Source organism: Sphaeramia orbicularis, chromosome 15 (genome assembly GCF_902148855.1).
Source record: "Sphaeramia orbicularis chromosome 15, fSphaOr1.1, whole genome shotgun sequence".
In the NCBI taxonomy this organism is placed as follows: domain Eukaryota; kingdom Metazoa; phylum Chordata; class Actinopteri; order Kurtiformes; family Apogonidae; genus Sphaeramia; species Sphaeramia orbicularis.
In genome coordinates this window covers 52,254,007-52,313,490 of record NC_043971.1, presented here as the reverse complement: position 1 = coordinate 52,313,490, position 59,484 = coordinate 52,254,007, and the positions used below count along the sequence as shown (strand labels likewise).

At 37.9% G+C, this 59,484-nt stretch overlaps 1 protein-coding gene across 1 annotated transcript; it reads left to right on the top strand.

Annotated features, from left to right (window-relative positions):
• The first annotated feature begins 13,418 nt into the window (after positions 1-13,418).
• spast (spastin) lies at positions 13,419-33,184 on the top strand. The gene is made up of 16 exons (XM_030155396.1): positions 13,419-13,786; positions 13,864-13,947; positions 14,019-14,102; positions 15,536-15,699; positions 17,547-17,680; positions 18,786-18,879; positions 20,766-20,840; positions 20,931-21,002; positions 21,087-21,162; positions 23,278-23,369; positions 26,102-26,181; positions 26,266-26,308; positions 27,609-27,688; positions 27,799-27,869; positions 28,756-28,796; positions 30,456-33,184. Exons 1-16 carry the CDS (start codon positions 13,669-13,671, stop codon positions 30,579-30,581), a joined length of 1,434 nt encoding a protein of 477 aa, XP_030011256.1. The 5' UTR covers positions 13,419-13,668; the 3' UTR covers positions 30,582-33,184.
• Positions 33,185-59,484: the final 26,300 nt, after the last annotated feature.

Sequence of the window (59,484 nt, the reverse complement as noted above, 5' to 3'; positions counted from 1 at the left end):
GACGATTTTTAAAAAAGGGAAGTCGTCAAATTGATTCCATCTCTCTGGTGCCACCTACAGAAGCCTCCTGTAGGCTCCTCCTCCTGTCTATGACATCGGTCTTTCACAGAAGTCCGAGTAATGACCACGGACGTTAAATGTGTTCATGAGGCTGCAGTAGTGATGCCAGTGTAAGCTGATGTTTCACACACGGATCCCCCAGTTTAAATAGAACCGCATGTGGACGTGGTCCACGCACACACACACGCACACACACACACACACACGACTGATGCCTGTCACTGACTTACACTGGTACCACTGCTGTGGGCCAGATACCCCAAACAGAACAAAAACATTTTTTTTTTGTAATTAATTTATTTCTCTTACTGGCTAATTTTTTCATTCACAAATGTAAGTTCTGTAACACAAAACCAAATATTATTTATTTTTTCAAAGATGTTGAACTTTATTTAAAGCTGTTCGATAAGTCTGGAACCCAAAAGGCTGTAAAAACCATCAGTATTTGCTCTGATTTGGACATTGAATTGTAGTGTATTCCCCCTGGCAACTTATGTTATTTTCTTGTTGTAGACATTGTTTGTATACTCTACTTCATTCAATAAAGATTTAATGGGAAAATAATAAACTTCTGTGGGTTCATCAGGTGATCCCATCCCAGATCTGAGGTCGGAGCAGGGCCTTGCATTGTGGGCTGCTCATGAAAACAACATGCTGACTTCTGTTGTCTTTTGCAGTTTTACTCGAAAATCGAGTTTTTAGAGGAAAAAATCAGGATTTTATTTTTTGCCAAAATCGTGCAGCCCTAGGAGGAGGAGACTAAACCCGAGGAACGACGTCATGTTCTGTTTGACATCAAACTGATTGACACTAACGTTTCATTCCTGGACTTTGACTCTCGGTGCAGTTTCAGCAGAAAACTGGACACGACGTCCGTTTGAGTTCAACAGGTTCTGCTGATGTTCAGGGTTTAATCTACAGAAACAAGAAGTCCTCCAAGTACAAGTGCTGAACATCTACCACTGAAACTAAAGCCTCTCTAGACAAAGCTCCTTTATCCGGGGGGGGGGGGGGGGGGGGTGTTGGCTCTCCCCAACTTTTTTCACTATTATTGAACATCTAATGCTCACAAAGTATGTTGTTGGTTCGACTCTCCCTCTGTGTCCTGGTGTCTGTTAGAGGCTAGATCTTGTAGTCCACAGGTGTCAAACATGCGGCCCAGGGCCCAAATCTGGCCCATGGGATGAATTTGTGAAATGCAAAAATTACACTGAAGAAATGACTGATCACTGGTGTCAAAATCATTTTAATTCAGGTTCCACATGCAGATGCATGTGGACCAATTAGTTCCCAAGTGGGTCAGAGCAGTAAAATATTATCATAATATCCTATAAATAATGACAGTTGCAAATTTTCTCTTTGTTTTGGTGCAAAAAAAAGCTAAATTACATGAAAATGTTTACATTAATAAACAATACTTTTACAAAAAATTAGAATAACCTGAACAAATATGAACACCATGAAATGTCTTAAGAGAAGGAAATGCAATTTTACCAACATTCTGTTATTAAATGTGTATTTGTAGATTTACTGTGATCTGTAAGTTATAATGTACATGTGGAAATGATAAACAGGCAGAATATTTTTTAAATTGTACTTATTTTTCTTAAGACACTTCAAGTTTTTCCTATTATTCAGATTTTGAAGGACACTTTGTAGATGTAAACATTATCATCATTTAATGAAACTTTTTTCACTGGTATTATTTTACTGGTCTGGCCCATTTGAGATCATACTGGGCTGAATGTGAAACTGAACTAAAATGAGTTTGACCCCCCCCCCCCCCCCCCCCCCCCGCTGGAGTCCATCATCTTCTGTCTCTGCTCGTATTTATTCCTCTTTTCCCACCAACATTGCCTTTTGTTTCAGGAATTCAGTTTTGCTCAATTCCTTTAAAATATGCTATTAGTTTAAAAAAAAAAAAAAAAAAAAGTCAGGGTTTTTTGTTTTCTCTCTCTTTCTTTCTTTTCCTTTGTCTTTGTTACTTAATGTTCCACATTTAAAAATTGATAAAGATATCTGGGGGAAAAAAGACACTAAAGTCTCAATGTCAGGTTTCATCTGTTTCATTAAAGTTCAACAAATTTGTGTCTTTGTCAATAATAATACATTTATAAAGTCCTTTTCATTTTGAAAAGTGCAAAAAAAAAAAAAAGATTAAGGAGTTGATGATGGACATTAAAAAATATTAGAATAATCGAGATGAAATGTTTCCGGAACCTCAAAGTCTTACAAAGTCCCCAACCCCCCCCCCAAAAAAAGCCCTGCAGAATGTGAAGGTTTTTGTCAGCCATCTACATTCAACAGCAAAAGTAATTTCATTCGATCTACTCTGATTTGATGGGATCTTAAAAACCCACCAAAAATCCAACATTTTATCCATTAACTGTTAACTCTTTGAAAAGACTATGTATTATTATTTTTATTTTATTAATCTGTTGACATAAAAAGTAACCAACTGACTTGTTCTTTGTAACTTCAGGGTCAGTCCAGATGCTCTTATTTGTGCGTTTATTAAAACCCTGGCAGTCAAAATAAAACATTTGAGAAATAAAAATGGAAAAAGGGAAAAAAAAAAAAGAATAAAATAGAGTAAAATCAGCTGTTAAACACTCAGCCCTAAAGAAAAAGTTAGCTCCTAAAATATGCTAATAATAATAATGATGCTAATAATAATAATGATGATAATAATAATAATAATAATAATAATAATAATAATAATAATAATAATAATAATAAAATATAAAACCTAATAGAATCACCAGACAAAGCAGTGAAGAAAACGAACCACAGTGTTTGGACGTCGTCTTTATTTCAGTCTCGTGTAATGAGTCGCCGTGACCTTTGACCCTCGTGTGTTTGCTCAGACGTTGGTGTTTGATTATTTGACGGCCCAGTTTCCTGCGCTGTGATTGGCCGTTCAGACGTTGCACAGGTCGGTGTGGCAGCAGGACCACCCTTCTCTGGAGCAGAACTTCAGCGGTGTGCAGCCTTTTTCCCCGGTAGCTGCAAACAGGAAACAGGAAATGCATCAGCACGCCGTCCGCACATGCTCAGTACAGATCAGACTTTTAGAATTGATTTGTAAGACTTTACTGATGACTTTTAAAGTGCATCTGTCAGTTCTTTAACAGATTTTTTAAAATCTTTTTTTCCCTGTTTTCACATAAAATCTTAGTAGTGGAAAGCAGATTGATACTTTAATAAATCAGTAAATGTGAATTATCTTGTTATTGTCGTCGTGCACACAACAAAAATAAAAGTAAAAGCAAATAGATTAAATACATAATGAATTAAAGAAATACATATAAATAAAGGGCATCATACATTTGTTTGAAAGTCTAGAACAAAAATCTAAATAAATCCTGTCAAATATATCGTTGTGGTTTTTTTTTTTTTTTTTTTTTTTTAATTTAATTTTTTCCAACTTTATTGAGAATACAGGTGTTTATGAAACATTGACAAATTTTGAACAAAAACATCAAGATGTTAGAAGGACAAATTAGCCAAACAAATAAATGAACACAATGCAAAGGCTTACAGACACAAAGAGGAAAAGACAAATAATAATAAATTAAAATATAAATATGTAAAAAAAATCCCTCTGGTGACCTCACATCCTCGGTGCTTCCTATTGGTCGATCCACCATCAGACGTTTATAGACTCCCTTTTATGTGATTTCATTGTCATTCAGTTTTAGTTTTGTCCTTTCTTCATTTCTTGTCATTTCTTTCTTCATTAGAGTTCCTTCAGTCTGTTTACCTTCCATCGTCTTTATGGTTTTTGTCTCCTTCCTCCTGTTTTTTCTTTCTTCACTGTAGTCGTGAAACCACTTTTATTGTTTTTATGATGTATGTTTTTTTCTTGCATTTTTATTGGGATTTGGTATTGATGTTATTGATTTTTCTTTTCTTTTAACCATTTTAATTTGTGTATTTGTCTATTTTTTATTTGCTTTTGGCAGTTGATAACATTTACTGCACTGATTATGGTGTTTTTAAAAGAGCCTGACAAATAAACATTATTATTATTATTATTATTATTATTATTATTATTATTATTATTATTATTATTATTATTATTATTATTATCATATTGATATTAATACAAAATAATAATTGCTATATAGTGAGCATAAGGAATAGAAATTGGGGGTAGGAGTACATAAGTTTTTACTTCTTCCTACTCCTTTTCGACCATGTATCATTTCATTTCATTTATTTATTTAGTTAGTCAGTTAGTTAGTTAGTTGTTTGCTTATCTATCATTTATGTACCAGTGCTTATATTTTGTTGGTTGATTTTTGTTTTGATTTCACTGTCTACATGTTCCAAATAAAGATTTTATTCATTCATTCATTATTATTATTATTATTATTATTATTATTATTATTATTATTATTATTATTATTAATATTAATATTATTATCACTTCTGTTTTCTACAATTTGCTGTTTTTTTCCACATGTTCAGATGTAAAATAACTAAATAAATCAGATTACCAGGTACACATCCATGAAACAGATCAGATTACACTGTTTACAGGATCTATCTGAGAACTCTATAACGTTCATGGTTTGTGTTTGTTCTTTATTCCGATGCATTCACTGTCCTCCAATCATAATCCGATCATCCAGTTCTCTCCAATATTCACCGTTAGCCTCCAAACCGTAACCATTCTTCAGACACCGTTGAAATGTGGGCTAAGTTTCAACGCATTTTGTGAAACGTATTCATCTGATTTGTCATCTCGCCATGACGATGGGTGGTAGAGCTGAGGACAGGTTTCCATGGTTACCTCTGGTGTAACAGGCCTGTTTCTCGGGGCTGGAACACTGAAGAACCTGGTTCCTCACCATCAGGAAGTCTTCTCCATAACACTGGATGTTATATTTCTGAGCTGCAACAAACAAACAAACCTGATCAGACAGGAAGTTCACAACGAAATCCAACGTCCTCAAACGTTTGGACCTTTTTCAGGACGTTTCTAGTGTCTGTTTTTGTGAAGGTCGTGTCCTGTTACTGTAACGTGAAGACTTTTCAACTGTTTTACCCTGAAATCTAAAGCACTTTACATCATTTCCATCTTCTGCAGGTCTGGATGAGCATGGACTCATCTGTCATTAGTCACTTTTCCATTGGACATCTGCGCAAAACTTTACCGATATTTACTAAATGTCAAAAAACAGAAGTGTGTCATGTCGGTTTTTCCGTGACATCACAAATGCAATGATTTGTTTATTTATTATCACGAGATGACACGAGAAGTCATTCTATAAACATGGCGACAAACATAAATATGGTGTTGGTTTACAGATATATTCATTATTATTATATATTACCCCTCTATCTCCTACTAAATTAAAAACTAATTTGATTTCCTGGTGTGTCCACACATACCGACACGTTTCTTTTAAAACTCTCCTTCTTCTTTCGTTGTAACGTCCGTCAACACCCTTTTTTATTTATTCACCTGACTCTAGTTGCAGAAAAAGGTCTTTCCATTGCAGTTTTGTGTGATATACCATTTGCGCTATGCCCGAAAAACCACCTTTTGGTCAGTGCAAAAACTTTTAATCAAGTTTTGGTGAAATTGTCGTTTTTCCATTAGGTACATTTTTATGCACCAAGGTTATTATCATTAACAAAAACTAACGAAATGGCGAAAACTAGAATTGAAAAAGCGTTCTTGTCAACTGAAATAAATAAAAACTATAATTAAAAGAATAAACAATAACTAACTGAAATTGTATTGTGTGTTTACAAAACCAACTAAAACGTATAACAATTATGGATAAAATTCCCATCATTTTTGTCTTTGTCAATGTCGGATTGATACGAAATCGATTTATTCAGCTCAAGCGATTTTACTGGAAACATGGAGACTGAAGTTGGGAGAAAGTTCTGAATGGGATTTGTTTGAATACGACGGTGAGGAAGATAAAAGATATGACAAAACTAACTAACTAAACTAAAACTAAGCATTTAGAAAAAAAAGGAAAACTATTAAAAATTAGCAAACCTGCTCTAAAAACAAATTAAAACTAATAAAATTTGAGAAAAAAAGTCAAAACTGAATAAAACTAAACTATAATGAAAAATCCAAAACTATTAGAACCTTGTTATGCGCAAGTTATATTCGTGCAATTGAAGGGTCAATAGGAAAGCGACTATTGATCTTTATTATATTTATTCTTCTGTTCGTCTCTATGCAGATGATACTGTAATTTACACATTTATTTATTTTTATTTATTTATTATTTCGAACATGCAAAGAAACAAAATAAAACAAAACAAAGCAAATTAAGACAAAAACAAAATAACTTTGAAATGAACAGAATCTATCTTCAAGCACATACGGTCTGAATTTTTCATGGTCGATGCTTCTATCTCTAATTCGTCGTACATTGATGGATTTTTATATGTGATTTGAGTTCAGTTCATAAACGGTTTTATTGTCAGAATCTTGAAACATTTGATGCAGAATATGATTATGTTTTTTCAGATTGTAGATCAATCACCTGATACAGTTCATGAACTATATTTGAACTGAAACTGAGCTCTTTTCAATCCACAGTTTGATTTTATGCTAAAAAAAAACACCACTAATACTCAGTGATTATATGTTGTTCTCAAGACGTATCTTAAATCGAAGGTTTGTGTTGGATGGGGTTGGTTCTTAAACTGCAGATCCTAGCCGTCAGGTGTTGGGTGTTTCCTACCTGAGCAGATGGGCAGCAGCAGCAGCAGGAGCACCACATGGACCTTCATGTTTGTGGATTTCTGTAAATGTGACACAGAACTGCGTCAAACTCCACAAATCTGGACTTTTATCGTCTGACGCAAACGGACGAACAAATAAACTGAACAAACACTGGTCTGAGGTCTGGACAGTCAACAGGGATGGACGTCCCCTCTGTTGGTCCAAAGGTCCCTCACTTTGGACTTTAATTTAACCTGATAATGAACTCAGCCCATGACACATTAATATTCGTTTCATTAACATAAACCATTAGGAATCAACCTGATGTCGAGTCAGTACTGATGTCAGCATTAGTCGCTTTTCCACTGACCCTCAAATTGCACAAATGTAACATTTTTTAACTTTAGTTTTAATTTGTTTTTAAAGCAGGTTTGCTAGTTTTTATTAGTTTTCTTTTTTTTTGTTCTAAATGCTTAGTTTTAGTATTTGTTTTAGTTTTGTCATATCTTTTATCTTCCTCGCTGTCGTATTCAAAGAAATCCCATTCAGAACTTTCTCCCAACTTTAGTCTGTATGTTTCCGGTAAAATTGCTTGAGCTAAATAAATCGATTTCATGTCAATCTGACTTTGACAAAAACAAAAACAATGGGAATTTTATCCATAATTTTTATACGTTTTAGTTAGTTTTGTAAACACTTAATACAGTTTCAGTTAGTTATCGTTTATTCTTTTAATTATAGTTTTTATTTATTTCAGTTAACGAAAATGTTTTTCAATTCTAGTTTTTTTTGTCATTTCATTAGTTTTCGTTAACGATAATAACCTTGACACAAAAATTTACCTAATGGAAAAATGACAATTTCGCCAAAAGCCTAATTTTTGGATTAAAAGTTTTTGCGCTGACAAGAGGGGGGTTTTCGGGCGTAGTGCAAATAGTATATCATGCAAAACAAGACCTTTTTCGCAACTACAACAGATGAATTAAAAAAACGGATGCTGACAAACGTTACAACAAGCAAAGAAGAAAAAGAAATGTGCTGGTTTTTGTGGACACACCAGGAAACCCAATCATTTTTAATTTAGTAGGAGATAGAGGGGTAATATAGAATAATAATGAATATATCTGTAAATCAACGCCATATTTACGTTTGTCGCCATGTTTATGGAATGACTTCTTGTGTCATCTCGCAATAAATAAACAAATCATCGCATTTGTGATTTAATGAAAAACCAACATTATGTACTTCTGTTTTTTTTGACATTTTGTGAATATTGGTAAAGTTTTGCGCAGATGTCCAATGGAAAAGTGACTGGTGACAAAGTGTTACTATTATGTATTTCTGTAAAATCCAGATAATAAATTTCATTAATTATTGACAGATTCAATGTTCTCCGGTCGATGAATCCTGATCCTGGACTTTGACTCCAGAGGTGGGAGTTAAAGCAGACGTAGTAGACATCAAGGTTATTATCGTTAACGAAAACTCATGAAATGACGAAAACTAGAATTGAAAAAACATTTTCGTTAACTGAAATAAATAAAAACTAGAATTAAAAAGAAAAAAATTATAACTAACTAAAACTGTATTGTGAGTTTACAAAATTGACTAAAACGGATCAAAATTATGGATAAAATTATCTTCGTTTTCATCTTTGTCAATGTCGGATTGATAGGAAAGTAATTTATTTTGCTCTAGCAATTTTAGCTGGCGGCACCATATGACACTTGATGGTCCGTCACTTGTGGTTTCCAGTCGTCTTCTGGTCCCCACTCTACCTGGAAACATGGAGACTAAAGCAGCAGAGTCCTGTCTGGGATTTATGTGAATACGACGACAGAGAAGAAGAGAAAAGAGACCACTGAAATACAACTGAGCTAAAACTAAGCATTTAGAAAAAAGAAAACTAACAAAAACTAACAAACCTGCTCTAAAAATGAATTAAAACGAACTGAATTAGAGAAAAAAAACTCAAAACTAAATAAAACTAAACTATAATGAAAAATCCAAAACTACCAGAACCTTGGTAGACATGACTGGACTGAATCAGACGCAGGTTTACTGGAGCTGTACGACAGTAAACCTGCATCTTCTGTCAATGAATTTCTGCCGAGTCATGGTTCGCTCAACGACAGGTCGATCAGGTTTCCATGGATGTTGGTCCACGTGGTTGGACTTTGGAAGACATGCAATGGTTCTCGGGGGTAAACGGGGGTTCGTCAACATCGATCTGCGGTTGTTTTCTATTTTTATGGGTGAGGGTTGGATCAATTTGAGGAAGACGTCCTCAACCTCGTCACATACAACGACAGCTTCGACCACAGGAAGTCGACAGGAAAGGAACATTTAACGGAGGTTTTTTTTTTTACCATGGTTGACTCCACAGAGGTTTATGAAAACACCACTAGACTAAAAACCCTGAAACATGTCAGGGACTAAATATTTCCACCTTATCATGTATCTAAACCACTTTGGATCATATCTGAAAACCTGCACAAAATGATCATGTTTGGAGTAAGGTTCTAATAGTTTTGGATTTTTCATTATAGTTTAGTTTATTTAGTTTTGACTTTTTTTTTCTCTAATTCAGTTAGTTTTAATTAGTTTGCTAGTTTTTATTAGTTTTCAATATTTTCTAAATGCTTGCTTTTAGTTTAGTTTTAGTTCAGTCGTCTCTTTTCTCTTCTTCTCTGTCGTCGTATTCAAATCAATCCCAGACAGGACTCTGCTGCTTTAGTCTCCATGTTTCCAGGTAGAGTGGGGACCAGAAGACGACTGGAAACCACAAGTGACGGACCTAAAAGTGTCGTACAGTGCTGCGAGCTAAAATTGCAAGAGTGAAATAAATTGATTTCGTATCAATCCAACATTGACAAAGACGAAAACGAAGGGAATTTTATCCATAATTAAAAAATTTTTTTTTAAACTTTTGTAAGCACACAATACAGTTTTAGTTAGTTATCATTTTTTTCTTTTAATTATAGTTTTTATTTATTTCAGTTAATGAAAATGTTTTTACAATTCTAGTTTTTGTCATTTCGTTAATTTTCGTTAACGATAATAACCTTGGTTTGGAGGTCACACTATAGTTTTACTACATGCAGGTGCACTGGTGGTTCTTAGAACCTCCAAAGGTAGGACAGGAGCAACAGCCTTCAGCTGTCCACCTCCTCCACTGTGGAACCTCCTCCACTGTGGAACCTCCTCTACTGTGGAACCTCCTCCACTGTGGAACCTCCTCCACTGTGGAACCTCCTCTACTGTGGAACCTCCTCTACTGTGGAACCTCCTCCACTGTGGAACCTCCTCTACTGTGGAACCTCCTCCACTGTGGAACCTCCTCCACTGTGGAACCTCCTCTACTGTGGAACCTCCTCCACTGTGGAACCTCCTCTACTGTGGAACCTCCTCCACTGTGGAACCTCCTCCACTGTGGAACCTCCTCTACTGTGGAACCTCCTCCACTGTGGAACCTCCTCCACTGTGGAACCTCCTCTACTATGGAACCTCCTCCACTGTGGAACCTCCTCCACTGTGGAACCTCCTCTACTATGGAACCTCCTCCTGCCTCGGCCCTGGAGGCAGAAACCGTCTGAACGTCTAAGAGGAGAAAGAAAACTGTCCTTTTATGGAAGTTTACAGTTAGAACGGATCAGGCTGATCTGAGTTCTGCTGCTATAGGCTTAGACTGGGACACACTGACCTCCCCTCTGCTCCTCCTCCTCTCTGACCTCCCCTCTCCTCCTCCTCCTCCTCTCTGACCTCCCCTCTGCTCCTCCTCCTCTCTGACCTCCCCTCTCCTCCTCCTCCTCTCTGACCTCCCCTCTGCTCCTCCTCCTCTCTGACCTCCCCTCTCCTCCTCCTCCTCTCTGACCTCCCCACTCCTCCCCCTCTTCCTCTCTGACCTCCCCTCTCCTCCTCCTCCTCTCTGACCTCCCCTCTGACCTCCCCTCTGCTCCTCCTCCTCTCTGACCTCCCCTCTCCTCCTCCTCCTCTCTGACCTCCCCTCTGCTCCTCCTCCTCTCTGACCTCCCCTCTCCTCCTCCTCCTCTCTGACCTCCCCACTCCTCCCCCTCTTCCTCTCTGACCTCCCCTCTCCTCCTCCTCCTCTCTGACCTCCCCTCTGACCTCCCCTCTGCTCCTCCTCCTCTCTGACCTCCCCTCTCCTCCTCCTCCTCTCTGACCTCCCCTCTGCTCCTCCTCCTCTCTGACCTCCCCTCTCCTCCTCCTCCTCTCTGACCTCCCCTCTGCTCCTCCTCCTCTCTGACCTCCCCTCTCCTCCTCCTCCTCTCTGACCTCCCCTCTGCTCCTCCTCCTCTCTGACCTCCCCTCTCCTCCTCCTCCTCTCTGACCTCCCCTCTCCTCCCCCTCCTCCTCTCTGACCTCCCCTCTCCTCCTCCTCCTCTCTGACCTCCCCTCTGACCTCCCCTCTCCTCCTCCTCCTCTCTGACCTCCCCTCTGACCTCCCCTCTGCTCCTCCTCCTCTCTGACCTCCCCTCTCCTCCTCCTCCTCTCTGACCTCCCCTCTGCTCCTCCTCCTCTCTGACCTCCCCTCTCCTCCTCCTCCTCTCTGACCTCCCCACTCCTCCCCCTCTTCCTCTCTGACCTCCCCTCTCCTCCTCCTCCTCTCTGACCTCCCCTCTGACCTCCCCTCTGCTCCTCCTCCTCTCTGACCTCCCCTCTCCTCCTCCTCCTCTCTGACCTCCCCTCTGCTCCTCCTCCTCTCTGACCTCCCCTCTCCTCCTCCTCCTCTCTGACCTCCCCTCTGCTCCTCCTCCTCTCTGACCTCCCCTCTCCTCCTCCTCCTCTCTGACCTCCCCTCTGCTCCTCCTCCTCTCTGACCTCCCCTCTCCTCCTCCTCCTCTCTGACCTCCCCACTCCTCCCCCTCTTCCTCTCTGACCTCCCCTCTCCTCCTCCTCCTCTCTGACCTCCCCTCTGACCTCCCCTCTCCTCCTCCTCCTCTCTGACCTCCCCTCTCCTCCTCCTCCTCGACCTCCCCTCTTCTCCTCTATTCAAACCCATGTTACTGCCTCTCCTTTTTCCCTGGAGTCTCTGTCACTTATGTCCTCTTAGGTTTTTTCCCTGGATCATCTCTGCTCCTCCTGCTGTGCTCCTGCTTCTCTCCTCCTCCTCCATCATCATTAAATATTTATCCATATAGTTGTGACAGTATTTATTACATAGTTCCATAGACAGTAGAGGTTTTTATTATTGGTACTGACAGTTGCAGTAATAGTATATCCACTGTTAGTACTTGTATTTGGAGTAGTAGTATTAACAGGAATGGGTATTTGTACTAGTTACTATTTGATATGGGTCTGGTACGGTAATGTCTCTGTTAAAATCTAGACTTGCTCGTCTAGTGCAGACCAGTATGAAGGTTGAAGGGAGGACTGAAAACACTTCCACGTATGAACAGATAAGTGCAGTGAGTGTTATCTGATCCTGCTCACATCCTTTACCCTGAGTGAACTCTTACCGTCTGACAGGCCATGCAGAGTTTCCAAATGTAGACTGCACCGCTTTAAAAACTTGTTTATGCCCACTTCAATCAGGGTTTTGAATAATGTTTCATGAAGAGGACGGATTGTGCAATAATGTCATAGCGCTATCTGTTATAATTTATCTTATCTTACTGTATTTTATTCTTTGTCATTTTTTAGTGTTATCATGTTTTTTTTACTCTCTATGACAGTCTTGTGCAGTATGTGTGGGTTATGTGATTGCATCTTTGTCTGCTCTGATGCTTCTGTGTTGTTAATTGGCCGCTTCACCTGTGCAGCTCTTGGAATACAACACAAATTTCCCGAAGAGGGACAGTAAAGTGTATCATATTGTTTCGTATTGTATCGTATCATATACTAGCAACAGCAGTTCTACTTTTTAATAATTATTGTTCAGTTTGCCGTGCATCCATGTGTCTCTCCCTAAAACCACACACAGTTGTAAATGAGCAAATAAGATGCAAAGTCATGAATCACTAACAAAAACTCAACTTCTACATTTTTACATCTTTTTTATTGTGTATCTATATTTACACTTTTCTTTTCTTTTAAACTGTTTTGCACTATGCACCACAAGAGAGTTGTCTCTTTTAATTTTGTTGCACATATGTATAATGACAATAAAGACATTCTATTCTATTCTTTTTTTCTTTTTTTTTGTTTCATATTTTTATTGATGTATATACAAGAAAATGAAAGGTACATACCAACACCATGGTACACTGATGTCAACATTAACCAGGTTTGTAAACACCATTACTTTTAGATTTGCATATTTTTTAGGAACAAATAACAATGAAACCTGACAAACAATACAATGAAAAGAATACTAAGACAGAGTCTGAATAAAACAATTAAACTGGTGACATAAACATAAGAAAATAAATAAATAATAAATAACAATGGGAAAAAGAAAAAAAAAGGGAGGGGGAAGGGAATTACATTGTCTCAAAAAAAAAATCCATAAACTGTTGCCATTTATTGTAGAATTTGTTCAAGTTTCCCCGTTTTGAATATCTAATTTTCTCTACTTTTAAAAAGGACATAACCTCATTAATCTATTCTATTCTATTCTATTCTATTCTATTTTACAGCTTTTATTCTGAAACTTAAACAGAAGTGGAGGGGCGGGCCCAAACGCGGCTGTCAGTGTCAATCACACAAAGCAAAGTAGCAGCGAAGATGTTGATGTAGCGATGAAACTCCGGTATTACTGTCAAAAATTATATGTAGCTAAAAGGTTAACGTTAAAACGCAGAGTGCGGTTTAATACGGTTATAAATGCGATTTAAAAGCTAGCGTTTAACGCATTTGGCCTTAGTGTGTATGCTCGGCTAAGCTAGCTAACTCTGTTCTAACATTAGCTAGCTACAACTGGACTAAACTGAAACAACAGAGTGATGTCGGCCAAAATAAGCGCAAGTAAAGGCAAAGACAGCGGAGAAGTGATTAAAAACTACCACAAACAGGCGTTTGAGTACATCTCCAAGGCGTTAAGGATCGATGAGCAGGACACAGGTTTGTTTAGTGCTGTGATGCTCAGGCTAATGTGTGTGTTAGCATGTGTTAACGGTGTGTGTGTGTCCTGGTGACAGGGGAGAAACAGGAGGCTGTGCGCTGGTACAAGAAGGGCATCGCAGAGCTGGAGAAAGGCATCGCAATAGAGATCAGTTTGCATGGTAGGAACAGAGCCAACATACTGGAGAATATGATGACACTGTTTAGCCTCACTCTGTTTTGTCCCGAACAGGGGATCAATATGAACGATCGAAAAGGCTGCAGGATAAAATGGTCAACAACCTCAGTATGGCCAAGGACAGACTGGCCCTGTTAGGTGAGTCACATCTGCAGTTTGGTCCCTGATCTGAGCTTTATGTTGTCTACCAGGTGATACAACATGATGCCATACAACTCAACTCAGCTTTATTTATGAAGTGCCTTTAGAACTGCCTCTGCTGAAACAGAGCACTCTATATACAGGGGTTGGACAAAATAATGGAAACACCTTAAAAAATCAACAAAATATAATTTAATATGGTGTAGGTCCGCCTTTTGCTGCAATTACAGCCTCAATTCTCCGAGGTATTGATTCATACAACTTGTGAATTGTTTCCAAAGGAATTTTAAGCCATTCTTCAGTTAGAATACCCTCCAACTCTTTTAGAGACGATGGCGGTGGAAATCGACGTCTTACTTGAATCTCTAAAACTGATCATAAATGCTCAATAATGTTGAGGTCTGGGGACTGTGCCGGCCATACGAGATGCTCAACTTCATTAGAATGTTCCTCATGCCATTCTTTAACAATTCTAGCTGTATGGATTGGGGCATTATCATCTTGAGGTGAAGGTGTTTCCATTATTTTGTCCAACCCCTGTATGTGTTCATTAAAACGAACAATACAAAGAGTGAAAAGAATAAAAACAGTGAAACGAGCAGTCAAAAACCAAGGAGTAAAATAGGTTTTTCTTCAGTTTTCTCTGTTTCTTATATAATAACCCTCAACTTTAATGAACATCTAAATGATCGGTGAATTAAATGTAAGGAAATACACGATTTTCACTGCAAAGAAATGGAAAATACAGAGGGCAATATTAGAAAAAAATGGGGATAAATCAATAAAGGTTAAATAGAGAGAGGAATTTATTTGGGACCTGACACAAAAGTCACACTGGGTTTTTATGGGTTAAAAATGGACAGTGAAGAGGCTCGTTCCGCAGCTTCATCCACACAGTTACAAAAAAATTGGAGCTTCAGTCACACAAACAGACTGATGATGAACTTTAGGGCAGCCATGGCTCAGGCAATAGAGTGGGTCGTCCAATAACCGAAGGGTTGGCGGTCCGAATCCCACTCTGTCCTAGTCAGTCCGTTGTGTCCTTGGACAAGACACTTCATGAATGAATGCGTATGAGTTTGGTGGTGGGAGGGGCCATAGGTGTGAATTGGCAGTCATGCGTCTGTCAGTCTATGGCTACAAATGTAGTTTACCACCACCAGAGGGGGAATGTGAGAGTGAATGAACAATGGGTCAATAATGTAAAGCGCTTTGGGTGTTTAGAAAAGCGCTATATAAATCCAATCTATTATTATTATTATTAAATGTAAAACCTGGACGTTGCTGCTAGAGTTGCTTCTCTTTTCATTTCCTCTTTTCTCCCTCTCCTTCCATCTTAGTCCCTCTGATCTTTTCATTTATAAACTCAAACATCATCCTGTTCTGGTCTGAGAGGAGGTTGAAGTTCTCACTGGTTCTTGTTTTGACAGAGGCGACGCTGGCATCTAAAGGGTCTGAAGCCCCCAGGAGCCCCCCTCTGTGTCCTGCTCCGCCTAAATCTGCTCCAAAGACCCAGCCAGCGGCTCGCGGCCTTTCCAGTAACCTCAGACCCTCCACCACCATCAGGCCGGCATCCAGACTCAGCGACACTAAGGTCAGAGTTTGGGCTGATTCTGATGGTTGACATATATTACACCCCCCACCCCACCCATATCACACCATCACCATGTGCATGTGAAACTATATTGTAAATATAGAAATAATATTTAAATCTAAATTTATACAAATATTTATAGAAATAGCAGATTTCTTTTTTTCATGTTTTACATATTTTCTGTCTGCTCTGCACTTCATTTTTACATTTGCTGCTGTTAATTGTGAAATTTCTCCACGGTGGGTCTGAAACAGTCTTATCTTATCTTTGAGGTGGGACATAATATGATAATTATTAAAGACATATAATTTTATATTGTAATAATTATTGTTGTTGTATCTTCTTTTATCTTTTATATTGTTTTCATCGTGTTTGTGTTTTTATGTCTTCACCTTTTTGTGTTTTATTTCATTTTCAGCCAAAGATGAACCTCAAAATAATGACATTCATTCTGACCATATCAATATTACATCCTGCTCTGAACACACTTTAGGTTTGGTAAATAGTACTTATTTGTACACTGGTTACTCTATTTGTTGTTTTACTGTTGATTAGATTAGATAGAACTTTATTGATCCTTTGAGTAGAACCATCAGGAAATTGAGGTTCCAAAAGCAGCACAAACATTGAATATACGCACAAGAAATACCTAAAGAAAAAAGCAAAACAAAAACTATAAAAAACTAAAAACAGTAGTAAAATTGCAATTGCACATTGGAAAGTACTGGTAGAAACAAGAGACAAAGTAATAATAATAATAATAATAATAATAATAATAATTATTATTATTATTATCATTATTATTATTATTAATATTATTGTTATAAGTAGGTTATTCTGTCACTTTTAGTCACTTGGGAATTGTTTCCGTTTGATCCTTCTCTCTGTTTTTCTTGTATTTTAAGTAAAGTAAGTAAAGTAAATTTTATTTATAGAGCACTTTTCACAGACAGAGTCACAAAGTGCTTTATCAATTCAAATCAGAATCAAATTAAGTTTACAGAGACCCAACAGAATCCTTCAGGAGCAAACACTTGTGATTGGTGACAGTAGAAGGAAAAACTTCCCTTTAACAGCAGAAACCTCGAGCAGACCCAGACTCCTGAAGGATGGCTGTCTGCCTTGACCAGTTGGGGTTAAAGAGAGAGAGAGAGAGTAAAGGAGGAGAAAAGAGAGAGCGATAGAGATATAGAGAGACTGGGGGGGGGGGATGACACATGGAGTACGTTATGATGAATACATAGAGTGTAATCAGTCTGTGGTGGTCCTGGGTCAGGTGGGAGACTAAAAAGCCTTTTTGAACAGGAGGGTTTTGAGGTGTTTCTTAAAGCTCTCTACAGAGTCCATGGACCGTAGGTGTAGAGGCAGGTCATTCCATAGACGTGGTGCCACAGCTTTAAAAGACCTGTCACCGCGTGTGCTAAAACAGGTCCGTGGAACCATCAGCAGGTGCTGTCCTGAAGACCTCAAGCTACGAGTCGAGCTGTAGGGCTGGATCAGGGAAGCAATGTATGCAGGGGCCTGGCCATGTAGAGCCCGGAAAGTTAGCACAAGAATTTTGAAATGAAGACGATATAGAACAGGAGCCAGTGGAGAGATTTAAGGATGGGAGTGATGTGGGTTCTCCTGTTTGTGCGGGTCAGGAGCCTGGCAGCAGAGTTCTGGACAAACTGTAGACAGGCCAGCTCCTTCTTGTTTAAGCATGTAAACAGGCTGTTTACATTTTAATGCCTCTTGTCCTGCTCTTCTGTTACATTTGAATTTCAGTCGATAAAGTTCGTCTTGTGGTAATATTTGTGTGGTTGTGAGTCAGCGCTGGTCTCCGTTGTGTTCTTGTGTGTGTGAAGGCGACTCCAGGTGCAGGACGGGCTCAGAACGGACGACCTGCAGCCGTCAAACAGCCTCCAAAAAGAGACATGAAGAACTTCAAGAACGTGGACAGTAAACTGGCCAATCTGATTCTGAATGAAATTGTCGACAGGTACGAGGTGTTGGTTAGACGGTGATGGGGGGGTTAAAGGTGTGTTTGTTTTCCTCTGGACGCTGTAATAAATGGGATGTTTCAGTTCACTTAGAATTGACTTTGGTTTGTCTGGTTAAGTTTCTATTTCAGTATTTATATTTTATCCATAATTTATTGAACAGACTCTTCCTGTGGTTTTCATCCAAGATTTGAGGATGAATTTGATGAGAACCGACTAAAAATCATGTACAAATTTTCACATATTTTTAGTTTTGTGGAAAAGTTAGACACATAGATGGGAGGTTTTTCAATAAAAAGGACATGGTTTTACTGTTACTGTAATTACCACTTCTATGTGCAAAAATGTGTAGAAGCTGGAACAGATCGTAATAAACAATGAAAAGCTTTGAAAACAGGAAACTGATCATGTGTTTTTAGAAGCTGATAAAGTGTGAAACACGTTGCACTGATTCAGTAACTGAATTATACTAAATTTATCACAGCTATTTCAGATAAAATCCTCTGAGTCTGGGAGACAAAAAAGATTAAAAAAAAAACTAAACAAAAAAATCAAAAATATTTGATTGGTCCTGGTTTTCTCTCAGTTAATTGATTAAAACTTATCAGTTGGAAAGTGAGTAAATGAAATAGTTTGAATGTAGGTGGTTGGAGTGAAGACGTCCATGGAAGCTTTGACTTTTACATTATATGGAAAATGACAACACAGACTTTATGAATATAAAGAAGAACTGACTGAGCTGTGTAATATAACAATAATATAATATAATAATAATAATGATAATATAATAATAATAATAACTAGAAAAGCACTCAGCGCAGACCTCCACTAAAGCAGATTGAGTTATCTTGCTAACAGACAAACAAACAAACAAACAGACAAACCCCAGTGAAAACATAACCTCCGCTGTTTCTTGGTGGAGGAAATAATATGAACTGTTGGACACACAGTCAATGCTGATACCTGCTGAATGATGGAGTCATTTGTGTTTGTTTCTGTGTTTGTACATTTAATTCCAGCTTCTAGACCCGTCATGACCGGAGCTGTGATGTCATTAACGTCAGACTCCAGTTGTGTTAAAGTGTGTTTGTGCGTTCGTTGCAGTGGTGCTTCGGTGTCGTTCACTGACATCGCCGGACAGAAACTGGCCAAACAGGCGCTGCAGGAGATCGTCATCCTGCCCGCCCTTCGACCAGAGGTGACCACCGTTATTATTAAACCGATGGCTTCACCATCTGAACCTGTAGATGCACCAGTATCTGGACCCTAAACCAGGTCCAAGTGACCCAGGTCCAAATGACCCGGGTTAAAATCAAAGCCTTTTTATTCCACTTTTGTCATTTTGTCATTTTAAAAATAAGCATTTGTATTTTATTTTGGTCCACAAAAGAATGGTTTCATGTTTGAGCTGTTTTTTATATTTCATTTTGTAACATTTGTAACAGTTTTAAATTTATTTATTTATTTTTTTTAATATTTTGAACATTTGAAAAGTAATGTATATATTATATATAGCAGTAATAGAACAATGTCCACACCCATGTAGTGAGTCTTTGGTTTTACTCTTGAATGAATCAAAGGTTCTGATGTAATTCCTCTGTAAAAGAATGTGGGTCATTTTGACCCAAATATGGAAGTCTGGGGTAGTAATAAAAAAACTTCAGTTACATAAAATCATTAAAAGGTAACTTAAAAATTTAAATAGTGATTTCACCATTGATGTTGATGTAAAAAATTATGTCTGTAACATGGTTGTTGAGGAATACCTGGAATATGAAAAAAAAAATAAAAATAATAATAATACATTTATTTCTATAGTGCTTGTGATCAAAGTGTTTTACAACACAACTATAATATCAAAATTTAATAAAATAGATACAAATCAGTAAAAGCAGTTAAGAACAAGTTAAGATTAGAATTATGATTAAACACCATAAAATCAAACACCAAAAGTCAGGATTAGATTAGATTAGACAGAACTTTATTGATCCTTCAGGAAATTAAGGTCCTATTAGGGTTAATAATAATAAGAAATAAAAATAAAAAAGTATCTGTTACTATATGTATATATATATATATATATATATATACACACACACACACACACACACAGGGTGGGGAAGCAAAATTTACAATATTTTGAGGCAGGGATTGAAAGACAGTGTATGACCAATTAGTTTATTGAAAGTCATGAGAATTTATTTGCCACAAGAAAATGTCCATAATAGAAAATGTTTTTATTCTATGTGTCCTCCTTCTTTCTCAATAACTGCCTTCACACGCTTCCTGAAACTTGCGCAAGTGTTCCTCAAATATTGGGGTGACAACTTCTCCCATTCTTCTTTAATAGTATCTTCCAGACTTTCTGGTAATAGTTTTGCTCATAGTCATTCTCTTCTTTCCATTATAAACAGTCTTTATGGACACTCCAACTATTTTTGAAATCTCCTTTGGTGTGACGAGTGCATTCAGCAAATCACACACTCTTTGACGTTTGCTTTCCTGATTACTCATTTGGGCAAAAGTTTCTGAAAAGGTATGGATAATAGTGTTAGGTATGATTATGACATCAATATATGTTTGGTTTCAAAACAATTGACGTAGTGCCTGCTGAGAAAAAAACAACTAAATGTTCATTGTAAATTTTGCTTCCCCACCCTGTGTGTGTGTGTGTGTGTGTGTATATATATATATATAAAACTTGTAATAAAGTGATAGTAGTAGTATATAAGTAATGTAAGTAATAATCTAAGGGTTTATTTTATTGGTTTATTTAACAGATACATTATACATTAATTCATATTTCTGTAAATGTACCAGACTTAGCCCTTATATTTTTTTTTATCTGCAGTTCCTGGACAGATGTTAAATCATCACCTTTAAAAGTAGCATAAGGTTAAAAGCAGGAAATGTAAAAGTCAAATACCTAAACACAGACAAGTACAAGATGAGTGTTACAATACAAACATTTACAGTTAATTCCACAGCAGACAAAGTCTAATCTTATATTTGTATTCTAGTATATTTTTCTGATATAATCATACGAATAAATCCCTCTTCATTTGTGTTTGTGTTCATCTGCAGCTCTTCACCGGCCTCAGAGCTCCGGCCCGTGGTCTGCTGTTGTTCGGACCGCCAGGAAACGGGAAAACCATGTTGGTGAGAGTCAGATCAAACTGTTTCTGTCGTCTGTGTAAAAGCCGCTGACGGACGCCTTATCAACCCGTCATCTTCTACTTCCTGTCACAGGCCAAAGCCGTCGCTGCAGAGTCCAAAGCCACGTTCTTCAACATCAGCGCCGCCAGTTTGACGTCCAAATACGTAAGAAGACGCCTCACGCTGCAGTCGTACTCGTCCGTTCTGCGTCATTTCACCTTTAACCTTCTCCCCGTCATCTCGTCACAGGTCGGCGAAGGCGAGAAGCTGGTTCGAGCCTTGTTCGCAGTCGCCAGAGAGTTACAGCCGTCTGTCATCTTCATTGGTGAGTTTGACTTTGACTTTTAGAGTTTAACCCTTAAACACCCAAACATCCAGCGTCTACTGATGGAAACATTAAATACCTGTTCAGTGTGTTCCAGTTCACAGGTCATGTTCAACAGCCTTTATCTTTATCTTATTGATGTACATTCTGAGTGACTTGCTTAGTCAAAACCTGTCAAACTCTTTCAGGTTCCACATTCAGATCTGATCTCAAGTGGTTCAGACCAGTAAAAGAATCACATAATAACCTATAAATGATGTCAACTCTAAATTTTCTTTTTGTTTTAGTGCAAAAAACCCATCAAATTATGAAAATATTTACATTTACAAACTATCCAAACAATAAAGGTGTGAATAACCTGAAAAAACTGAAATTTCTTTAGAAAAATAAGTGCAATTTTAACAATATTATGCCTCAACTTATAATTTATACATAGGTTTATATATGTTATATCTACAAATACACAAAACCTTTAGTAACAGGCAGAATATTGTTCAAATTGCTCTTAATTCTTTTTTCTTTAGACATTTCATGTTGTTCATATTTGTTCAGGTTATTCACATTTTATTGTTTAAGGATAGTTTGTTAAATATAACACAGGGATTAAAGTTCTCCGTCACCACGACGGATTTCCGTCAAATGGAAAAATTGAGGGGGGGGGGAAGTCATATTGAAGTAACTTCCCCACGTGTTTCGCGGAGTCCAGTCGGCACCGCGATCCTGTCCTGGGTCTGCGGTCCAGAATCTGCAGGTGTTTAACACAGGCACAGGGGGCTGGTAGGTTTAACAGTGATGAGAATAAGATGACTTCTTTATTTTTATGTCAGGAGGACAGATTGATGACTATTTCTCTTTGGAAGGAAACGCTGCTCATTCTGTGCCTCAGAAACACATGGACAAGTTCAGCTTTACCGAAGTTCAGCCTCCAGACTAACTGTAGTTTAGTGCTAACAAGTAGCTTTCATTCTGAAAGAACCACAGCGAAAAGGGAAGAAGACAGAACTGATCTACATGGACCTTCATGTTTGGGTTCACAGCTGATCTCCTCTTGCCGGTATATGACACTAGTGTGTGTGTTTGTGTGTATGTGCCCTTCCCGTGCGTGCGGCTGTGCGCGCCGCGGCCTTACGCGGTTACGTGCCCGACTGCGTAAGTGCTTTATTTTGACCTGTTTAGCATCTTATTTCTATCTGTGTGGTACAGTACGAAGATAACATTGAATGAATGAGTAACACCCTTGGTATTTGCAAAGCCACTGTATTTTAAATACCCTCAGAGAGGATCTGGAACGGAATATAATTTCTGTTTCAGTTGACGTAATTTCTTCCAATCAAAAGAGAACATGATATTGGCGGGGGGGGGTCGTGGACGCAGGTTTGACCACGTACAGATTATTTTGGCTAGCATATATGACATCATGGACACGTTTGTAGAGGAAGGTGCTGAAGTGGTAACTATTGAGAGATGCGTGAAAAATAGATGGAGATGGGCGTGGCTTGATGAGAAGGGAGACGATGGAACTGCAATTAGATCATGGTGCAAAAAAATGAAGCAGCCTTGTTTTAGGAGTTCCTAAATAGTTAAATAAAAAGTTTTTCACTCATTTTTTGCAGTAAGGTTTTCTTCTAGTTATTATTTTCACTTGCTTCAAAGGTTTTCATACCCTTTAAAATTAACCACAGAGCACCAAAATTGACCTGAAGCTTTAAAAATTTTCTGGGGGAGGACCCCCAGACCCCCCACCAGTACCACTCATGACATTTTTTCTATCCATGTTACTAATCTTCTACACCTGTACACTCTCCCATTCAGTGTGTTTTACAATATTGCCAAATTTGACTCTATAAACTTGTACGCTGTAGTAGTATTGTATTGCATCATTTTTAATAGTGGCCAACGATTTTGACCAGAAGAAAATTTTCAGTCAGATGAAAAATTTTTGCTTTAATCCCTGATATAACAGTGATTGAGGTGGTGATCAGATAACGATGACCAGTTTACTTTTAATTACTGCTTCATTGTCAGATTTATGACATGTCCTGAATGTGTCAGACGTCAGGTTTTAACACATTAATGATGGCTGTTGTTGTTGTTGTTTCCTTTTTTTGTTCTCAGATGAAGTGGACAGTCTGCTCTGTGAACGGAGGGAGGGAGAACACGAAGCCTCTCGACGATTAAAAACCGAATTCCTCATCGAGTTTGACGGAGTGAGAACAGTTTTTTTCTTTGAAATGTACAGATACATGTGTAAAAACATACTCTGGGGAAAAAGAATCCTGGAACTGCAAGGATGGTTAAGAAATGAAGTTGAAAGTAGAAAAAATATTTGATAGTTTAGTATTTTATGGATGAAGATGAGATAAAAATGCATCAATTTTTTCAGTGGTGCTGCTGATCAGTAACAAAACCCTGAGTCTGAAAAATCCCATTAGCATTTATTATATGTGACATTTTTATTTTCTTTTTTTTTTTGTTTGAAAATTGTCATCATGTAAAAACAATGACAGTTAAAGAGTTAAAATTGTGTGAAGTGATAGTTATGACACGAACTGAAGGTGATTAAAAGATTCAACTCAGTTAAAGTGGAAAATAAAATGAATATGTAGTGTTTTAATGACATCGCTGTCCTTAACCCTTCGTTATCCTGCCCATAGATCTTTTATCACCTAAAGCGCATAATCTGCAATCTTGACATTTTTTTGTATTTCATCAACTTGAGACATAAACAAAAAATACCAAATACTCAGTAACTGTCATATTTTTTAACCCTATAAATTACATGTTTGTAATGTAAACAAACCATATTTTTGTTAGAAAAACCTTTTTTTTCCCCCCAGTGTTCTTTATAGAAATTTATTTACTTAATTATTTTATTTTTTCCTCCTGTCATATGTCAGTGATTAACACCAACATTGGTTCATATTCATTATTATTTTTGGTTCTAGGTCAAAAGTTAAATGTGTCAGTGTGTATTTTGTACTCACTTGGTAGAAGGGTGTTAGTGTAGGAATTTAACACTGTTTATTATGGGATGATGTTAGTGGATGGATCAGAATTTTAAAAATCATACAAAAATTCCAGCTTTTGAATTCTGACCTAAAACTAATGTGAAAAATAATCTGACCTTTAATAACATTAAGTATAGAGTGTGTATAATGTGCCAACCTGGATATCAGAGGGTTAATAACACTAAAGGATGACGTGCACAGGCGAAAATACTGGATTATTTTTATCAAATGCATTAAAACAAAGTAAAGATGAGGAGCAGAAAGTTCATATTTATGTGTTTTAGAAGAAAAGTTCAATATGTGAAGAGCAGGGATGAAAGAAATAAGGACAGGACTTTTATTTTGAAAAAAAAAAAAAAAAAGACACATGATGTTACTCAGACACAACAATGTGTCTTTTCTTCAGCTCCAGATCTTGTTTTAGTTCTAAAACCTGAATAATGACCTCATGCAGAACACTGGGGCTGTTGTCTCAAATGTAATCGACTACAGACGCTTTCACTGTTTCTGCTTCAATATTAGACACAACGTTTCAACGTATCAGACGGAAATCTAATTTTATTTAGAGACACTGGTCTTCGTTACGAGGACGTGTCCCTGTCGTCTGTAAATGTAGATGTTAAAGATGTATTTTATACAAACACCACATGGTTCTTTTGGATTTCAATATGGAAAAGATCAAAGTTCTGCTCAACGTGAACAAAGACAAGATGAAAATGATGTTAAACATGAAACAGGACATTTTAGTCACTTTGAATTAACCCTCAAAGGCCAAAAATGATCGTATGTTTTATTGTAAAATCACATCTGAACCTCTAATCATATCAACATGCTTTTTAAAGACTGGTAAAGTAGTTTTCTGCAGTGAATGTGTAAATTTAAGTTGCTTATGTGGATAAAAAGTCATTTGGAAGCTGAAAAAACACTGACTTCCTAAATAAAAACCCAGATGTTGAAGATTTTGTCAGAATTCAGAGTAGAAACATCTTATCTATTCATTTATTTTTTAGATATTTCATTAAAATGATGCATTCTCTGGCTAAGTAAATGTAAAATGTGAACTTTAAAAGAACCAGATGGAACATTAGATTCACACCTGATGAAAAATGGTTGAAAAAACAGAATAAATACATGAGTCAAAGGTGTTTATATATCATATAAATGTTTTCACATATCGGATGCATTCAATTCACATCAATTACAGGTTTTACATAGTTTGTCCGTTTTGACTAAATATTGAAAAAAGATTCCCTTTGACTTTTAAAACAAAATGTCAACTTCTCCAGAATGTCAATGTCCTGTACCATATCCCTCCGTTCTTCAGTTGTTGGTGCTTCAGGCGATATTTGTCTTTTTTAAATGGAGTTCTTCTTCCTTCTCCTTCTCCCACATTTCCCTGTGGTCTCCACAAACTGTAAATGTTCTGCTTGGGTCTGAATTCTTCATTCATTCAACTCCACAGGTCCATCTTCAACCCTATTTCTGAGTAATGACACCAGAAAGGTGGTTTGGAGCGCTGGCCCTTTAAATACACGAGCCACTTCAGCCACTTCAGGTTGTTGGCCGTGCTTTCTGTCCCGTTCAGCCACTTGAGTTCCTAAAATGACGAAAAATGTTGTGATGGAACTAGTTGTAGATGTAACATATTAAGCAGGAATTCAAACAGGTTGTAGGAATCCACTGGATTTTTTCCCAAATGAATATACAGATAGTTTTGCAGCAGCTGGAGGGTTCAAATTCAAACTGTGTGAACTATTAGTGTCCAAATACACAAATAAATGAACCATAGACTGATAAAAGTGTGTTTAAATAAATATGAACCCTTTAACTGATGCTTCAAATCCACCAGAACTCATAAAATACAGCCTTCATCCTGGGTTTTTCCACTGTCCTGGATCTGGATCTGATTCTGGTCCTGGTGTGGGTTTCAGGTCCAGTCCGGAGGAGACGACCGTGTCCTGGTGATGGGCGCCACCAACAGGCCACAGGAACTGGACGAAGCTGTGCTCAGGTGGAGGCTCCGCCCCTTTAGGGTCAGGGTCAGGGTTTGGGTTTGACAGGGGTTCACTCAGCCGCTCTGTTTTGTGTCCTGCAGGAGATTCGCTAAAAGGGTTTACGTGGCTTTACCGGACGAGGAGGTATTTACCACAAGCGTCACTGAAAACACATTGTGCTGTTCCTAAGTCTGCGATGGCTCCTTCTGTACATTTATTTTCATGTCTTTGATAAATCACAGGAATCATTGATCAGATCAGGAAAAGTCTGTGATTTGATAAAACTCTGTCGAAGCTTTGTTAAAGACACTCATAGTTTTTTAATCCTGCTCCTTGTAGTTTTATTTCAGTTAAATCATCTATATTTAAATGTTTAATCTTCTAGTATCTGCACACATTTCTGCTTTTACAGTGAAAAAAGTCAAAGTACATTATGAAAATGTTTAAATCTATAAACTATCTTTTAAAAAAATCTGAATTAAATGAACCTGAAATTTCTTAAGTATAATTCTAACAATATTCAGCCTCAGTTTATGATTTACACATGTTCATTCTAACGTACAGATACAGTGGATCTACAAATACACACAACATGTAATAACAGACAGAATATTAGTATAATTACACTGACTTCTGTTTGGAAATGTCAGATTGTTCATATTTTTTTCAGGTTTTTCACATGTTTTTTTTTTTATGAAAGGATAGTTTGTGAATGTGATTATGATCGTGTAATTTTACTTTTTTTTTTTTACACCAAAACAAACAAACATTTGTAGTTGTGAGTATTTCTAGGTTATTCTGTTGTTATTTGACTGGTTCTGATCCACTTTAGATCATATGAATGTGGAACCTGAACTAAAATGAGTTTAATTGTTAATATCTACAGTGTAATATTTTTCATTTCACATTTTCGCCTCCATGGGCTGGATTGGACCCATTAGCGGTCCAGTTTTGGCCCACAGACCATATGTTTGACACCCCTGCTCATTAGTGTCTTTTAATGCTTAAAAAACTCCTTCATTATCCAAATACTAAATGTACATGTGCACTGTTAGGCTTCCTTTTTTGTCTTTTGTATTATGATTATAAGTACTACTTTGTGTGTATACATATATATGTATTTATGCATAATTTTCTTTGTCTTATTTCCTAGAAGTGTGGTTGGCTATGTGTACAAACTTGTTAATATCATTATTATTATGCATTTTTTACGTACTTATTTGCTTTATTTATATTACACTTTTTTCTTTCTTTTTTTCCTTTCAGTGAGAATTATTGATACCCTTTTTTCTTTTTTTAAAAAAAGAGAGAACAGTGTACTTTGTACCATTCATGTCCTGTATAATATCTTATGAGACTGTTCTGAATAAAAATTTGAATTAAAAAGAAAAAAAACCACCTCCTTCATCTACATGTTTTAACTCTTGTTCTTCTGTTGGTTCAGACCAGGTTCATTCTGCTGAAAAACCTCCTGGGAAAACACTCCAACCCACTCAGTAAGAATGAACTGTCCCAGTTGGCAAAGTGAGTTTACACACACATACACACACACACACACACACACACACACACACACACACACAGGGTTTGTATTTAATTCTACACTCACGCCTGTTGTGTTTGTTTCCTGACAGATCGACTGCAGGATATTCAGGAAGTGACCTGACATCATTGGCCAAAGACGCTGCACTCGGACCAATCAGAGGCAAGAGATGATGATGATGATGATGATTAAGATTAACCCTTAAGGGCCCTAAACAACCTCCAGCAGCTAAAACCATCTACTGAGTAAATTGTTAAAAACTTGTTGATCCATTAATCTGATCAATACATGGAAATAAAGTAAAAATACAGTTTGTCATTTTTTCATTAATTTAATTCACGACAGAACATAGAAAACATGTTTAAACTGAGAAAATGGACTATTTTAAGGAAACATTTCTATTTTTTTTTAATCTCAGATCCTCATGAACAGAACATCTTACAGCTGTAGACATGATGTGTCCACATATTTATGTCCATATAGTTTAGAAACATCAATATTTCCTTAAAGGTTAATGGTAGATTTTTCTTCCTCAGTCAGATGTGATGAAAGTAAACGGTTAGATGTGGAAGAAAATAATTATTTACATCAGAGCAGGAAAAATATTTTATAAATTTAGAGGAAGAACATTTAAAATCAGTCATGGATAAAAAACACAATCAATGTTGAGTGAAATTTAGTCCAAACCATCGCTGAGTCATTTTAGAAACAAAGATAATTTAAATCAAACTAAACAATGCACTGATATTTATTCCATAATATAAAACTATATTCTGACGTTCGTCATTATTGTTTTTATCTCAGACCCCTGTTAGAAAACAAACACCTGAATTCAACGTGTCCACAGACTTTTGGACATTTAATGTGACTTTTTTTTTTTCTTTTTTTTTTTGTTTAACTTACTGTCTTTGATATTCTGGAGTGTTCTGTTTAAATTTGTATTTTCTCTTTGTATTTTGTTCGCCTTTGTATTTTATTCCTTCTTATGTTCAAAATAACATTATTTTGTCTTTCACTTCATCTTCTGTTTTCATGGTGTGTTTTTTAGAGCTGGGACCAGAACAGGTGAGGAGTATGGCAGCCAGCGAGGTGAGTCCACCATGGGGTTCCTTTTTTTATTTTATTTATTTTTTATTTTTTAGTTGAATTTTTTCCCATAGACATATCGTTAGCCTCAGAGCAAATTGCTGAAGTCATATTTATGGTTAAATTGTGAAATGTGCTTAACTTTACTCTCCTAAATCTGCAGATTCATTTTATGCAGAATCACAATTTGGCCAAAAATATGACTTAGGCAAAAAGTAAACCTGCTGCACCTGACATTTGTGTTGTTATGTCACTGTTATGGTGACAGTCAATAAAAAAAAAAAATAATAATAATATTTTGCAGAGCTAAAAATAATTAGACCAAATTCAACAACTTCAGCCCACAACATTGTCAGGAATTATCATGATTTATTACAAAAAAACATCAAAAATGTAATATGTTCCCATATATGGGACAGGTCATGAGGGAAACCAGAGGGAGTATCTGACACTACAGAAAAAATACTAATGACATTAAATCAGTTTAGTCGTTAATCTTTGACATATTCAAGGTTTTAATCACAACCGATGTCCCGTCCTTTCACTATTTATTATTTGGAAAATATTAAAAGTTTTTTATTACCTCCACCATCGGCAGAGGTTCTGTTTTCACTGGGGTTTGTTTGTTTGTCTGTTAGCAAGATAACTAGAAAAGTTATGGAAGGATTTTGATGAAATTTTCAGGAAATGTTGATACTGATTAAATTTTGGTTGTGATGGGGGGTGGGGGTGGGGGTCTGCATAGGTGGAGGTCAACGCTCTGAGTACTGTTCCAGTTTTTGTAATACATCATTCAGAATTCAAATAATTAAACTGGCATTCAGAGGGTTAAAATCCTCACACTAGTTGAATGTTTAGTAGTTTTGAGCAGAGCTGAAGTCGTTTAAGAGATTTATGAGAAAAGCAAAAAATAGAAAAACACTCCTAGAGCTCTGACCTCCACCTAGGCAGCCCCCCCCCCCATCACCACCAAAATTTTATCATTTATTCCTTGTGCCAGTATCAACATTTCCTGAAAATTTCATCAAAATCTTTTGAGTTATCTTGCTAACAGACAAACAAACCCCGATGAAAATAGAACCTCTGCCGACGGTGGAAGGAATAAAAAACTTGTAATATTTTCCACATAAATGGTAAAAGGATGGGACATTGGTTGTGATTAGATTCTTGAATATGTCAAAGATTAACGACTAAACTGATTTAATATCATTCATAATATCATTCACATTCAACTAGTATCAGGATTTTAACCCTTTAAATGCCAGTTTAATTATTTGAATTCTGAATGATGTATTACAAAAACTAGAAAAGCACTCTGAGAGCGCAGACCTCCACCTTGGCAGATCCCCAGACACCCCCCCCCCCCCCCCCCGATCACCACCAAAATTGAATCATTTGTTTCTTGTGCCAGTATCAACATTTCCTGAAAATTTCATCCAAATCTATCCATATCTTTTTGAGTTATCTTGCTAACAGACAAACAAACTCCGATGAAAACAGAACCTCCTTGGTGGAGGGAATAATTAATATTGATGTATGATGATGTAATAGCAGTTACTTTCGTATTTCGTACATTTGATGAAACGGGTTAAAGCCTGGTTTATTGAATGTTTGTACTTTTCGTACTCTTTGTTCACATCCTCCGTCTGCTCGGATTCTCAGATGCGAAACATCAGGATGAAGGACTTCGAGGACTCTCTGAAGCGGATCAAACCCAGCGTCAGTCCTGCCACTCTGAACATGTACACCAAGTGGAACAAGGACTTCGGAGACACGACGGCGTTCTGAATCTGAATCTACGGCGACAGTGTGAACAGACTGAAAAACCCAACGGGGACGGAGCGGTCGCCTCGGCGGGTACGGGAGGTCAGCCACCACCCAAACATCCACTTCTAAACCTGAAAGCGCTCCTTCTAGGCGGCTGAAAAACCTCCACGACGAAGGGATAATAACCCAGCTGGACCCTGAAGCATTATGCGAACGTTTCCTGTTTTATGGGAAAACTTTGCGAGTGGGATTTTTACGACTTCATGGGTTTATTTACTGGTTGGAATCTTCCTCAACAATATTTATTTACAAGAATGTCCTGCAAAATAACTCATGGTATGTCTTAAAGTGTCCTCCAGGGGGCGCCAGGTTACTGTAAATTCACACACAGCCTCTCAGACGCTTTGGAAACAAGGTTTAGACCTGAGGTTTATGCAGAAAGGGAATGTAACGGCAATAATTACAGTTATTGAAGCTGAAATGCAGTGAAAATTACAGCAGTTTATAACGGACACGAAACAATCTGATCACAATCAAATATGTGGAAAACTGAAAGAGGAATGTTTGGAAATGATTAACACATTTTAGAGATTCAAATAATTAAAGTTAAGATGATGCAAAGTGTTTAATTACCCAACAAAATAACTGTGATGAAGACGATGAGAGTCAGTGTTCAGTTCAAACCAGTCCAGCTGAGAGCGATAATCAGACATTTATCGCAATAAATGTCAATTATTATGTTTGTACAGTTTAAAGGCAGATTTTTCAGCCTCTGGGAAAGAAATCAGACAGTCATTTTACCCATAAAAGACAAAAACAGGACCGAGAAAAGGTACAATGTGGAGAAAAAGCACTTCTGTTATCTTGTTTAGTTCATTTTCTTTATTTATCATATAAACACACATCATGTAAAAGATAGATCAAGATGAAAACAAAGTAAAAGTTGTGATTTCAGGCTTATTTAGTTAATTTATGTTGATTTTCACAGTGTTAAATCAAAGTACTTAAAAAGGACATGATGCAAAATAAGCAATAAGATGAAAAATATGATTAAAAAGGAAGATTCATGTAAAAGCTGTAACAAGATGCAACAAATGAAACAAAAATGCATTCAACAAGATGAAAACAAAGTAAAAGATGTGATTTCAGGCTTATTTAGTTCGTTTATTCCGATTTTTACAGCATTAAATCAAAGTGATCATAAAGGAAGTGATGTAAAATATCCAATAAGATGTAAATGATGATTAAAAAAAAGGAAAGTAATACATTTAACAAGATGAAAACAATGTAAAAGATGTGACTTCAGGCTTATTGAGTTCATTTTTTTGATTTTCACAGCATTAAATCAAAGTAATTTAAAAGGAAATGATGCAAAAATAAGTAATAAGATGAAAAATAGAATTAAAAAAAGGAAGAATAATGAAAAAGCTCTAACAAGATGCAATAAATGAGACAAAAATACATTCAACAAGATGAAAACTAAATAATAGATGTGATTTCAGGCTTATTGAGTTCATTTATTCCGATTTTTACAGCATTAAATCAAAGTGATCATAAAGGAAGTGATGTAAAATATCCAATAAGATGTAAATGATGATTAAAAAAAAGGAAAGTAACATAAAAGCTGTAACAAGATGCAACAAATGAGACAATAATACATTTAACAAGGTGAAAACAATGTAAAAGATGTGGCTTCAGGCTTATTGAGTTCATTTTTTTGATTTTCACAGCATTAAATCAAAGTAATTTAAAAGGAAATGATGCAAATAAGTAATAAGATGAAAAATAGAATTAAAAAAAGGAAGAATAATGAAAAAGCTCTAACAAGATGCAATAAATGAGACAAAAATACATTCAAAAAGATGAAAACTAAATAGATGTGATTTCAGGCTTATTTAGTTCATTTATGTTGATTTTTACAGCATTAAGTCAGTGATCATAAAGAAAGTGATGTAAAATATCCAGTAAGATGTAAATGATAATTAAAAAAAAAAGGAAAGTAACATAAAAGCTGTAACAAGATGCAACAAATGAGACAATAATGCCTTCAACAAGATGAAAACTAAATAATAGATGTGATTTCAGGCTTATTGAGTTCATTTATTCAGATTTTTACAGCATTAAATCAAAGTCATAAAGAACGTGATGCAAGACGATGTAAATGATTAAATACAAGAAAAATAACATAAAAGCTTTAACAAGATGCAACAAATAAGACAAACTCACACCTGTAGTTGTTATTCAGTCAGATTAAAAGCAGTGGTTTGTGATTTTAACTGTTCTTCAAACACTTTAGAACATTTTACTGATGTACAGGAAGAACATTCACCAGGATTATAACGATCTGATACTTTTATATTTCACTTCTTATGACTCATTTATATTAAAATCATTGCTTTATAATGTGATTAAAAGTTAGTGTCAGTGTTGACTTTAAATGGACTTAAAGATGAAGTCGATGCAGAAAAAGCACCAAACACGTTCAAATCTGCTCTTATTAACAGGTGCGAACATCGTCTGTATCAGTTTCAGAATTCAGCAGAAAAGATGAACTACACGGACGTAGAACTATTATCATGATACGTTCTACAGCAGGAGGGTTAAACTCCAGTGGATCAGACCAGGAAAATAATCACAGAATAACCTAGAAATAATGACGACTACAAGTGTCTGTCTTTGTTTAAGTGCAAAAAAATCACATTAAATTATGAAAATATTTGCATTAACAAACAATCCAAACACAAAAGATGTGAATAACCTGAAAAAAAAATAGTTTCTTAAGAAAAATAAGTGCAATTTTAACAATATTATGCCTCAGATCGGATCTACAAAAGTACAAAACATGTAATAACAGACAGAATATTGGTCAAATTACACTGTTCTTCAGACATTTCACGTTCATAACGCCAATGGATCAGACCAGTAAAATAATAACAGAATAACCTATAAATAATGACGACTACAAGCGTCTGTCTTTGCTTTAGTGCAAAAAACCCCCATTAAATTATGAGAATATTTACATTAACGAGTAATCCAAACACAAAAGATGGGAATAACTTGAATAAACTGAAGCTTATCAAGAAAAATAAGTGCGATTTTAACAATATTATGCCTCAGATCGGATCTACAAAAGCACAAAACATGTAATAACAGACAGAATATTGGTCAAATTACACTCTTATTCACACATTTCACATTCATACTTATTCAGGTTATTCACATTTTATTGTTAAAGGATAGTTGATAAACATTTTCATGTAATTTAACTTTTTCACATTAAACTAAGAACATTAGTAGTTGTCATTATTTCTGGGTTCTTCTGCTGTTATTTCATCTGTACGTGGAACCTGAACTGAAACCACTTCCAAACCTTTGAATGTTCACATCCTCAGTCTAATGTTTTCACTGAAGGACCGTGGTCGGACCTGCCGGTTTTTGGTCCACGGGCCTTATGTTTGACACCCCCAATTGAGCGGAAAAGGCCGAAAACAGCCGTCAGAGTCTAATGTTTGTTTCCAAAGCCTCCGTGGTCTGAACGTTGATGGTATGGATCACCAAGTGCACGAGCGTCTGGAACATTTACATGATTGTATTCGAGACACGACGAGACCAGAGCGTTTTTCCGTTTGCACTCGTAGTTCCTTTGGTAGATTTACTTGAGTTGTTCTGGAAATGTTTGCTGATTTTGTTGCCTGATTTTCCTCCTCATGGCGTTGATTTGGATATTTGAGCCGAGCTGTAACGCTTTCCAGCCTTTCATTCATCAATAAACACATCCATCAGATGAATCCGTCTGTGGCCTCAGTTTAACGTCAGGACGGTTAACGGGAAATCAGTATTTATTTAAAGTTTAACAAGATAGAAACAACACACTGGAAAAAATACAAATCTGACCAAGTGTATTTGTCTCATTTCTAGTCCAAATATCTCATCACACTTAAAATCAAACAGAATCACCTACAGAGGAACTTTTCAGTCAGATAGAAGAACTGATTTATAGACAATAGATCTGGAAAACCTTATTTCAAGAAATCTTACCAAGATCATTTTCACTTGTTCCATTGGCAGATTTTTTGGCTTAATTCAAGCAAAACAATCTTTGTTTTTAGAGGGGCATTTTTTCCAGTGTATTAAAGATAAAAAAAATACAAAAATGCAAAGTAAATGACAATAAAATCAACCTGACGTAGAAGACCCGACGACAATGCTATAAAATGAAATAAGATACAACAAGGTGAGAAGGAAATGATGAACAACAGTGAAAATGGTAAGAAAATAATGCAGCAAAACAAACACAACACAAATGACAAGATAAAGTAGGATGTAAAACATGTAAAAAACGACGACTCTGAGATGAAATGTGATACAATAAAGTCAAAATGACATAAAGAAGGAAAAACACAAAACGAGAGGAAACAAAAATTATGTAAAAGACAAGAATATTTAATTTAATGAAGAAAAATCAACAGAATAATCAAAAATGATCAAAAATGATCAAAATAATGTATAAAATGAACGAATATGGTATGATTTTATTTGAACGGACAGTGCACGACAACACACTGAAAAAATAGTACAAATAAGTAAAATTTTTTTTTAAATTCATTAAAAATGTATATTTATATTTTTGTAAAATTATTCTGTAATAATCACAGCTGCTGAAGGGGGATTATATATATATATATATATATATATATATATATATATATATATATATATATATATATATATATATATGTATATATGTCACAGTAGAGATTGAAATCCAGTAGGATTCGTAATCCTACTAGGACAGATTGAAATTTTAGTTTGTCCTAGGACAAACTGAAATCCTATCTGTCCTAGGGTTAGGGGTTAGGGTTAGGGTTAGGGGGGGTTGGGGGGGGGGGGTTAGGGTTAGGGTTAATCTTCAGATCCTAATTTCTTGTAGGATTTCTAGTTTGTCCCAGGACAAACTAAAATTCCTATCTGTCCTAGTAGGATTACGAATCCTACTGGATTTCAATCTCTACTGTGATATATATATATATATATATATATATATATACACACACACACATTTTATTACTATATATAATAATTATATCATAATAATCATTTTGTCTTTTTGATTTACTACAAATGAAACTGAATCCAGTTTGTGTGGACTGCTTCTCATCGTCTGGTCATGTGACTCGTCCGTGTGCTCATGTACATACATGTAGATGGGGACACGCCTCCATGATGCCGGTCAGGACCCCATAACCCGGCCTCGTCCAATCAGGAGGCAGCAGACAGAGCGCGGGCCGGGGTCACCAGCTGTCCTCCCAGAGCTCAGCCCGCGGTCGCTCGGACGCCGTTATTTCTGCGTTCTTCAACCAGTAAAAGCATCTGAGATGAAACCCCTGGCTCCCAGAGGCCCCTCCCCCCCTCCCTCCCTCCCTCTGGCGGTTTATGTGGTCATCCATCCCTGCACATGTTGACACAGTCTGCGAATCCAAACACCGTTGTGTAATTAATAAAAGTTTAGTGGAGTATTTACTTCCACGCCGCTGAACCACACCTCAGCGGCGGCGGCCTCAGGGGACGCGTCCTGGGCCCACTGTGTTTTTAACCTGTCAGGACTGAGGAGCCGCTTTCATGACGGCAGACGGGTTCAGGGTTTAGCCTTTAGTCCTCACCTTCTGTTTTCCCTCCACTGAGCGTCCTGCACCGTCCACAGATGGTCTTTATGACCCAGGACCAGGTCCACCTTCAGATCACACCACGCAGACTCACAAAAACCACCTGGACCCAAATGTAGAATCTGAACTCACAGCAAAATGTCTTTGAGCAACGACCAAGTCCTAAAATAAACCCTCAATGACACCGATGACAAACACCGGGACGGTTCGAGGAAATAAAGACTCACTGAGTTCATTTTATTAACTTTAATTAATGTAAAAAAAAAAACATTCATTGAAGAAAATGAACTAAAAATGAAAGAAAATCAACATAATAATCCACAGAACTAAAAAAAACATTAACAATAATCAATAAAACGAACAGAAATTTATAATTAAAAAAACAGGTCCAACTGATTTAAACTCAGTATACTGATTTAAACCTGGTTAAATTCAGGTTTACTATGATTAAAACCAATTAAATCCTGATTAAACCCAGTTAAACTCCTTTAACCTGGGTTTAACCCTGGTTAAACCTGGTTATAATCTGTTAAACTGTGGGTATACCCTGGTTGAACTTGGTTAAACCCTGTTAAACTCAGTTAAACCCAGGTTAAACCCTGGTTTAAACCCTGTTAAACTCAGTTAAACCCAGGTTAAACCCTGGTTTAAACCTTGATTTAACACTGGTTTAAACCCTGGTTAAATCCTGGTTAAATCCTGTTAAACTCAGTTAAACCCAGGTTAAATCCTGGTTTAAACCCGGGTTTAACCTTCATTAAACCCTCATTAAAGCCGGTCCTCTGACAGAGCGTCATTGAACCACCGTTGCCGTGGGTGATTGACAGCGGAGCGGTTGCGTGTCCACAGTGCTTCATTGAGTCGCCGTGGACTCCAGGGAAAACAGAATGGGTGATCATTCGATCCCTCCAGAGAAACAGGCCACGCCATCCAATAATAGTCGACACAGATGCGTCTGAAGAAACACAGGACGACTGTTTCTGAACGTGGTCGTTGTGAAAACACTGGTTTTGTTATCGAAGACACGTGACGTATGGGTGGAGTTGAACAGGTTCTACAGTCTGGAACCAGTCCAAGTGGACCAGAAGAATGAAGAAGTGTGAAGAAAAGAAGAATTATAGAAGAGAAGAAAAATGAACAAAAATGAGTAAATATAATCAAGCAAATGAGGAAAAAACAAACAGAAAAATGAACAAAATGAACAAAATAAAAATAAAGAATGAACAAAATGATCAAAAACATGAGAAAAAAGGAACTCAATCATCAAGAAAATTGGGTTAAATTGTGGAACTTTATGTGGGTTTGTTTGGTTCTGTAAACCCGTCCCCTGTTCTCCTGGTTCTGTAAACCCGTCCCCTGTTCTCCTGGTTCTGTAAACCCGTCCCGTGTTCTCCTGGTTCTGTAAACCCGTCCCCTGTTCTCCTGGTTCTGTAAACCCGTCCCCTGTTCTCCTGGTTCTGTAAACCCGTCCCGTGTTCTCCTGGTTCTGTAAACCCGTCCTGTGTTCTCCATCCCATATGCGTTGCCGTTGGAAACCGTCTCCCAGCTCATAAGAAAAGCCTGATTGTAATTTGCGGTGCTGCAGTGGGATTTCCTCTGGATCCAGAACTGGGCCTTTTATCGTCCGGGTCTGAGCCACGGTTCAGGGCCCACACAGTGGAAGCCCTTCAGGTCCGGGTCCTTCAGGTCTGGGCCCGGTCCACATCCAGGACTGGCTGCTACTGTTCCCCTTAAAGTTCATTTAGTGGTGCCGTGTTGTCTTTGAGCCTCCTGGGACACCGTAGACCCAGACTAATCCTCCGTCCAATGGAGACATCTGTCTGTTATGAGCAAATTTATTTTCTTTACTCCTGTTTATTTATGGGGGGGGGTGGGGGGGGTATGGACCAGTGCCAGGGCAGTAACAGAACCTGCACTAACTACTGATTTACAGTTTACACACAAACACACACAATAAAAACACAAAAACAACTGGATGAAGACGATGGACAGTCAGGACGGGACCTGAACCGGGTCATAGAGACGGGGTTTTGGAGTCTAAAACGCAAAAATAATACGATGTAGGCTCATTAAGATGAATAAAATAGAAGAGGTGTGTCCTAAGAGTGTGGACCAGCAGCGGCTGCTCGTCTTTCAGACAGGGGAAGCTCACTGTCGGCTTACATCACAAAAACTGTCAAGTTATTTAAACATAAATTCAGCCTCCGTTCCTTGTGATGTGTTTTATTTACAGTGCAAGAAATGAACAAGTCATTTGGTAGTGGTTTCTCTCTCAACAAGCAGAATGTGTGACGGTATTAAACTGAACTGTGTCAGATAAGGAGCAGATCTGAAAACAGCTGTCAATCAAATGGGATTCAGCCTTTGGACTGAACCTCCAATCAGCACGTGGAAGCTCAGCGTCCAGCCCGGCCGAGCTCCGCCCACTGCTCCATTCACCCCCAGAGACACTGAGCGTCCGGGGGCGGGACAACATTGTGGCATTTATCCAATTACCATCCAGTTTAGAGTCAGTTCAAACCAGTTCCACTCAGTCCCACTGAAGTGCATGGACGCTGAGCGTCTACGGACAAATGCACTGAGCAGAGATGGAGGAGAAAACACAGACACGGGAATGGAGGAGAAGTGAACAACATCCAGTCTGTGATCTGGGATCAAACTGATTCTGAACCAACTGGTCTGAGAAATGAACGTGTTCCAACACATTTGGAGTCAATGAAATGAAAACAACTGAACAGATTTAACCATTTAATGCGAGTCATTTTAGGGGAAGCTGAGCTTCCACTGCAGTCTGACAGAAAACACCTGTGGTGTGGACGTCAGGAAAATGTAAAACTGGAAATGTGAAGAAGAAAGACACACAGAGCCACAATGAAAACAACATAAAAGAAGAAAGAAAATGACAAAAAACACATTTTGAAGACAGAAAATGAACACAATAATAAACCAATTCAACAAAAAATTAACACAGTAATCACTGAAATGGACAAAAATGATCAAAATGATGTTTAAAATGAGCAAGAAAATCAACAAAATGAACATAAATTGACAAAATTATTGATAAAATAGACGTAAAAATAACAAAAATAATCAATCAAATGAACAGAGATTTACACAATACTAAATAAAATGTACATAATTATCTAGAAACTAATCAAAAATCAACAACATGAACCATAATGGAGCAAATAATCAATGAAATTAATGAAATGTAACATGATATTCAACAAAATAAACAGAAATGAACAAAATAAGAAACAAAATGTACATGAATTGACACAATTATCTATGAAATAGACAAAAATAAACAAAAAATAATCAATAAAATGAAGAGAGATGAACAAAATACTCCACGAGAATGATCATGATTATTAACAAACTAAACAAAAACCCAGAGAATGAAAAAAAAAAAAAAAAAAATCAGCAAAATAAGAAAAATAATGAACAAAATAATGCAATGTCAGGCTTTTGGTCTGAGGACTTTATACTTTTACTCTGAAATAGAAAACAATGGATGAAAACGGAAAAATGCAGAAGAGAAGAAAGACATGGAAAAGACACAAAAAGAAAATGATGTAAAAACCAAGAGAGAATGAAAAAGAAAATGATGGAAAACATACAAGAAGAAAAAACAGAAAACTTGAAAAAAAAAACCCAAAAAATGAAAGTGACGCAAGAAAAAAAAGCAACACATGCAAAAAGAAAAAGTCAAACACACAAGAAGAAAAGACCATTAAAGGCCGAAGAAGAAAATGACATAAAAGCTGCCAAAAAAACAAAAAAAAAAGTCATAAAACAAGCAAGAAATGATGTAAAATACACAAAAAAATAAAATACACATAAAAAGAAAAGAATGTAAAAGATGCAAAATAAAAATGAGGTAAAAAATGTACAAGGAATAAGACGAAAATGGCATAAAAGATGCAGAAACAAAAGATTCAGAGGAAATGATGTTGAAGAAAAACACAAGAAGAAAGAAGAAAAAAAGGTCAATGATGTGAGAAAAAATGAACAAATGAGGAAGAAAACACGGTGGAAAACCAGAATAAAACTGAGTAAAAGGAAGAAGAAACGCTGTAAACACGGAGGCGTGTGTTTGAGGGGTGAAGCTGTTTGTGTTTTTGTTCACTCGTTAAAACGTTGGTTCAGACGTTTCGTCCTCAGAGACGTCGTTTGTGGTTCAGTCGGTAACGGATAATTCTGGAAACGCCACCTTTAACGAGGTGGAAAAAAGAAACAGCTCGTTTACTTCAGTCTGTAACCTCCGCAGACCCCGAGTCCAACGCAGACCAGGACCGACACCGAGGGGGGGGGTTTAGAGTCCAACACTGAGGAGGGGTGGGGTTTAGAGTCCAACACAGACCAAGACCGACACAGAGGGGGGCGGGGTTTAGAGTCCAGCACAGACCAGGACTGGTAACTGAGGAGGGGCGGGGTTAAGAGTCCAATGCAGGCCAGGACCGACACCGAGGAGGGGCGGGGTTTAGAGTCCAACACAGAGCAGGACCAACACTAAGGAGGGGTGGGGTTAAGAGTCCAACACAGACCGAGGCTGGCACTGAGGAGGGGCGGGGTTTAGAGTCCAACACTGAGGAGGGGCGGGGTTTAGAGTCCAACGCAGGCTAGGACCGACACTGAGGAGGGGCGGGGTTTAGAGTCCAACGCAGACCAGGACCGACACCAAGGAGGGGCGGGGTTTAGAGTCCAGAGTCGGTGTAAAAACACATTAGACTAAAAACAATGACCAGAGTAAAAACACAAACCAAAGATTAGAGTCAAAACGCAAAACAACGATCAGAGCAAAAACACAAACGAAAGTAATATAAAGTAATACAAATCTTCCATGTCTCTCTCACCGACTGCACTCTGCTGCTCTAAGCCCGCCCACCTCACCCCTCCCCTTCAGCCAATGCAGACCTCTACCCTAATGTGTTCTAGACCAACAGAAAGAGCCCGACCTCAGATAAAAGATGACATTTGGATTTTGTCGATATAATTTGAATGATGAGGTCTTTGAACTTTGAACTCTGGGTAAAACTCTGTAGAATCTAAAGGCTGGCGTCTGTGGAATGATGGCGTCCGGGGGCATCTGTGAAATGACGGCGTCCGGGGGCGTCTGTGGATCGGCGTTGGACCTGGGTGGACATGTTGAGACGTGGCTTCGACTCAGGGAAGCACGGGGCTCTGATGCCCTGAGGTGCATTCCTTCAGCTCATGTGCAGCCAAAACACTTGATGAAAAGTGAAAGTGCAGCGAACACTGAGCATTTTGCAGCTGTCAGTCAAACTCCTGCTCTGACCTCGGTCAGGTTCAACCGTGGAGACGCGAAAAACGACTCTATCCCATGTCCACCTGGATGATACGGACCAAAGCAAGTTCACCTCAGTCCATAGTTGGAATAGACATCAGGATAAATGTCACAGCAGATGGTTTGATTATGATTAAAAGACAAACATGAGACAAAAAATTGGATGAAAAACAACCTTTAAGATGCACCAATCAGAATCAGAATACTTCATTAACCCCAGGGGAAATTATTGTGTATTACAGTTGTTCTGTAGAAGTATAATCAAAAAAGAAGTTGTAAATTTATTTATCTTTTTTATTATTATTATTATTATTATTATTATTATTATTATTACTTAATATTTTATTCTTTTAAATTATTTTATCTAAAATTTAAAAAAAAAAAGTCTTTTATTGTGTTCTTATGTATATATTGGTTGTAGAACATCACTTTTATCACTTTATTTTTAAATGTGCTTAATAAATTTGTATTGTATTGTATTATATTATATTGGAGATATTGATCAGTTTTTATTTGTCTGACATAGCAGTGATGAACATGTGACACTACAATATATACATTTACTATTCACAGTAATAAAATTATTATTTGTACCTAAAAGCTTATGGTGAATATTAGTAATAATAAAAAATGTTTCAAAATACGGTTACATAATTATTTACATTTACTCTGCCAAAAAATTACTCGAAGTCGTGCGTCATCGCGTGACAAGGTCAGAGGTGAAAGAAATTAAACAAGATGGCGGCGATCGGAAAGCCTACGCAGTCAGTACAATATCAGCGAGATATTAAGTAGTTTTTCCATTTCATTTTATTCTTATGATCGACTCTGTACAAATAGTGTTTAATGTCTGGTGGTAGATATGAGTATGAGACTGTTTCAACTCGGACAAAGAGTGTTTTTACGGTGAACAAAGCTATCGGCGTTAGGCTAAGCTAACTGCTGCTGCCGTCAAATGTTGCTGCGGAAAAAACGGAGACTTTTATCCGTAGAAATGTGTCATCAGTGGACAAAGGAACGGATGCCCCGAACTGAGGATATTCTACTGACGTAGAAGTTGTGTTTTTCATCTCTGTTGTGCTGGTAGTAGGAGGTTAACTCCATGAGACAGGATTCGTGTACTTCATGGACGCTGCCGGTTGGACATTAATTCCCGGAGACGGGATCCGTGTATTTCCTGGATTCTCATCATGTTGAATTTCGACCAAACAGGTAAGAGCTTCTGTCACTCAACACTTAAATATACAGTCAAGGATAACCTTCTGTCCTGCTGTTGTAATGGGAATTTAAAGTAAGGTTGCTAAATTAAAAGTTCCAAGCCAAAACTAAAGAAGACTGCATTTTAAAGACAAGAAAAGCACCCGGAGAGCGTAGACCTCCGTCAAGACAGACCCCCCCCCCCCCCCCCCCCCCCCCCCCCCCCCACACACACACACACACACACACACACACACACACACACACACACACACACCCCTGATCACCACCAAAATTTAATCATTTCTTCCTTGTGCCAGTATCAACATTTCCTTGAAAATTTCATGAAAATCCGTCCATAACTTTTTGAGTTATCTCGCTAACAAACAAACACGCACGCACGTACGGAAACACAAAGCAAAGTGATCACAATATCTCCTTGGCGGAGGTAAAAACAGCACTGTCTATTTTGGTTTACATTTTAATTTTGCGCATCATGTTTTCTGTGTTAAAGGAACTGATGTATTATATTGAGTCTCATGAAATCAGTGCAGTTATTTTTGTGTAATCCCTCAGGCGGAGAAATTGGTTGTGGTAATAAATAATTTTACTATGTTGATGAAATATTTTCTTTCAGACTTTTGTTAATAGATTCTTGAGTCTTCCAAAACTGAATTCTGAAGCTTGAACAGCGGCTATTATCTAAACCACTGTGTGTGTCAAAATCAGTCTGTCCAAACATCAGAGATGATCATTTGCTTTGGCAAGAATTGAAAAAGTGAAGCAAAACACACACAGGCTTGCATTGGCATCAGTTACAGACGGGAATAGACTGAGTTTGCAGAGTCATGGGTTTGCATATCTGAGTATGTTGGTATCCTCTGCTCACTGGTTACTACATGTTCTGAGTCCTCGAAAACATTACCAAGAACTTATTTGTACATGTCAAAAATGATCTCATTCTAATGAAAAGGAAACCCAGAAAATTCCAGTGCATTGACTCATGACGCTCATGGAATGGAACGGAACTGAAGTACTTGTATGGAATTTTTAGATTTTTTCTGTATCTTTACACTAGGGGTGGAATGGTACAGAAACATTTCGGTTTGGTACGTTTTCGGTACAGGGGTCTTTGATTTGATACATTTTTGATATGTTTTCATTACAGTGAAGGAGACCAGTGAAGCGGGGGGGGGTATAGGGGCCTTGTGCTCTGTGACTACCTGTGGGACACAGGACATTTCTACTAAATATTGTTCGGTCATTCATGTATTAACAGGCACCCCACATGTTATGTATTTTTGAATGTTCAGTGTTTGTTTATGGCAAACACTGTAATTTACTGAGTGTGTTTGAACACCTCACAGTATTCCCTGAGGTGCTGCGAATGTGACCTCACAGTAACACCACAGCAGAGGCAAAGTGAAGGAAAGGAGGAGCAGGTTCACTGGATTTTACCAACTTAAAAAATAAAACCTTTTTTGCTATAAAGGAACCCGTGGACTCTTTTGTGCCACAAAGTTGCAACAAACCAAAAATGAAACTGAACACGTTTCGAAGGTCTGACCCGCCTTCTGTTCCTCTGTTATATTCTCTGTTGTTTGTTTGTTTTTTTTTGTAGTGGTGCTGAGAATTTGCTGCTGCTGAATGTATGTAGGGGAAACCCTGCCCATGGGTTCTGCTTGTGTCCACTCTGCTTCCCCAGTGTTTGCGTTCTTCACATGTTCTACATGTATTTGTTGGGTACACCTCTGTATTGTATTGAAGGCCTCAAACCCAAAGGGTTCGGTACAAACGAGTGCACTGTTACACCCCTACTTTACACGCCTACTCCATTACATTTCAGAAGCAAATATTATACTTTGTAATTTAACTACATTTGTGTGACAGGTTTAATTCCACTACAGTTTTTTATCCCCTTGGTGTCCTGTAAAAAACACCAAATGTAATGTCGTCTTTCCTGTATGGGCTCAGTGTCACGCCTTCCTCCTTTATCCAAACCAACTCTGAAAACCCTCCTGGATTAGCAGGAAAAGGCATTGTCACAAATCTGAAAACAGGCCTCTTTTCTGAGTTTATGGAAAGGTGACTTTGTAAGAGATGTGATTCTCACAGGACAATGACGCTACAAACAAATGATCATATAGAACATGATGCTGTGTGTATATTTATAACAGGGTGTCTGCACAACCTTAAGTCTTCAAATGTGTCCTAAATGAAGTCCTAATTCTCCTTAAACTTGATCATTAATCCTTACATCTCACACTCAAAGGTCTTCAAAATTCCACAGACACAATAAATTATGTTTCTGTGTTTGCTTTGTAAATCTTTGTACAGAATTAGTCTAATGTATAATTAATATTGATCATTTTATCCTAACGGAGATGGGAATGGGTGGAGTCATTCATGGGTGAGGGGTTTCAGGTATGAGCTTTAGCAGCTTCAGCGTCAGTAGCACAAACATCATTCATGGACAAATGGAACGTTAGTGGATTGAAACATGGTTCAGACTGGTTCAACACTGTAACTGTGAGGCCCGTTGGACTGTTATTTATGTGAATGGAATGAAATTTGACCAAAGATACAGAGAAAAATGTCTCAGTCAAAAATTCAGCTTCATCAAACCTGCAGATACACTGAATGTGTATTCAGCATATTTTAGTGCATTTTAGTGTATTTTACTTCATATTTTATTACATTGTAGTGTATTTTTTGTGCATTTTAGTATATTTTCTGTTCGTTTTTGTGTATTTTTGGGGGTATTTTAGTGTATTTTGTGTATTTTTGTGCATTTTAGTGTATTTTCTGTTTGTTTTTGTGTGTTTTTTGGGGTATTTTAGTGTATTTTGTGTATTTTTGTGCATTTTAGTGTATTTTCTGTTTGTTTTTTATCTTACCAGCTGCCGGGCCGTAAGCTATTGTCGTCATGCGGCATCCGGCGTCGTCGTCTGTCATCCGTTACAAAAATTTCAATTGTCTTCTTCTCTGAAACTACAATTCCGGTTTACTTCAAACTTGGTATACAGCTTCTTTATGATGATGTCAACAAAAGTTAGGGAAATTATTTGGATCCGGATCAGATTCTGGATTTGGTGCGACTTTGAAAAATTTCCCCATTATAAGAGATAGGAAGTGGATCGATGCAATAACTCAGTAAATATAAATGATATCCAGTGTAAATTTCTACAGTCCAGCCCTGATGGGGAGATGACCAAAACATAATGTCCACATGCTGATCAGGATCTTCTTCTGGATCCGGGAACTGATGGAAAATTTAACATGGGCTCTTATGGGGAAAACATTTCAGTTGTCTTCTTCTCCAAAACTCCAATTCTGACTGACTTCAAACTTGGTATACAGCTTCTGTATGATGATGTCAACACAAGGTATTGAAATTTTTTCGATCTGGATCTGATTCTGGATTTGGTGCAACTTTGAAAAATTTCCCCATTATAACAGATAGGAAGTGGATTGTTCCAATAAATCAGTATCAATGATATCAAGTTGGAATTTGAATTTTTTACAGATCTGATTGGAATATGACCAAAACATGGGCTATTTCTGTAATAGAATAAATACACAGAACTGGGTGATAATAAATGGCACCTGGATACATTTCCCAAAGCTTTTAATTTGGCCGGTAAGCTACAGGGCCATTGGTCTTATTTTTGTGTATTTTTGTGGGTATTCTAGTGTATTCCTTTGTGTATTTTTGTGAATGTTGGTTTATAACTATGAGGCCCATTGGACTGTTATTAATGTGAATGGAAGGTCTGAAATTAGACCAAAGATGCAGAGAAAAATGTCTTAATTAAAAATTCAGCTGCATCAAACCTGTAGATACACTGAATGTGTATTTTGCATATTTTAGTGCATTTTAGTGTATTTTACCTTATATTACATTGTAGTGTATTTTTTGTGCATTTTAGTGTATTTTCTGTTCATTTTTGTGTATTTTTGTGGGTATTTTAGTGTATTCTTTTGTGTATGTTTGTGCATGTTGGTGCATAATAACTATGGGGCCCATTGGACTGTTATTAAAGTGAATGGAAGGTCTGAAATTAGACCACAGATGCAGAGGGAGGGTAAATGTCTTGAAGTCATAAATTCAGCTTCAAACCTGTTCTAAAGTAGTTCAGATGAGCTCAGTGTTAAACATCTACAGCAGTAAAAATGAATCCAAACCATTTGAGATAATAGTAAAAAATATCAGCAACCATTTTACTGCACATTGATCATACTTGAACCCAGTAACGATTTCTCATAGACTGCAAGGGAAGCCCAGCTTCCCCTAAAACTACGAAAATTAAATGGATAAATATGTTCGGTTGTGTTGACATTTCATTGACTACAAATGTGTCAGAACACATTCATCTCACAGATGAGTTTGTTCAGAATCAGCTTTATCACAAATCAACGGACGTGATGTTTTTCACTTCTCATCCATTCCTTTTGCGCTGTTTTCTCCTCCATCTCTGCTCAGTGCATTTGTCCGTAGACTGTGGGCGTCTCTGGGCTTCAATGGGACTGAGTGGAACAGTTTTTTTCATTGCCTCAAAACTGGACGGTAATTGGATAAATGCCACGATGTTGTCCCACCCCCGGATGCCGGGTGTCTCTGGGGGTGAATGGAGCTGTGGGCGGAGCTCAGCCGGGCTGGATGCCAGAATCCCACGTGCTGATTGGAGGTTCAGTCGAAAGGCTGAATCCCATTTGATTGACAGCTATTTTGAGATCTACTCCTTCACTTGACAGAGTTCAGGTTAATACTGTCGCGCATTCTGCTGTGAAATCGAGAGAGAAACCACTACGAAATTACTCGTTCTTTTCTTGCACTGTAAATAAAACACACTCATTGGACTTCCCTGTTTCAATTTAACGTAATTTCAGCGTTTTCTTGTTTCAGTTCCATAATTTAATCATTTCTTGTTCGAGTTAATATTGTTTTGTAGACAGTTAAATCAATCAAACTGTCGGCTAGGTCGGAGTGAAAGGAGCATCTCTTGTTTAAAAAGGCTGAAGTCTTACACTCGCAACACACTGGGCCAAGGCCGTCTGAGCAGCCCAGCTCTGCTGGACATTCAGAGGACACTGGTCAAGTCCCTGGAAAAGACGCCTACTTGGTACGATAAGGTCACTGAGCATTTTCTTAAAAAGGAACGGAGGGCCAAATGTATGTTTAAATAACTTAACAATTTTTTTGATGTAAGTCGACAATGAGCTTCCTCTGTCTGACAGACGAGCAGCCACCACTGCTTGAACCACATTTGGATCAGATACTAAATACTTAAGTGAGGTGAGTTGTGAGTGTGCTTTTGGTCTTATTAGGCGAGTCTTGCGTTCACCTCTTTATCATGACATGTGCAACATACTGTGTTGTGAAGCCTTTGATTACACGTTATTATCCATCTGTGCTGGACTATGGGATGTTTCCGAGGCGTCCTGGTGATGTTCGAGGGCCGACGGTCCTGGCCTCGTGCCCGGGACCAGGCATGAGCTCTTTCATCCGTCCACGTCCAACAGCGTCTCACAGTCTGAAAAACAAAACACCAACACACACATTTGGGTTATTTTATGGATTTTAACTTTGTGGCTCAATGGGGAAGCTTGAAGTGATTCTTTTTAAGGGACAAGTTCATTATTTGTTTTCCTGCAAAAGCAGTTGTAAATTCAGGAATGCCGCAGTTTTATGACGACCGCAAATAGGAAAGAGTTGGGGCAGGATGAAAAATACAAATTGAAAAAGAAAACATTGACATAAAACTGTTCTTTGACTCGTATTTTGTTGTATGCGACATGCACAAATTAGAACTAATAATGTGAAACGGTGATTTTGGTCCAATAGCAGCATCAGGAAAAGCCCAGGACCACCAGTTGGACAACAAATGTATGAGAAAAGGATTGAGATATTCAAACCTATGTTCATCAAATAAAGGTTCAAAAGGATTTGGACCATAACCCATCCAGAACCAGCACTGATGTAGATCTGATAGAACCACATGGGTCTGGATTACTGTATTGAACCTTAGTCCAGACTTTACTGATCCTGAATGAACCCTCATGTGAACAGAGTCCAGGAGTATCGTGGACTTCTCTGGATTCTGAGGGATCGGGGATGGACCAGGACTCAGTGGAAACCAAAAAGGACCACCAAGACTGGTATCAGCAACAAGTCCAGAAGCCGGAGTCTGTCTTGGTCTGGGGTCAATGGTTGTTAAAGCTGAAAAGTCCGGTGAGGTCTTCAATCAACAGGGACGTCCATGCAGATTTCAACTAGACCATGTTGAAGAAGAAGAGGATGCTGGTCCTGGACTGGACTGATGTGGTCCACACTGGTCCACACTGGTCGACCACAGAGCATGAGTGGAGCATCTGGAAACACAACATGAGGCAACAAAGACCCAGAAGGAGACGCAATGAACCTGAAACTCTTCATCATTCTATGTCTGGAAATGGTTGAGAAATGAAATAGACATTTTATGTATTTATTTAGATGTTTATTTAATGTAATAAACATTAAATACAGAACAGATGTCATTCATACAAGTTTGTAGCCAAGGCTAATGTACAACCCCAGTCCCTGGTTTGGCTTTTATGCTTAAAACAAAGTTCAAGAGCAGAGAAAAAATGATACAAAAGCATTAAAATACTAAACATTTAAAATCAAAGACAAAATATAGACAAAAATATGAACCAGTAACACAAGACAGACAAGGACAAGAGGTACCAAGACAATAGTAAGTAAATGTTAAAGGGCTCATATTTCTCTAAACCCACTTTTCTTAGTCTGTGTTTCATTTATTTGTGTATTTGGACCCTAATAGTTCATACAGTTTGAATTTGAACCCTCCAGCTGCTGCAAAACTATTTTATATTCATTTGGACAAAAATCCAGTGGATTTTTACGACTGTTTTAATTCCTGCTTAATTTGTTACATTTATAACTAGTTTCATCCCGACATTTACACATATAAGGTCCAGACTTCAGACCAACATTTCTCCGAGTACGACATAATTGTTTGTCAGCAGCAGCGGTTGTAGTCCAGACTGAAAATATGTCCATACTTGGAGTCCATTACCTAAAATGTTCAGTTGTTGGTTGAACGGGACAGAGCAGCACAGCCGATAACCTGGAGGGGGCGGGGCCTGAAGTCGCTCATGTGCATTTAAAGGGCCAGCACTCCAAACCACCTTTCTGGTGTAATTACTTAGAAATAGGGTTGAAGATGGACCTGTGGAGTTGAATGAATGAAGAATTCAGATCCAAGCAGAGCATTTACAGTTTGTGGAGACCACAGGGAAATGTGGGAAAAGGAAGAATTCCATTTAAAAAAAAGCAAAATATCACTGCTTTAAATACTGTAAAAGGTCTTGAAACGTCAAATTGTGTCATTTTCAATCTAATACAAGTCAAAGATATTTCACTCATCGCTCTTTAGTTTTGACGCTAATGACTATGCTAACGTACGTTTCTGTCTGGTCTTGTCTTTTGTGTCTGGCGTTAATCCCACCACTCAAACTACAGACCTGTCTCCGGTTCAAGCTGTGTGATGGAGCCTTTACACTTGAAACTGGACCTTTTGTTTAGGGGCACTCGGTCAAGGAGCAGGCTTTGACCTCTGTCACATGACCTGTTAAACAGAGTTCCCATTATCCACGGCATCAGAGCATGAGGTGCAGGAGGTTCAGGCTTCTGGTGGGGGGGGGGTGCACAGGTCAGTCTGAATGTGTTGTTTTGCTGATTGTTAGAAAAACCTTAACGCGGGAAAAGAGCTGAATTGTGTTTACATAGAATAAACGAAGGCTGAGTCACAGGAAACGTTGTATGATCCATCACCTGCGATACTTGACATCTGCGCTCATTGTTATTATATTTTACAGATGATGACTTGAAATAAGGGTTGTAAAGTTTAATGAGCACCGTTAGAACGTCCGGTGTAAATCACAGTATAATTAAAGTGCGAATTAACCTCTGTGGCGTGCCCAGTGCTGCCGCTGATAACTAGCATCAGTTTGGAAGAACATCCACAGAGGTCATTACCAGCAAAACATACACTTTAAGAATCAGAAAAGAGCTGGAATAAGCATGAAACTGGAGGTGCTCTGTTTCCTGCCATAGTAGAATATTCAGCCACTGCAGATAAATCAGCGTCTGCAGGTATTTGGCTTGTTTCGTAGTTCATGTTTTGCCGTTCTAACACTGCCAGTAGCACTCGCTCACAGGCTCAAACAGAGGAGGCGTTCAAATTACAGCTCTATCAGTTTGGACCGATGAAGTAAGAATCATAGCATTAACTATGAGGTCACTGGAATGCTCACCTTTCATCAGATTTATACCTGTTCAAATTATTTATGATGAATGAAGTGGAGTATTTTATTAGCTGTAGGTGGTTAGTGAAGGGGAGTCTGAGCCAGTCTGAAAGGATCCAGAACATACTGTTGGACTGTAGAGTTTCCCTGGATCTGATATTCAGTTAGCTACAGTGGGTTCAGAGTACATCTGTTTGTATCCAATGTTTAAATAATAGACAAGTTTTCATCCATCTGACTTTATATGCTTTATAAGTTTGAGGATAAAAAAGCCTGGAATCACAGAAGAAAAAAAAAGACTGACTACAACAAAAAACAGATGAATTCAATAGTTACTTGAGGTGGAAATGACAGTTTGTCAAAAGCCTTAACATTAATTTCTGCAGTTATTCATACTGATGACATTTCTGTTTCTGTCTATGGTGTCTTCCACGCCATTATTCACTACATCTGTTTACTTTTCATCTACACCAGGGGTGTCAAACATACAGTCCATGGTCCAAAACAGGCCCAACAAAGGGTCCAAACCATGGGATGAATTTGTGAAATGCAAAAATTACACTGAAGATATTAACAATCAAGGATGTTAAAATCATTTTAGTTCCGGTTCCACATAGAGAACAATTTGATCTCAAGTAGATCAGATCAGTAACATACTATCATCGCCTATAAATAATGACAACTACAAATTTTTCTTTTTGTTTTAGTGTAAAAAAGTAAAATTACATCAAAATGTTCACATTTAAAAGATATTCTTTCACAATAAATGTGAATAATCTGAAAAAATGTGAACAACCTGAAATTTCTTAATATAAATCAGTGTAATTGTACCAATATTCTGCCTGTTATTAAATGTTTTGAGTATAGATTCACTGTGATCTTTAAGTTGTAATACACGTGTAAATGATAAACTGAGACATAATATTGTTAACTTACTTACTTTTCAGGTTTTATTCACATTTTTTTAGATTACAGTTTATAGATGTAAATATGTTCATTATGTAATTTAGCTTTTTTTCACTGTAAAACATAGAGAAAAGTTCAGAGTTGTCATTATTTCAATGTTAATATGTCATCATTTTAATGGTCCAGCTTGTTTGACATTAAATTGGGCTGAATTTGGCTCCTGAACTAGAATGAGTTTGATGTTTCTGATCCACACCGACTTTTCCTGTCTCCTAATGATTGTTACTTTTAGGATAATTTTTTTTACATGCAAATTAAAAATGCAAATAAACACATCTGGATGGAGTGCCACCTTTGCGGGATGTTTACCAGGTTAAATCCAGGATGTAATGTTGGATTGTAGATTGTAATGAGGTAGACTGGACTGAGCAGTAGACGATGGGGCCTGTTTCTGTTGGATGTTCTACCTCAGCTGCATCGCGTCCACATATAAAACCATGTGGTTGGTGTTTTAAGTGGAAGCCCAGATCGGGCCATTTGTTGTCCAGCTGGGCATCGGACGCTGAAGTGAGTCACTGACGGTCTGGAATGTAGTCCAGGTGGTCGGGCAAGCGCTTCTCTTTAAGTGAGAGCAGGTTTTAAAGGTTGAACATTTACATATGGAGTTTCTGATAGCAGCTAAAAGACCGGTGCATCCATCCGTCTTTGTACATCATGTACATTTACAGTCTTTCCTCACACACCTGACCTGCACCAGTTGGTACATACTCTTCTTAGAAATAAAAAGTGATAAGATACAGTTATGTATGGCTGCATACCAGCAGATAAAACACACCGTATGTACATGTTTAAACACATTTTTCACATCTCTGCTCAAAAATCCCTCAAGAAGGATGCCTTAGAAAGTAAATCAGCAGAACTCAAGGTGATTAGTTCATTTTCTACATTTTTATAGATCAGATTTAGAAAAGCCTCTGTATGTAGATTTTCACATTACTGTAGACACTAGTGTAAAACTAGTGTAATATAAAGATTCAATAATGTTTATGGTCGTTGTTTATACACAAAAAAATTTAGACAGGTAGTTCTCTGCTAAGAAGGTGCCAACTTAAATGCTCAGGTACGTAATATGAAAACAGTATAAACACAATATGAGCACACAATAAAAAAAAACAACACACACGATAAGAATATGATGAACTTGTGCACATAAAGTGATTTCAATGAGTTTATGATGTAAAATTTTTTTAGTTGCTGATATTTTTGTAGATTTCTGTGCTCTCTGATCAGCTGGAACTGTGTCCACCAAGTTTTTCCAAAATTTTAATCTGGGTCATCACTCCGTGTTTAGTTTAAAGTTGGTGAAGTACATTTCATCACAGTAACGCACCATTTAATTTAGCATTAAGGCAGGAAAGTGCTGTTAAGTTTAGTGGGAAATGGCTCAGTGAACTGCATTTCTTGTTTCATGTGATACCAGCTGGAAACACCAGTACCTCACCACAATTCAGTTTGTTCTTTGAGAGCAAGAAGAAGAATCAAAAGAGATGAAAATTACTACGATTCTGGTCATGTTGAAGGTGCAGATACATACTCGGTGGTTTTGAGCAGCTTGTTGAATGTTAATGTTAGTATGATGTTGCTTTCACCACACTTCTTCCTAGATTTCTGCAGAGATATATGTATAGATGAATATATATATATATATATATATATATATATATATATATATATATATATATATATATATATATATATATATCTACAGTACAGGCCAAAAGTTTGGACACACCTTCTCATTCTTTGCATTTTCTTTATTTTCATGACTATTTTCATTGTAGATTCTCACTGAAGGCATCAAAACTATGAATGAACACATGTGGAATTATGTACTTAACAAAAAAGTGTGAAATAACTGAAAACATCTCTTATATTCTAGTCTCTTCAAAGTAGCCACCCTTAGCTCTGATGACTGCTTTGCACACTCTTGGCATTCTCTTGATGAGCTTCCAGAGGTAGTCATCTGAAATGGTTTCCCAACAGTCTTGAAGAAGTTCCCACAGATGCTTAGCACTTGTTGGTCCTTTTGCCTTCACTCTGCGGTCCAGCTCACCCCAAACCATCTCGGTTGGGTTCAAGTCCGGTGACTGTGGAGGCCAGGTCATCTGGCGCAGCACTCCATCACTCTCCTTCTTGGTCAAATATCCCTCACACAGCCTGGAGGTGTGTTTGGGGTCATTGTCCTGTTGAAACATAAATGATGGTCCAACTAAACGCAGACCGGATGGAATGGCATGTCGCTGTACGATGCTGTGGTAGCCATGCTGCTTCAGGTTGCCTTTAATCTTGAATAAATCCCCAACAGCGTCACCAGCAAAGCACCCCCACACCATCACACCTCCCCCTCCATGCTTCACGGTGGGAACCAGGCATGTAGCATCCATCCGTTCACCTTTTCTGCGTCGCACAAAGACATGGCGGTTGGATCCAAAGATCTGAAATTTGGACTCATCAGACCAAAGCACAGATTTCCACTGGTCTAATGTCCATTTCTTGGGTTTCTTGGCCCAAATAAATCTCTTGTGTTTGTTGCCTCTCGTTAGCAGTAGTTTCCTAGCAGCTGTTTGACCATGAAGGCCTGATTGGCGCAGTCTCTTCTTAACAGTTGTTGTAGAGATGTGTCTGCTGCTAGAGCTCTGTGTGGTATTCATCTGGTCTTTAATCTGAGCTGCTGTTAATTTGCGATTTCTGAGGCTGGTGACTCGCATGAACTTATCTTCAGCATCAGAGGTGACTCTTGGTCTTCCTTTCCTGGGGCGGTCCTCATGTGAGCCAGTTTCGTTGGAGCGCTTGATGGTTTTTGCGACTGCACTTGGGGACACATTCAAAGGTTTTGCAATTTTCCGGACTGACTGACCTTCATTTCTTAAAGTAATGATGGCCACTCGTTTCTCTTTACTTAGCTGATTGGTTCTCGCCATAATATGTATTCTAACAGTTGTCCAATAGGGCTGTCAGCATCAACCTGACTTCTGCACAACACAACTGATGGTCCCAACCCCATCAATAAGGCAAGAAATTCCACTAAGTAACCCTGACAAGGCACAGCTATGAAGTGGAAACCATTTCAGGTGACTACCTCTGGAAGCTCATCAAGAGAATGCCAAGAGTGTGCAAGGCAGTCATCAGAGCTAAGGGTGGCTACTTTGAAGAAACTAGAATATAAGAGATGTTTTCAGTTATTTCACACATTTTTGGTAAGTACATAATTCCACGTGTTCATTCATAGTTTTGATGCCTTCAGTGAGAATCTACAATGAAAATAGTCATGAAAATAAAGAAAATGCGAAGAATGAGAAGGTGTGTCCAAACTTTTGGCCTGTACTGTGTGTGTGTATATATATATATATATATATATATATATATATATATATAAATCAGGTCCCGTGGTAGTCCAACAGTGGGAGCAGGTCTCCATCTCTGTCTGGATTACTGGTACATTTTGTCCATCTCTGAAATGACATCCATGATGCACTTGGGCTCTGGTTGACTGTGGAGTAAAGGACGCAGCCATTAGAATCAGAATACTTTATTAATTCCGGGGAAATGATTGTGTTACAGTTGCTGCATTCAAGTAGAATAAAAAGTAGTAGGAAAGAAATTGTCAATATAATGAAAAAGAATTTATTATTTATTATTGTTATTATCATCTTATTTTATGAGGACTCTTAAGAAACTACAATATACCAGAGTGTGTATGTTGGTCTCATCACCTTTAAAATATGACATCCCAGAAATACCTCGAGAAACGTTCACTTGGACTCAACGATGAAAAGTTCAGTGTCTGTTATCCAACATTACCTTCTTCTTGCTTCATTCCATCATGTTGTTCTGATCCTAGAAATGACAGTAAACTTTCCGCTGAATCTGGGACTTAACAGGTGTTTCTTTCTTAGACATCTTCCACTATTGGCAGGTTGTTTGTATTTGTGAGAAGCGCACAAACAGATTGTGGTTTAATTACAGTTGACTGATTGATTAATCTTCCACTTCTTGTTTTCTTTTCAACAACCTGTTTAAGATTTGATCCAATCCTTTAGCCTAAATCCAATCTGATTACTTCTGGACAACTGGGCCCTGAACATTTGGAAGAAGTCCATTTAGAATTAAGTAAGGGATAGGTTGTCAGCCGTAATTGGGTCTTAAAGAGGCCTCATCCCTGCAGCGGTCAGTGGGTCAGTTTGAAAGTTGTCTAAACAGGCACATGTCATGGGTCGTCAGGTGTAGCAAGAGCGTCACCTCTGGGAATAACAAGTTTTTGCTGAAGGAGAGGATAATGGTGTGACCTGGTGACCTCCCGTCACATCCAGGTCAACTCTCCAACCCCCAGGACAGCTGAGGACATCGATGTCGTTAATGGGGTCATGCTTCTTTAAGGAGATTTAAAATGCTTGTTTGATGGGACTTTGATCCTGATGGACAGTTTAAAGCTTGTTGACTCGTCTCTGCTCTTGTCTGCGACGCCCATGTGTCACAACACATCGGTTTGGTGGACAGGTGGGCTTCCCTCCGGACCTCCAAACCACTCTTCAATGTGAAAGGCTGTCAGTATGTTCAGCCTCCTGCAGCTGCAACACTTTCACTAATCTTCTCATACCTACGTGGCCTGGAGAGAGTTCCCAGTGTCTGCAATCAAACTGCAAACCTGTTTTTTACACCAATTAAGAGACCAAATCGGAGAACCACTGTCCATACTGACTTCACGGTGCCAAGCAGGATTGTGGAGCTGCCAGCTAGTCCAACTTCAGTGGAAACCTATGCCGCATCATGTCAGACATCAAACGCTCAGACAGGCAGGGTGCCAATTAAGTTTCCTCAGATATTAAATCGTCTGTCATGAACTTATGAGTCTGTGAAAGAGATTGATATTGTCCATTTTGCACCTGGTTGTACCGTATGCCAAGAGGATGTAGAGGTTTGGAGTGGATTTACATTTCCGCTTGGGAAATCGCTCCGTCCTTTGGCCAAATATCCCTCCGTGTCAAAGCTGATGTGCAGACCCCTTCGGGAAAGGCATGTATTCACCCTAAATGAGACCTACTTACATAAGTTACCTGCTTAAACAAACACACTCTGGTGGAGAAATGCAAACTGGACCCAGTGCCCAAATAAATGTTTGCATGTGGTTCAGAGCCAAAGATCTTGAGCCACAAAAGCAATCCACATGGCTGCTCGGGCTTGACATAGAGCCTGTGTTCCCTTGTATTTGAGTCAATACTAAACCATTCATCTATTCTTTTCCACTGCCGTTTATTGCGGCGTGTTATGGAAGAAGTCTTTCAGATGGCAGCAGCACTTTTCTGTCTTCATACAATCATCACAATTACATTCACAAGAAGCTTAATTCAGCGGAGTTTAAGATCTGTAACGCTATGCACTTGTTTTTAAGTGATTGTATTTTAAGCAGCAGCTTTCTACGTCTGCAGTCTAACCTTGTTAAGGAAGGCAACTGTTTGGGTAGAGGGAAAACAGGCCTGTCTTTGTACTTGCATGAACTGTGGTCTGCACTGATGGATTTCATAAACTTTTGCAGTGTGAGAAGCATTTGACCAAAGTCAGAAACACGGAGTCACTGGGCCAAGCTCGGCCTTATAAAATGGAATACAGTATCCATATTGAATACAGACTGTGACAGCAGGGACACATTTATACCATTATAAGTACAAACATGCGCAGTAACAGGCCGGGACAGCTGTTTAAAGCATGTGATGAGCGGGCTGACTTCTGGAAACTGACGGGATTGAGCGTTTCAGAGGGAGGTGTGAACATGCTGTGGGCAGGCAGTAGTGGTTTAAAGGGATTTGTTATTGGACCGGAGCCATCTTCACCTGTAGACCAGCTGCATGTTTCTGTAAATTAGTCTTCCTGACTCTGACAACGAGGAAGAACATATAAACACTTCCATGTATTCTGAATGTAATACAAAAACACATAAGACTTCTGAAAAAAAATCATCATTGTGACTATATCTAATTTAATGATATTCAAATTCACAGAAATAAATAGTTTTAGTTCATGTAACAGCCATTTTCATAGGGTTAACTCTCAACAGGCATGTTTCCATCTAAATGTATTGGACATTTTTATGTGTATTAATGTGCATTTCCATCCTTTACTGTCATGTGAATATTGAGAATTAGTTCTTCATCATCTTAGTTGAGTTCCAGTTCAATGTTGTATTTCATACAATTAAACCTACCTGAGTTGACAGATGAAACAGTTGTTTTGGTTAAAAACCTGAAGAGTGAAGTGTTAGTGTCTGTCTGTGTGAGCATCTTTGCTGGATAAAATACCATCATTTCAAAGTTTTCTATCAAGCATTTTGTTTTTTATCCATGAAAGCGTTTCCATCTGAAATGACCCCAGGATACTTAAGCCCCCCCCCATGCCCCCCCAGGGCAGCTGCGCTCCACCCTTCTCCATTCTCAGAATCTGAGGTGTTAATTCCCATCTCGGCTACAAGCAAACAATGTGAGCTGGAGGACGCAGCTTAATGAACCCAACAGGACCACATCATCTGCAAATAGCAAAGATATGGAGCTCAAAACGAGATGCCCTCCTAGAAATTGTGAAAGTTATGAACTAGATCAGTGATGAGGGGCAGCCCCAGCAGAGTCCATCCCACTCTGGGATTGAGTCTTGAGTTGTCTTAACTAGGGGTGTTAGAAAATATTGGTTCTGCAATATATCGTGATATTTCATTTCACAATACTGTATCGATATTAAAAGTACTGTATTGATATTTTTAGGTATTTATTCAAATGCAGATATTGTGGAGGCTCATTTTTGTTTTTTTGTTTTTCTTGTTTGTTTATATTTTTTATTTATTTATTATTATTATTTAACACTTTTATTAAATATTGTTAGTTACGTTGTTGGGATTGCACAAAAATAATGTTATGGTGTTAGTTATGAACTAATAGAATATGAACATTTGAACAGAATCTTAAACATAATTACCTCTGCCAAGGAGGTTATGTTTTTTGCCAGGGTTTGTTTGTTTTTTTGTTTATTTGTTTGTTTGTCTGTTTGTCTGTCCATTAGTGTGCAACATAACTCAAAAAGTTATGGACAGATTTTGATGAAATTTTCAGGGTTTGTTGGAAATGGGATAAGGAAGAAATGATTAAATTTTGGTGGTGATCGGGGGTGGGGGGGCCCACAGGGGGGCCCATTTCCAACAAACCCTGAAAATTTCATCAAAATCTGTCCATAACTTTTTGAGTTATGTTGCACACTAACGGACAGACAAACAGACAGACAAACAAACAAACCCTGGCAAAAACATAACCTCCTTGGCGTGGGTGGGCCCACGGGGGGGGGCCACTGATCAGCCTTGGCGGAGGTCTGCGCTCTCCGAGTGCTTCTAGTTTAAGTTTTAACACAGGAAAATGTTGTGCTATAGCATTAGATCCTGGATATTTCTGGTGTAATTCAATTCTTCAAGGAAATAATCATTAAAAACAAGCCTTTTAACTCT

Bases quoted from the DNA above. Each gene is read 5' to 3' on its own strand.
- spast (XM_030155396.1), top strand. From the start codon at position 13,669: ATGTCGGCCAAAATAAGCGCAAGTAAAGGCAAAGACAGCGGAGAAGTG. The intron at 18,880-20,765 runs GTGACCACCGTT...GTTCATCTGCAG, and splicing joins TGCCCGCCCTTCGACCAGAG to CTCTTCACCGGCCTCAGAGC. The intron at 26,309-27,608 runs GTATTTACCACA...CTGTTGGTTCAG, and splicing joins TGGCTTTACCGGACGAGGAG to ACCAGGTTCATTCTGCTGAA.